Source organism: Somniosus microcephalus, chromosome 4, assembly GCF_052327205.1.
Source record: "Somniosus microcephalus isolate GS21.2 chromosome 4, FLI_Smic_1.0, whole genome shotgun sequence".
Taxonomy (NCBI): Eukaryota; Metazoa; Chordata; class Chondrichthyes; order Squaliformes; family Somniosidae; genus Somniosus; species Somniosus microcephalus.
This window is the reverse complement of record NC_140990.1, coordinates 31,922,953-31,995,041: the sequence shown is the minus strand read 5'-3', so window position 1 is coordinate 31,995,041 and position 72,089 is coordinate 31,922,953. Positions and strand designations below refer to the sequence as shown.

General features: G+C 46.5%; 1 protein-coding gene, 1 long non-coding RNA gene and 3 pseudogenes across 3 annotated transcripts in view; 3 read left to right on the top strand and 2 right to left on the bottom strand.

Moving 5' to 3' along the window:
• The first annotated feature begins 1,349 nt into the window (after positions 1–1,349).
• LOC147118564 (uncharacterized) lies at positions 1,350–2,493 on the top strand (annotated as a pseudogene).
• An 8,535-nt stretch (positions 2,494–11,028) lies between these two features.
• On the top strand, positions 11,029–16,938 carry LOC147118563 (uncharacterized; annotated as a pseudogene). Its single transcript, XR_015077929.1, has 2 exons — positions 11,029–11,411; positions 15,288–16,938. The product of XR_015077929.1 is annotated as an uncharacterized LOC147118563 (transcript).
• Positions 16,939–22,823: 5,885 nt separating this feature from the next.
• Positions 22,824–25,162, bottom strand: LOC147118562 (uncharacterized; annotated as a pseudogene).
• An 18,026-nt stretch (positions 25,163–43,188) lies between these two features.
• LOC147118561 (uncharacterized) lies at positions 43,189–60,349 on the top strand. The gene is made up of 5 exons (XR_015077928.1): positions 43,189–43,350; positions 47,784–48,538; positions 51,750–51,913; positions 56,347–57,101; positions 60,313–60,349. It is a non-coding gene; the product is annotated as an uncharacterized LOC147118561 (long non-coding RNA).
• A 4,111-nt stretch (positions 60,350–64,460) lies between these two features.
• LOC147118558 (uncharacterized) overlaps positions 64,461–72,089 on the bottom strand; it is a 186,792-nt gene continuing 179,163 nt past the window's right edge. Inside the window, 2 exon segments of the mRNA XM_085983936.1 lie at positions 64,461–64,745; positions 64,747–64,878. Coding sequence (XP_085840062.1) covers positions 64,554–64,745; positions 64,747–64,878 — 324 coding nt within the window. The 3' untranslated portion in view covers positions 64,461–64,553.

The window sequence follows — 72,089 nt, the reverse complement described above, 5'->3', positions numbered from 1 at the left end:
GAACTTGCCTATCAGTTTCTGCTCGACGATTTTGCGTTGTCGTGTGTCTCGAAGGCCGCCTTGGAGAATGCTTACCCGAAGATCGGAGGCTGAATGTTCTTGACTGCTGAAGTGTTCCCCGACTGGGAGGGAACACTCCTGCCTGGCGACTGTTGCGCGGTGTCCGTTCATCCGTTGTCGCAGTGTCTGCATGGTCTCACTGATGTACCATGCTCCGGGTACATGGTACATACTCATGTGACTCGGCCAACGTTGTCTACCTCATACGTTGCAGGAAAGAATGCCCCAACCTCGAAACCGAGATGGAGTCCATGTTCTCAGCCTGTGCTCAGGACACAGCAGACCAGCTTCGAGACACCACCAAACAGCCGAGGCAACGGAACTACGCTGCCTACATGCACACCAAAAACAGGAAGCTTGAGAAACTCGGCATCACCAGCAGCAGCAACCAAGCCTCCCCCGGTGCCACGGATGAAAACACAGGGAAGTCCATCATCAACCTGTCTGACCACACCCTTCAACCAGATGAAATTGAAGTTCTCAGCCGAGGGCTCAATTCCTGCCCCACCACCAAAATGGACCCCATCGGTCTCGCGGCAGACACAGAGGAATTCATCAGGAGAATGAGGCTCCAGGAATTCTTCCACAAATGCCAAGATGTCAGCAGCAAACCCAATGAGACAATCAATGATCCTGACCAGCAGACAGAGGGATCCGCAGTGCAGCAACCAAAAAAGAAAGAGTCAAATTGGACCCCTACGGAGGGTCACTGCCCTAAGCTTGACATGTATGCTCAAGCTGTCAGGAGAGGCATCAACGCCAGATTCATCAGCCGCACTCACAAGACAGTCCAGAATATCACCTGAGCACAACGCGATGCCATCCACGCTCTCAAGACCAACCGCAACATCGTCATCAAACCAGCAGACAAAGGAGGAGCCATCGTCATACAGAACAGAATGGACTATTGCAAAGAAGCATACCGACAACTGGACAACCAGGAACACTACAGACAGTTACCCGCAGATCCGACCAAAGAACACACCCGCCAACACAACAGACTGATCAAGACCTTCGATCCAGACCTTCAAAGCATCCTATGCGCTCTCATCCCACCTACTCCCCGCGTGGGAGACTTCTACTGCCTCCCAAAGATAAACAAAGCCAACACACCCGGACGTCCTATCGTATCAGGCAATGGAACCCTGTGTGAGAACCTCTCTGGATACGTCGAGGGCATCCTGAAACCCATCGTACAGGGAACCCCCAGCTTCTGTCGCAACACCACAGACTTCTTACAGAAACTCAGCACCCACGGACCAGTTGAACCAGGAACACTCCTCACCATGATGGATGTCTCGGCACTCGACACCAGTATCCCCCACGATGACAGCATTGCTGCGACAGCCTCAGTACTCAACACCAACAACAGCCAATCTCCAGACGCCATCCTACAACTCATCCGCTTCATCCTTGACCACAATGTCTTCACCTTCGACAACCAGTTCTTTACCCAAACACATGGAACAGCCATGGGGACCAAATTCGCACCCCAATACGGCAACATCTTCATGCACAAGTTCGAGCAAGACTTCTTCACTGCACAGGACCTCCAACCAACGCTATACACCAGATACATCGACGACATTTTCTTCCTATGGACCCACGGCGAAGAATCACTGAAAAGACTACACGATAACATCAACAAGTTCCATCCCACCATCAAACTCACCATGGACTACTCCTCAGAATCGGTTTCATTCTTGGACACACGAATCTCCATCAAAGACGGACACCTCAGCACTTCACTCTACCGCAAGCCAACGGACAACCTCAGGATGCTCCACTTCTCCAGCTTCCACCCTAACCACGTTAAAGAAGCCATCCCCTATGGACAAGCCCTGCGAATACACAGGATCTGCTCAGACGAGGGGGAACACGATAGACACCAACAGACGCTGAAAGACACCCTCGTAAGAACGGGATATGATGCTCGACTCGTCGATCAACAGTTCCGACGGACCACAGCGAAAAATCGCATAGACCTCCTCAGAAGACAAACATGGGACACAACCAACAGAGTACCCTTCGTCGTCCAGTACTTCCCCGGAGCAGAGAAACGACGCCATGTTCTTCGCAGCCTTCAACATGTCATCGATGATGAAGAACACCTCACTAAGGCCATCCCCATGCCTCCACTACTCGCCTTCAAACAGCTGCCTAACCTCAAACAGACCATCGTTCGCAGCAAATTACCCAGCTTTCAGGAGAACAGCAATCACGACACCACAAAACCCTGCCACAGCAACCTCTGCAAGACATGCCAGATCATCAACACAGATACCATCATCACACGTGAGGACACCACCCACCAGGTACCTGGTACATACTCATGTGACTCGGCCAACGTTGTCTACCTCATACGTTGCAGGAAAGGTTGCCCCGGAGCATGGTACATCGGCGAGACCATGCAGACACTGCGACAATGGATGAACGGACACCGCGCAACAATTGCCAGGCAGGAGTGTTCCCTCCCAGTCGGGGAACACTTCAGCAGTCAAGGACATTCAGCCTCCGATCTTCGGGTAAGCATTCTCCAAGGCGGCCTTTGAGACACACGACAACGCAAAATCGTCGAGCAGAAACTGATAGCCAAGTTCCGCACCCATGAGGACGGCCTCAACCGGGATCTTGGGTTCATGTCACGCTACATGTAACCCCACCTGACGTAGGGTCATCCAGACTCGAGTCGTTGTTGGCTTGTTCTCTCCACACAGATGCGGCCGGACCTGCTGTGATTTCCAGCAAAAAAAATGTTTTTTGTCTGTTTTTTTGTTTTTCATACAGACCCCAGCATCTGCAACATTTGACCCCTTGTGACCCCACCTCATTGTTCTTTGATGTAATGTTTTCCTGACTGACCTGTTTGGACACCATTTACACCTTTGATTGCTGTGATTATCTCTCTGCCGAGGTGTGATAAATGGCAGTTAGAAAGATTACCTGTAAACATCTGACATTATTCTCTGACTATATAAGCTGTGTTTTTATGCATCTCTCCACTTCACCTGATGAAGGAGCAGCGCTCCGAAAGCTTGTGATTTCAAATAAAGCTGTTGGACTATAACCTGGTGTTGTGTGATTCCTTACATTAGTTTTTCGAATGGCTGCTTTTGTCCCCCTCAATTGTAGGTGATATTTGTCCCTATTCTCCTATAAACTGAACTGATGTTGTTGCAAACTGGGTTCAATGTAAGACAGTTCAGGGAGTCAGGAGTCATTCACCCCGAGACCTACGCTGGCCGGTAAACCCCACACGGTTCCTCAGTAAGGATTCCTCTGGTTCCTCACCATATATTTGTCAGGATACTGAAACCCAGCTTTCTTACCATCCACTCCTGGAGGCCCAACTCCCTGAGTCTACAACCTTCAGCAGGGTCAGTGCTGGAGTTCCGCAGCGGGAGTGATCCCAGAGTAGCTGTCAGGATCACACCACAATGGATGATCATTCATTTTTAGCTATCCTGGTGTCTTAACGTGCACACATCAATAAAACAGGGAATTCCTGGAAACACGCTGCAGGTCCTTCTTTATCTGGAGATCAAATGTCTGTTGTATAATTGTACCAGCAGTTAACAGGCTCCTGTGAACTCCTCCATCTGCTACTTTAAAGCAGACTTGAACCAACTTACTTTAATCGAATGAATGCCTGCCTTAAAATAGTACTCAGGACTGTCAGACAAACATGTTAAATCTTCATAGGATAATTACCATAGTCGTTTTTAGACTGGAAACGTAAACCTGCTGTGTCACTTTCAGTCAGGAAGAGATCGCAGTTTTACACCAATCTCTGATTTGACAGCACGTTTCCAGCATTCACCGTTGTTCTTCCTGACTCTAAACACAGTTGTAAAGGATCCTTCTGTTCCATGCCTAGGAGCTCTGAACCATGGAAGGGAGCGGCTGGGACACATTTCTTACATGCCTCAAGATTAACCCGCACGGCGACTTTGTTGTTGCTGAAGAGAGACGAGAAAGACCAAAGTGCTGTTTGCCCCTCTCAGTGTGGCCCTGAAGGACTGTGTCCAGGCTGAAGTTCTGTTCCTGCCGTACGATCCTCCCCCAGATTGTCCTTTCTGAGCTCCAGCCAGGTGGTGCTAAACAATCAGGTGGGAAAAACAATAATCTACAACAATGCATTGAAAACAAAGCTCTATCTACCCTATCAACTGCTTTAATCATCTTAAACACCTCAATTAGATCGCCCCTTTTCTTCTATATTCAAGGGAATACAAGCCTAGTCTGTGCAAACTGTCCTCATAACTTTACATCGAGTTACGGACAGTGCAGAAATTCTGAACAGACAGTATTCGTTTCCCTGGAACATTCTTTCCTCTCTTGCCCCTCCTAAGCTATAAAACCCTCGTCCCACACACTCTCTCATCGCCTCATCCTCACTGTTTGAAATCCCCATTTATTGCAGGCTCGGATTTTCCTCCATTTCACTCCTGAAGGTGCTGCCTGATGGTGGGGTTCAGCCCCAGTCACTGTCTGCCCTCCAGTACCTCACCAAGTGGTAATTCTGAGCTGTGAGCCTATACTGAAGGTGCTGTGTGATGGTGGGGTTCAGCCCCAGTCACTGCCTGCCCTCCAGTACCTCACCAATTGGTAATTCTGAGCCGTGAGCCTATACTGAAGGTGCTGTGTGATGGTGGGGTTCGGCCCCAGTCACTGTCTGCCCTCCAGTACCTCACCAAGTGGTAATTCTGAGCTGTGAGCCTATACTGAAGGTGCTGTGTGATGGTGGGGTTCGGCCCCAGTCACTGTCTGCCCTCCAGTACCTCACCAAGTGATAATTCTGAGCTGTGAGCCTATACTGAAGGTGTTGTGTGATGGTGGGGTTCGGCCCCAGTCACTGTCTGCCCTCCAGTACCTCACTGAGTGGTAATTCTGAGTTGTGAGCCTATACTGGAGGTGCTGTGTGATGGTGGGGTTCGACCCCAGTCACTGTCTGCCCTCCAATACCTCACCGAGTGGTAATTCTGAGCTGTGAGCCTATACTGAAGGTGTTGTGTGATGGTGGGGTTCGGCCCCAGTCACTGTCTGCCCTCCAGTTCCTTGCCAATTGGTAATTCTGAGCTTGTGGGTCTATAGAGTGAGCTGACAGCATTTCGACCATAGGGAGCAGCACAGCCACCGTCCCTGGCTGATTCTGTCTGGCAAAGTTGAGGCCAATGGTAGCACAGCAACAACAACTTGCATTTACATAGCGCCTTTAACGTAGTAAAACGTTCCAAGGCACTTCACAAGAGTGGAATCAGTCAAAAATTGACACCGAGCCAGAGAAAGGGACATTAGAACCGATGACGAAAAGCATGGTCAAAGATCTTAGGGCCTCGGCATCTGAAGGAACGGCTGCCAATGGTGGAGCATAGGAAGTGGGGGTTGCACAAGAGGCCAGAGTTGGAGGAGCGCAGGCGTCTCTTGGGTTGTAAGGTTGTAAGATGAGAATTTAGATGGCTGATGCCACCAAAATAGAAAGCAGCCTCCCCCAGTACAGAATGTGGCTCACTACTAACAGGAAGGATGTTACTTTAACTACTGTAGGTGCAGAGAGGTGAGCCATTGTCCTGGTGTCAGGCCATGGCTCAGTTGGTAGCACCCTCGCCTCTGAGTCAGAAGGATTGTGGGTTAAAATCCCACTCCAGCGACTTGAACACAAAACATAGAAACATAGAAAAATAGGAGCAGGAGTGGACCTCGGCCCTTCGAGCCTGCGCCACCATTCAATGCGATCACGGCTGGTCCTCTATCTCAATACCATATTCCCGTTCTCTCCCCATACCCCTTGATGCCTTCTGTGTCTACAGATCTATCTATCTCCTTCTTAAATATATTCAGTGACTGAGCCTGCACCGTCTTCTGTGGTAGAGAATTCCACAGGTTCACCACCCTCTGAGTGAAGAAATGTCTCCTCGCCTCAGTCCTAAATGTCCTACCCAGTATCCTGAGACTGTGCCCCCTCGTTCTAGACTCCCTAGCCAGGAGAAACATCCTCCCTGCATCCAGTCTGTCTAGCTGTTAGAATTTTATGCATTTCAATGAGATCCCCTCTCATTCTTCTAAGCTCTAGTGAATACAGGCCTAGTCGACCCAATCTCTCCTTATACGACAGTCCTGCCATCCCAGGAATCAGTCTGGTGAACCATCGCTGCACTCCCTGTATGGCAAGTATATCCTTTCATAGGTGAAAAGAACAAAACTGCACACAGTACTCCAGGTGTGGTCTCACCAAGGCCGTGTATAACTGTAGTAAGACATCCTTGCTCCTGTACTCAAATCCTCTTGCAATGAAGGCCAACATACCATTTGCCTTCCTAACTGCTTGCTGCACCTGCATGTTTGCAAATCTCGCATGACACTCCAGTGCAGTGCTCTCTCTCTCTCTCAGGCAATCCCTCGGAAGTACTGCACTGTCAGAGATGGCAACATTTAGAGGAGATATTAAACCGAGGTCCCGTCTGCTCATTCGGTGGACATAAAAGATCCCAGGGCACTATTTTGAAGACGAGCAGGGGAATTATCCCCAGTGTCCTGGCCAATATTCAATCAACATCACAGAAACAGATTATCTGGTCATTATCACATTGCTGTTTGTGGGAGCTTGCTGTGTGCAAACTGGCTGCCGCATTTCCTACATTACAACAGTGACTACATTTCAAAAAGTACTTCATAACTGTAAAGCACTTTAGGACATCCGGTGGTTGTGAAAGGCGCTATATAAATGCAAATCTTTCTTTCTCTAAAAATTATGGTGAGGAGATGTCGGTGTTGGACTGGGGTGGACAAATGTAAGAAGTCACACAACACCAGGTTATAGTCCAACAGTTTTATTTGAAATCACAAGCTTTCGGAGCGCTGCTCCTTCATCGGGTGAAGTGGAGAGATGCATAAAGACACAGATTATATAGTCAGAGAATAATGTCAGATGTTTACAGGTAATCTTTCTAACTGCCATTTATCACACCTCGGCAGAGAGATAATCACAGCAATCAAAGGTGTGAATGGTGTCCAAACAGGTCAGTCAGGAAAACATTACATCAAAGAACAATGAGGTGGGGTCACAAGGGGTAAAATGGTGCAGATGCTGGGGTCTGTATGAAAAGCAGAAAACAGACAAAACACATTTTCTTTGCTGGAAATCACAGCAGGTCCGGCCGCATCTGTGTAGAGAGAACAAGCCAATGATGACTCAAGTCTGGATGACCCTACGTCAGGTGGGGTTACATGTAGCGTGACATGAACCCAAGATCCCGGTTGAGGCCATCCTCATGAGTGTGGAACTTGGCTATCAGTTTCTGCTCTACGATTTTGGTCCCCACGGCTGTTCCGTGTGTTTGGGTAAAGAACTGGTTGTCGAAGGTGAAGACATTGTGGTCAAGGATGAAGCAGATGAGTTGTAGGATGGCGTCTGGAGATTGGCTGTTGTTGGTGTTGAATACTGAGGCTGTCGCAGCGATGCCGTCATCGTGGGGGATACTGGTGTAGAGTGCCGAGACGTCCATCGTGGCGAGGAGTGTTCCTGGTTCAACTGGTCCGTGGGTGCTGAGTTTCTGTAAGAAGTCTGTAGTGTCGCGACAGAAGCTGGGGGTTCCCTGTACGATGGGTTTCAGGATGCCCTCGACGTATCCAGAGAGGTTCTCATACAGGGTTCCGTTGCCTGATACGATAGGACGTCTGGGTGTGTTGGCTTTGTGTATCTTTGGGAGGCAGTAGACAAGATCCCGAAAGGACTACAGATCACGAACCCACTCAAGTCGACTTACAACACAGACTACGCTGAGAGACTATGCCGTCATACCTCTCGCACACTCCTCAACCATCTCGTACACCAGCTCTACAGCAGACGCCGTAACCTCAAAACCGAGATAGAGTCCATGTTCTCAGCCTGTGCTCAGGACACAGCAGACCAGCTATGAGACACCGTCAAACAGACAAGGCAACAGAACTACACTGCCTACATGCACACCAAGAACAGGAAGCTTGAGAAACTCGGCATCACCACCAGCACCAAACAAGCCTCCCCCGGTACCATGGTTGAAACCACAGGGAAGTCCATCGTCAACTTGTCCGACCAGACCCTTCAACCAGACAAAATTGAAGTTCTCAGCCGAGGGCTCAATTTCTGCTCCACCACCAAAATGGACCCCATCGGTCTCGCAGCAGACACAGAGGAATTCATCAGGAGAATGAGGCTCCGGGAATTCTTCCACAAATCCCAAGATGTCAGCAGCGAACCCAATGAGACAATCAATGATCTGGAACAGCAGACAGAGGGATCCGGAGTGCAGCAACCGAAGAAGAAAGAGTCAAATTGGACCCCTCCGGAGGGTCACTGCCCTAAGCTTGACATGTATGCTCAAGCTGTCAGGAGATGCATCAATGCCAGATTTATCAGCCGCACTCACAAGACAGTCCAGAATGTCACCCGAGCACAACGCAACTCCATCCATGCTCTCAAGACCAACCGCAACATCGTCATCAAACCAGCAGACAAAGGAGGAGCCATCATCAGACAGAACAGAATGGACTATTGCAAAGAAGCATACCGACAACTGGACAACCAGGAACACTACAGACAGTTACCCGCAGAACCGACCAAAGAACACACCCGCCAACTCAACAGACTGATCAAGACCTTCGATCTAGACCTTCAAAGCATCCTACACGCTCTCATCCCACGTACTCCCTGCGTGGGAGACTTCTACTGCCTCCCAAAGATACACAAAGCCAACACACCCAGATGTCCTATCGTATCAGGCAACGGAACCCTGTGTGAGAACCTCTCTGGATACGTCGAGGGCATCCTGAAACCCATCGTACAGGGAACCCCCAGCTTCTGTCGCGACACCACAGACTTCTTACAGAAACTCAGCACCCACGGACCAGTTGAACCAGGAACACTCCTCGCCATGATGGACGTCTCGGCACTCTACACCATTATCCCCCACGATGACGGCATCGCTGAGACAGCCTCAGTACTCAACACCAACAACAGCCAATCTCCAGACGCCATCCTACAACTCATCCGCTTCATCCTTGACCACAATGTCTTCACCTTCGACAACCAGTTCTTTACCCAAACACACGGAACAGCCATGGGGACCAAATTTGCACCCCAATACACCAACATCTTCATGCACAAGTTCGAGCAAGACTTCTTCGCTGCACAGGACCTCTAACCAACGCTATACACCAGATACATCGACGACATTTTCTTCCTATGGACCCACGGCGAAGAATCACTGAAAAGGCTACACGATAACATCAACAAGTTCCATCCCACCATCAAACTCACCATGGACTACTCCTCAGAATTGGTTTCATTCTTGGACACACGAATCTCCATCAAAGACGGACACCTCAGCACTTTACTCTACCGCAAGCCCACGGACAACCTCAGGATGCTCCACTTCTCCAGCTTCCACCCTAACCACGTTAAAGAAGCCATCCCCTATGGACAAGCCCTGCGAATACACAGGATCTGCTCAGACGAGGAGGAACGCGATGGACACCTACAGACGCTGACAGATGCCCTCATAAGAATGGGATATGAAGCTCGACTCATCGATTGACAGTTCCGATGGGCCACAGCAAAAAATTGCATAGGCCTCCTCAGAAGACAAGCATGGGACACAACCAACAGAGTACCCTTCATCGTCCAGTACTGCCCAGAGTGGAGAAACTATGCCATGTTCTTCGCAGCCTTCAACATGTCATCGATGATGACGAACTCACTAAGGCCATCCCCACGCCTCCACTACTCGCCTTCAAACATCTGCCTAACCTCAAACAGATAATCGTTCGCAGCAAATTACCCAGCTTTCAGGAGAACAGCGACCACGACACCGCACAATCTCTGCAAGACATGCCAGATCATCAACACAGATACCATCATCACACGTGAGGACACCACCCACCAGATACATGGTACATACTCATGTGACTGGGTCAACGATGTCTACCTCATACGTTGCAGGAAAGGATGCCCCGGAGCATGGTACATCGGCGAGACCATGCAGACACAGCGACAACGGATGAATGGACACCGCGCAACAATCGCCAGGCAGGAGTGTTCCCTCCCAGTCGGGGAACACTTCAGCAGCCAAGGACATTCAGCCTCCGATCTTCGGGTAAGCATTCTCCAAGGCGGCCTTCGAGACACACGACAACGCAAAATCATACAGCAGAAACTGATAGCCAAGCTCCACACTCATGAGGACGGCCTCAACTGGGATCTTGGGTTCATGTCACGCTACATGTAACCCCATCTGACGTAGGGTCTTCCAGACTCGAGTCGTCATTGGCTTGTTCTCTCTACACAGATGCGGCTGGACCTGCTGTGATTTCCAGCAAAAAAAATGTTTTTTGTCTGTATTTTGTTTTTCATACAGACCCCAGCATCTGCAACATTTTACCCCTTGTGACCCCACCTCATTGTTCTTTGATGTAATGTTTTCCTGACTGACCTGTTTGGACACCATTCACACCTTTGATTGCTGTGATTATCTCTCTGCCGAGGTGTGATAAATGGCAGTTAGAAAGATTACCTGTAATCATCTGGCATTATTCTCTGACTATATAATCTGTGTGTATAGGCATCTCTCCACTTCACCTGATGAAGGAGCAGCGCTCCGAAAGCTTGTGATTTCAAATAAAACTGTTGGACTATAACCTGGTGTTGTGTGACTTCTTACATCTAAAAATTACAAACAGATGCACAATGAGTGGAAATCAATCTCTGTACTTTTAACTAACAGCGACATGGAGCGAGGGAAATGAATGAGCTTTAAACACCTGGTCCACTTGTCACTGAAGTGTCTGAAACTCAGAACCGGAACTCCAGGGAAACACAATACTGAACATGGCGGATGTTCTTACCCAGAGTGCCCCGCGCGGGTGAATACGGCCTATCTCCATCAGCAGGGGCGCATTGCGCAGGCGCGGGAAGGGCTGTTCCCCGGAGACCGCGTTCCTGCGCGGAGCATGCGCGGTGCGGCTCCAGGACACTGAGCGGGGGCGAGCGCGGCCTCAGCAACACCGAGTGCGCGTCTCAGGCCCCGAATCAGAGCGGCCGGGCCCGGCGGACGTGTGGCCAGGGCCCCGGCACCAGGATACCCAGGGTGCAGCGCCTCCCCCAGACAGGAGAAACCACAACTGGACCGACACAGCAGAGCCGCCAATCCAGAGCCGGCTTGTATCAGGGCGGGCGTTGGATGCGGAAGTCGCTCCCTGGCCACTTGTGCAGGTCTTTTTGTTGCTTCAGTTTGAACTGGAGTGGAGATGGAGGAGAAGCTGCTGGGTTTAACCCCCAGTACTTCTGAGCCCAGGAGGACCCAACAATTTCCAATGTGAGACTGTCAGGGGAGGTGGATTCTGGGGGAGATTAGGTTGTTAAACAGACACTGTCCCTACAATGTGAAAGAGTATTGTTTTAGGAACAAGTATTTCTGTAGAGGCTTTTAATCTATTTTACATATGCAGATCTTTTTATTAATTCTTGAGATGTGGACGTCGCTGGTAAGGCCATCATTTATTACACATCCCGAGTTGCCCGTTGAGAAGGGGGTGGTGAGCCTTCTTCTTGAACCGCTGCAGTCCGTGTGGTGAAGGTCCTCCCACAGTGTTGTTAGGTAAGGAGTTCCTGGATTTTCACCCAGTGATGATGAAGGAACGGCGATATATGTCCAAGTCAGGATGGTGTGTGACTTGGTGGGGAACTTGGAGGTGATGGGGGAGGTGGGACCAGTTCAAACCGGACGGTTTGCACCTGGGCAGGGCTGGAACCGATGTCCTAGGGGGAGTGTTTGCTAGTGCTGTGGGGGAGGGTTTAAACTAAAATGGCAGGGGGTTGGGAACCTGAGCAGGGAGACAGCGGAAAGGGAAACAAGGATAAAAGCAAAAGATAGGAAGGAGAAAAACAAAAGTGGCAGTCAGAGAAATCAAACGTGGCCACAGTAAATAATAATTCTAATAGGTCTAAGAGCGTTAAAAAACAAGCCTGAAGGCTTTGTGTCTTAATGCGAGGAGCATTTGTAATAAGGTGGATGAATTGGCTGCGCAAATAGAGGTAAACAAATATGATTTGGTTGGGATTACTGAAACGTGGCTCAAGGATGGCCAAGACTGGGAACTCAACATTCAGGGGTATTTGATATTCAGGAAAGATAGGCAAAAAGGAAAGGGAGGTGGGGTAGCATTACTGGTTAAAGAAGGGATTAACACAATTGTAATGAAGGATATTAGCTCTGATGATGTGGAATCTGTATGGGTAGAACTGAGAAATACCAAGGGGCAGAAAACGATAGTGGGAGTGGTATATAGACCTCCAAACAGTAAGGCGGAGGTTGGGGATGGCATTAAAAGGGAAATTAAAGAAGCATGCAATAAGGGCACAGTAGTCATCATGGGTGACTTTAATCTACATATAGATTGGGCCAACCAAATTAGTAACAATACTGTGGAGGAGGAATTCCTGGAGTGTTTACGGGATGGTTTCCTGGACCAATATGTCGAGGAACCAACCAGAGATCAGGCCATCTTAGACTAGGTATTATGTAATGAGAAAGGATTAATTAACAATCTTGTTGTACGAGGCCCCTTGGGTCGGAGCGATCATAATATGATCGAATTCTTCATTAAGATGGAGAATGAAGTAGTTGAATCAGAGACTAGGGTCCTCAATTTAAATAAAGGAAACTACGATGGTCCGAGGAGCGAGTTGGGTAGGATTGATTGGGGAATGGCACTCAAAGGGTTGACGGTGGATAGGCAATGGCAAACATTCAAAGACCGAATGGATGAGCTACAGAATTTGTTCATCCCAGTTTGGCATAAACATAAAACAAAAAAGGTGACTCAACCGTGGCTAACAAGGGAAATTAGGGATAGCATAAGATCCAAAGAGAGGACATATAAATTGGCCAGAAAAAGCAATAATCCTGAGGATTGGGAGCAGTTTAGGATTCAACAAAGGAGGACAAAGGGATTAATTAAGAAAGGGAAAATAGAATATGAGAGTAAGCTTGCAGGGAACATAAAAAATGACTGTAAAAGCTTTTATAGATATGTGAAGAGAAAAAGATTGGTGAAGTCAAGCGTAGGTCCCTTACAGTCAGAATCAGGGGAATTTATAATGGAGAACAAAGAAATGGTATACCAACTAAATACATACTTTGGTTCTGTCTTCACAAAGGAGGACACAAATAACCTCCCAGAGATGCCGGGGAACATAGGGTCTGATGAAAGGGTGGAACTGAAAGAAATCAGTATTTGTAGGGAAATGGTGTTCGGAAAATTGATGGGACTGAAGGCCGATAAATCCCCAGGGCCTGATAATCTACATCCCAGGGTACTTAAGAAAGTGGCCCTAGAAATAGTAGATGCATTGCTGATCATCTTTCAGAACTCAATGGACTCTGGAACGGTACTCATGGATTGGAGGGTAGCTAATGTTACCCCACTATTCAAAAAAGGTGGCAGAGAAAAAGTGGGGAATTATAGACCGGTAAGCCTGACATCGGTAGTGGGGAAAATGCTAGAGTCCATTATAAAAGATGTAATAGCAGAGCACTTGGAAAGCAGTGACAGGATCGGACAAAGTCAACATGGATTTACAAAAGGTAAATCATGCTTGACTAATCTGGAATTTTTTGAGGATGTAACTGGTAAAATAGATAAGGGAGAACCAGTGGATGTGGTGTATTTGGACTTTCAGAAGGCTTTCGATAAGGTCCCACATAAGAGATTAGCATGCAAAATTAAGGCACATGGGATTGGGGGCAAGGTATTGACTTGGATAGAGAACTGGTTGGCGGACAGAAAGCAAAGAGTTGGAATAAACGGGTCATTTTCCGAGTGGCAGGCAGTGACTAGTCGGGTACCGCAAGGATCGGTCCTAGGACCCCAGCTGTTCACAATATATATTAATGATCTGGACGAGGGAATTGGATGTAATATCTCCAAATTTGCAGACGACACAAAGCTGGGTGGGAGGGTAAGCTGTGAGGAGGATGTCGTGAAACTCCAGTACGATTTGGACAGGTTGGGTGATTGGGCAGAAACATGACAAATGCACTACAATGTGGATAAATGTGAGGTTATCCACTGTGGTGGCAAAAACAGGAAGGCAGATTATTATTTGAATGGCAATAGATTGGGAGAAGGGGAAGTGCAAAGAGACCTGGGTGTTCTTGTGCACCAGTCGCTGAAGGTAAGCATGCAGGTGCAGCAGGCGGTTAAGAAGGCAAATGGTATGTTGGCCTTTGTAGCAAGAGGGTTCGACTACAGGAACAGGGATGTCTTGCTACAGTTGTACAGGGCCTTGGTGAGACCGCACCTTGAGTATTGTGTGCGGTTTTGGTCACCTTACCTGAGGAAGGACGTTGTTGCCATGGAAGGAGTGCAGTGAAGATTCACCAGGCTGATACCTGGGATGGCAGGAATTACGTATGAGGAGAGATTGTGTCAATTGGGCTTATACTCACTGGAGTTTAGAAGATTGAGAGGGGATCTCATCGAAACCTATAAAATTCAGTCATGCCTGGACAGACTAGATGCAGGAAGGATGTTTTTGATGGCTGGGGAGTCCAGAACCAGGGGTCATAGTCTAAGGATAAGGGTTAAGCCATTTAGGACTGAAATGAGGAGGAATTTCTTCACCCAGAGAGTGGTGAACCTGTGGAATTCTCTGCCACAGAGGGCAGTGTAGGCCAGTTCATTAAATATATTCAAGAAAGAGTTGGATATATTTCTTAAGGCTAAAGGGATCAAGGGATATGGGGAGAAGGCAGGGACAGGGTACTGAATTTGGATGATCAGCCATGATCTCATTGAATGACGGAGCAGGCTCGAGGGGCCGAATGGCCTACTCCTGCTCCTATCTTCTATGTTTCTATGTAGGTCGTGGGTTTGGGAGGTTCTGTCAAAGTTCTTATCCAGTTGCAGATGTATAAAATCCTTCACCTTCACCCCCGCCCACTTCTGTCTCTCCTCCCATAAAGGCCAGAGTCTTGTGTAGGCCCAGACCAGGTGGTGGGTTCCCGTCCCTGAAGGACATTAGTGAACCAGTTTGGTTTTTACAACAATCTGACAGCTTTCAGTCACTTTTTTCTAGTGCAGTTCCCACAAATGACCAGATTCATTAAGGTCAATTTCACAACCTGTCCCTGTTTTTTTCTGGGTTCTCTCTCATGCTCCCTTTTTCTTGTTTGTAATTCATTTTACAGGGTATTAGAAAGGGAGGATTTGAAGACAGGAAGCTCAAACCAAACAGCACAGCAAGATCTGACCGAGTCACTCAATTAACTGGGACTTGAATATCATCCGCCTTTGAACATGGAAGCAAGAAGCAACCTTCACAGCGGGGAGAAACTGTACACGTGTTCTTTATATGGACAAGGCTTCAGCCGACCCTCTGGCCTGTCAAAACACAAGAAAGTTCACACCGGGGAGAGCCCGTTCACCTGCTCTGAGTGTGGGAAGGGATTCACTCAGTCATCCCGCCTACTGATACACCAGCGAGTTCACACCGGGGAGAGGCCGTTCACCTGCTCTGAGTGTGGGAAGGGTTTTACTCAGTCATCCCACCTACTGATACACCAGCAAGTTCACACTGGGAAGAGGCTGTTCACATGCTCTGAGTGTGGAAAGGGATTCACTCAGTCATCCGACCTTGTGAAACACCAGCGAATTCACACTGGGGAGAGGCCATTCACCTGCCCTGTGTGTGGGAAGGGATTCAATCGTTCATCCCACCTGCTGACTCATCAGCGAGTTCACACTGACGAGAGACCTTTTAAATGCCCAGATTGTGGGAAGTGCTTTAAAAGTTCTGGGGGACAGACATGTCATCAACTTGTTCACACTGGGGAGAGACCATTCAGGTGCTCTCACTGTGGGACTGGGTTCAGACGATCATCTGAACTCACTGTCCACCAGTGAATTCACACTGGGGAGAGGCCGTTCACCTGCTCCGTGTGTGGGAAGGGATTCACTCGTTCATCCAACCTGCTGACACACCAGCGCATTCACACTGACGAAAGACCTTTTAAATGCCCGGACTGTGGGAAGTGCTTTAAAAGTTCCGGGGAACTGACATGCCATCAACATGTTCACACTGACGAGAGGCCATTCAGGTGCTCTCACTGTGAGACTGGGTTCAGGCGATCATCTGAACTCACTGTACACCAGCGAGTTCACACTGGGGAGAGGCCGTTCACCTGCTCCGTGTGTGGGAAGGGATTCACTCAATCATCCAACCTGCTGACACACCAGCACATTCACACTGATAAGAGACCTTTTAAATGTTCTTACTGTGAGAAGAGATTAATAAGCAAAAAGGATCTGCTGAGACACCAGCAAGTTCACACTGGGGAGAGGCCGTTCACCTGCTCTGAGTGTGGGAAGGGATTCACTCGGTCATCCGACCTTCTGAAACACCAGCAAGTTCACACCGGGGAGAAACCGTTCACCTGCTCTAAGTGTGGGAAGGGATTCACTCAGTCATCCAACCTGCTGACACACCAGCGAGTTCACACTGGGGAGAGGCCTTTCACCTGCTCTGTCTGTGGGATGGGATTCAGTCAAACATCAAACCTGCTGACACACCAGCGAGTTCACACTGGGGAGAGACCGTTCACCTGCTCTGTCTGTGGGAAGGGATTCACTCGGTCATCCCACCTGCTGAAACACCGGCGAGTTCACATGTGACTGCAGGGGTTGGATTCTGCTGTTATTGCTGCTGTTAATCACATCCATGACTGAACCATGTTCATTCTGACAGTTGGGGTTTGTTTCTGCTGATGTTAATAACCCCTATAACAGGGCTGGAGTTTAATATTGTGGATATATATGCAAATAAATGAGCTTTGTTTTAAACATTGTTGTAGATTTTTGTCTTTCCCACCTGAGTGTTCAACATCACCTGGCTGGAGCTCAGAAAGGACAATCTGGGGGAGGATCATACGGCGGGAACAGAACTTCAGCCTGGACACACTCCTTCAGGGCCACACTGAGAGGGGCAAATGGCACTTTGGTCTTTCTCGTCTCCCTTCACTGACAGCAAAGTCTCCATGTGGGTTAATCTTGAGGCACTCCAGGTCCAGATGATATCCACTCACGGGTGTTTAAAGAGATGGGACGGTGCTCTGTGAGCCCCTTGCTCGTATCATCAACAGCTCCATAGAGTCAGGGATTGTTCCCTGAGATTGGAAGGTAGCTCACATAGTTCCCATTTTCCAAATCGGGGAGAGATCAGAGCCGGGGAGCTACAGGCCCATCAGTGTGACCTCGATTACAGGGAAGATGTTTGAAGGGATCCTGAGAGATGCTGTTTATGATCACCGGGGAAAGGGAAGGGGCTGTTAGAGAGACTCAACGCGGCTTCTGGGAAAAAAGGTCATGACTTACAAAGTAGCTGGAGTTTTGTGAAGAAGTTGCTAGGTTGGTGGATGAGGGGAATCCGGTTGACATTGTCGACCTCGGGTGTCAAACTCATTTTCTATGGTGGGTCTGATCCGATATCCTGGCCCTTGGCGTGGGCCACATTCAGCAAAAGTTATTAAAATAGGAATAAATGAAGATAAACTATATCAGTGATTATTTACAGTTAGATTTTATTTACAACTGCTGCAGCTCCCGATCCCTGGCACCTCTCGGCTTGAACCATTGCATCAACAATTGGAGCAAGTGACTGGACTGAGGCCTGTCCTGGATAAAAACACGAGGACCACTTGTCACCACAGAACCTTGTTACCCAACCACTGACCCTGGAAGTGAATTCCACAGCATCGTCGGTGACATCACAATGACTATCGTTAATGCGGCTGACCTGCATCATCGGTGACATCACAATGACTATTGACAACACGACCGACCTGCATTGCTGGTGACATCACAATGACTATTGACAACATGGATAACCTACATCAGCACTGACATCACAATGACTATTGTTAATGCGACCGACCTGCATCATCGGTGACATCACAATGACTTTTGACACTGAAAAGTTTAGAGTTAGTGGTTAGTGTTAGGACTAGAGGTTAGTGTTAGGATGAGGTTAGTGGTTATCATTATGGGTTAAGATTTGGGGTTAGTGGTTTGGGGTTAGGGATTGACAATGCCAGTGTCACTGGACGCATCCTTTTTCATTTCATTTTTTTTTAACCTCACGCAGACGAGTCACAAAACAGCCTTATGAATTGTTCATTCTTTCTGGCCCGAGCCTGATTTCCTTTCTTCTTTCACATCTCGACATTTCCCACAGAAAAAGACATCAGGGACATTAGACTTTGGGATTTGCAGACAATAACAGGTGGATCCAGGTGTTGCTCTGGTTACATCCAATCATCGGCCTGCCTGAAAAGGGCTTCAGACAATAACCTGTCACCAGGCCCCACCAGTAGCCATCTGAATGCACCATCATATCTTCATCCATTACCCGCCTTTCACCCTCACTAGAGCTGGTTTCACCACCATGACCATTCCCCATACTGAAGCCCTTTGATTCCCATTTGAGAAATGAGAAAGCAATAGAGCAGGATAGAGATGGGGGAAATAATAACCAGAGTGTGACAGGAAGGGACAGAATGTTTAAAAATAAAAGGGCAACAAAAAATGGGGCCAAAACAAGGAGGAATGGTAAAAAGACAAAGTTAAAAGCTCTATATCTGAATGCATGCAGCATTCGTAACAAGATAGATGAGTTAATGGCACAAATAGATACAAATGGGTATGACCTGATTGCCATTACAGAGATGTGGTTGCAAGGTGATCAAGGCTGGGAACTGAATATTCCAGGGTACTTGACAATTCGGAAGCATAGACAGATAAGAAAGGGAGGTGGGGTGGCTTTGTTGCTAAAGGATGGGATCAGTGCAGTGGTGAGAAGTAATACTGGCTCAGAAGATCAAGATGTAGAATCGGTTCGGGTGGAGATAAAAAATAATAAAGGGAAAATGTCTCTGGTGGGCGTAGTCTACAGGCCCTCGAACAGTAGCATTACTATTGGACAAAGTATAAATCAACAAATAATGGAGGCCTGTAAAAAAGGTACGGTAATAATCATGGGTGATTTTAATCTCCATATTGATTGGACAAATCAAATTGGCCATGGTAGCCTTGAGGAGGAGTTCATAGAGTGCATCCGGGATGGTTTCCTAGAACAGTATGTAATGGAACCAACCAGGGAGCAGGCTATCTTGCATCTGGTACTATGTAATGAGACAGAATTAATAAATGATCTCATAGTAAAGGATCCTCTAGGAAAGAGTGATCATAGCATGGTTGAATTTCAAATTCAGTTGGAGGGTGAGAAAGTTGTTTCTCAAACAAGTGTCCTGATCTTAAACAAAGGCAATTACATGAGGGCAGAACTGGCTAAAGTGGACTGGAAAAATAAATTAAAGAGTAAAATAGTTGAAATGCAGTGGTGAACATTTAAGAAGATATTTCATAAGTCTCAACAAAAATATATTCCAGTGAGAAAGATTTTAAGAGAAGGGAGCACCATCCGTGGCTAACTAAGGAAGTGAAGGATGGTATCAAATTGAAAACAGGCATACAATGTTGCCAAGATTAGTGGGAGCCCAGAGGACTGGGAAATTTTTTAAAACCAGCAAAGGATGACTAAAAAAATAATAAAGAGAGAGAAGATGAATTATGAGAGTAAACTGACAAGAAACATTAAAACAGATAGTAAGAGCTTCTACAGGTATATAAAAAGGAAGAGGGTAGCTAAAGTAAATGTTGGTCCCTTAGAGGATGAGACTGGGAATTAATAATGGGGAACAGGGAAATGGCAGAGACTCTGAACAAATATTTTGTATCTGTCTTCACGGTAGAAGACACTAAACATCCCAATAATGGATAATCAAGGGGTCACAGGGAGGGGGAACTAAGGACAATCACTATCACTAAGGAAATAGTACTTGGTAAAATAATGGGACTAAAAGATGACAAGTCCCCTGGACCAGATGGCCTGCATCCCAGAGTCTTAAAAGAAGTGGCTGCAGGGATAGTAGATGCATTGGTTGCAATGTACCAAAATTCCCTGGACTCTGGAGAAATCCCAGAGGATTGGAAAACCGCAAATGTAATACCCCTATTTAAGAAAGGAGGGAGACAGAAAGCAGGAAATTATAGACCAGTTGGCCTAACATCTGTCATTGGGAAAATGCTGGAGTCCTTCATTAAGGAAGCAGTAGCAGGGCATTTGGAAAATCATAATGCAGTCAAGCAGTCAGCGTGGTTTTATGAAAGGGCAATCATGTTTAACAAACTTGCTGGAGTTCTTTGAGGAGGTAACGAGCAGGTTGGACAAAGATGAACCAGTGGATGTGGCGTATTTGGATTTCCAGAAGGCATTTGATAAGGTGCCACATAAAAGGTTACTGCATAAGATAAGAGCTCACAGAATTGGGGGTAATATATTAACATGGATAGAGAATTGGCTAACTAACAGAAAACAGAGAGTCGGGATAAATGGGTCATTTTCCGGTTGGCAAACGGTAACTAGTGGGGTGTCACAGGGATCGGTGCTGGGGCCTCAACTATTTACAATCTACATTAATGACTTGGATGAAGGGACCGAGTGTAATGTAGCCAAGTTGCAGATGATACAAAGATGGGTGGGAAATCAAGTTGTGCAGAGGACTCAAAGAATCTGCAAAGGGATATAGACCGGCTAAGTGAGTGGGCAAACATTTGGCAGATGGAGTATATTGTGGGAAAGTGTGAGGTTATACACATTGGCAGGAAAAATAAAAAAGCAAATTATTATTTAAATGGAGAGAGATTATTTGGATGAGCACTTGAAATGCCATAGCATACAAGGCTACGGACCAAATGCTGGAAAATGGGATTAGGTTAGACAGGGCCTGATGGCCAGCGTGGACGCGATGGGCCGAAGGGCCTCTTTCTGTGCTGTATAACTCTATGACTCTAAAATGCTACAGTACAGAGGGACCTGGGGGTCCTTGTGCATGAAACACAAAAGTTAGCATGCAGATACAGCAAGTAATCAAAATGGCAAATGGAATGTTGGCCTTTATTTTACAGGGGTTGGAGTATAAAAGCAGGTAAATCCTGCTACATCTGTACAGGGTATTGGTGAGACCACACCTCGAACACTGCGTACAGTTTTGGTCTCCTTATTTAAGGAAGGATATACTTGCATTGGAGGCAGTTCAGAGACGATTCACTAGGTTAATTCCTGAGATGAGGGGTTTGACTTATGAGGAAAGGTTGAGCAGGCTGGGCTTATACTCATTGGAATTTAGAAGAATGAGAGGTGATCTTATTGAAACATATAAGATACTGAGGGGGCTCGACAAGGTAGATGCAGAGAGGATGTTTCCCCTCATGGGGAAATCTAGAACTCGGGGGCACAGTTTTAGAATAAAGGGTCACCCTTTTAAAACTGAGATGAGGAGGAATTTCTTCTCTCAGAGGGTCGTAAATCTGTGGAATTCTCTGCCTCAGAGAGCTGTGGAGGCGGAGTCATTATATACATTTAAGGTGGAGATAGACACATTTTTGCAAGGTAAGGGAGTGAAGGGTTATGGGGAGCGGGCAGGGAAGTGACTTTGAGCCCAAGATCAGCCATGATCTTATTGAATGGCGGAGCAGGCTCGAGGGGCCAAGTGGCCTATTCCTGCTCCTATTCCTTATGTTCTTATGTTCTCAGTGTAAGTGGTCCCTGGATTTGGTGTCTCAGTGTAAGTGGTCCCTGGATTTGGTGTCTCAGTGTAAGTGGTCCCTGGATTTGGTGTCTCAGTGTAAGTGGTCCCTGGATTTGGTGTCTCAGTGTAAGTGGTCCCTGGATTTGGTGTCACAGTGTAAGTGGTCCCTGGATTTGTTGTCTCAGTGTAAGTGGTCCCTGGATTTGGTGTCTCAGTGTAAGTGGTCCCTGGATTTGGTGTCACAGTGTAAGTGGTCCCTGGATTTGATGTCTCAGTGTAAGCGGTCCCTGGATTTGGTGTCTCAGTGTAAGTGTTCCCTGGATTTGGTGTCTCAGTGTAAGTGGTCCCTGGATTTGGTGTCTCAGTGTAAGTGGTCCCTGGATTTGGTGTCTCAGTGTAAGTGGTCCCTGGATTTGGTGTCTCAGTGTAAGTGGTCCCTGGATTTGGTGTCTCAGTGTAAGTGGTCCCTGGATTTGGTGTCTCAGTGTAAGTGGTCCCTGGATTTCGCGTCTCAGTGTAAGTGGTCCCTGGATTTGGTGTCACAGTGTAAGTGGTCCCTGGATTTGGTGTCACAGTGTAAGTGGTCCCTGGATTTGGTGTCTCAGTGTAAGTGGTCCCTGGATTTGGTGTCACAGTGTAAGTGGTCCCTGGATTTCGCGTCTCAGTGTAAGTGGTCCCTGGATTTGGTGTCTCAGTGTAAGTGGTCCCTGGATTTGGTGTCTCAGTGTATGTGGTCCCTGGATTTGGTGACACAATGTAAGTGGTCCCTGGATTTAGTCTCAGGGAGGAAGCTTGCTGTCTCCACCTCCCAATCCCAGTCCTTCACTCAGCAGCTTCTGATCTTTTTCTGGGCTCTCTCTTTCCAGCCTTGGACTTTTGCTCCCTTTAACGCAGGGTGAAGCAGGACCTCTCCCCGCCGAGCCCCCTCTGCTGCTCCATTTCCCTGCTGCACCTTTTGTGCTCGGATATTTCCCATTAAAAAGGGTGTTGAGCTGCAGATCAGAGGAGCCGAGGACCCGCTGCAGAGTGAGTGAAGGGGGCTGAAGGACAGGGGCGGGCTGAGCACTCAAACCCCCAAAATGAAGCAGTCGATAACAGGACATCAATTAGTCTCCTCCTATCTTGGAGGAATCAAGGACTCGACACCTTGTGTTTGAAACAAAGCTGATTTATTTTGCATTGACCCAGAATATTAATCTCCAGCCCAGTTATAGGGTTATTAACATCAACAGAAACAAACCCCAACTGTCAGAATGAACATGGTTCAGTCCTGGATGTGATTAACAGCAGCAAGAACAGCAGAATCCAGCCCCTGCAGTCACATGTGAACTCGCTGGTGTGTCAGCAGGTTGGGTGACTGAGTGAATCCCTTCCCACACACGGAGCAGGTGAACTGCCTCTCCCCAGTGTGAACTCGCTGGTGTGTCAGCAGGTTGGATGACTGAGTGAATCCCTTCCCACACACGGAGCAGGTGAACTGCCTCTCCCCAGTGTGAACTTGCTGGTGTCACAGTAGGTGGGATGAATCGGTGAATCTCTTCCCACACACGGAGCAGGTGAACGGCCTCTCCCTGGTATGTATTCGCTGGTGTCTCAGCAGGTGAGATGATGTAGCAAATCCCTTCTGACACACAGAGCAGGTGAACGGTTTCTCTCCAGTGTGAGTGCGGTGATGTTTCAGCAGCTCATTACTTCCTTTAAAGGTATTCTGACAGTCAGAACATTTAAAAGGTCTCTTATCAGAGTGAACACATTGGTGTTCATGGAAGTGGGATGACTGAGCGAATCTCTTCCCACACACAGAGCAGGTGAATGGCCTCTCTGCGGTGTGAACAGGCTGGTGTATCAAAAGGTGGTGAAAACAAGTAAATCCCTTCCCACACACAGAGCAGGTGAACGGCCTCTCACCGGTGTGAACAGGCTGGTGTATCAAAAGGTGGGGTAAACAAGTAAATCCCTTCCCACACACGGAGGAGATGAACTGCCTCTCACTGGTGTGAACTCGCTGGTGTATCAAAAGGTGGGATGAACGAGGGAAACTCTTCCCACACATGGAGCAGGTGAACAGCTTCTCCCCAGTGTGAACTCACTGGTGTGTAAAGAGGTGGGATGACTGAATGAATCCCTTACCATAGACGGAGCAAGTGAACGGCCTCTCCCCAGAGTGAGCTCGCTTGTGTGTCAAAAGGTGGCTTGAACGAGTGAATCCCTTCCCACACATTGAACAGGTGAATGGCCTCTCCCCTGTGTGAACTCACTTGTGTGTCAAAAGCTGGACAGAACGAGTGAATCCTTTTGCAGACACGGAGCAGCAGAACCGACTGTCCCCAGTGTGAATCCCCTCATGTTTTAAAAGGTGGGCTGAACGAGTGAATCCCTTCCCACACTCGGAGCAGTTGAACGGTCTCTCCCTGGTGTGAACCTGCTGGTGTTCAGCGAGTTGCAATGACTGGCTGAACCTCTGCCCACAGTGAAAGCAACTGAATGGACTCTCATGAGTGTGAAGGAGCTGGTGTTCAGCCAGACGGAATGACAGTCGGAACCTCTTCCCACAGTGAGAGCAACAGAACGGTCTCTCGTCAGTGTGAACTCGCTGGTGTTCAATCAGCTCCTCAGAGGTTTTAAAGCTGTTCCCACAGTCAGAGCATTTAAAAGGTCTCTCATCAGCGTGATCAAGTTGGTGTGCAGTGAGGTGGGATGAACAAGTGAATCCCTTCCCACACACGGAGCAGGTGAATGGCCTCTCCCTATTGCGAGCTCGCTGGCATGTCAACATGCTAGACAATTGAGTAAATCCCTTCCAACAGAAGGAGGAGGTGAACAGTCTCTCCCCAGTTTCCAGTTGGGACGGATAATTGAATCCCTTCCCACAGTCCCCACATTTCCATGGTTTCTCCGTGGTGCAGGAGTCCTTGTGTCTCCAGGTTGGACGATCAGTTGAAGCCTCGTCCACACACAGAACACGTGTACGGTTTCTCCCCGCTGTGAATGGTGCGATGTTTTTTCAGGTTGTGTAACTGGTTAAAGCTCTTTCCACAGTCAGTGCACTGGAACACTCTCACTCAGGTGTGTGTGTCTCAGTGCTTTTCCAGTCACACTGATGTTTGAAATCTTTTCCCACAGACAGAACAGACAAACATTTCTCCTTCCACATTCAAAGGCTGATGTTATTACCTGTAAAAGCAGTTTACAAAAGACATCACTGTACGTTCAGGAAAAAAATGCAGAACAGATAATTTTAGTTTCTCTGGAACATTCTTTCCTCTCTTACTACATAGAATTACCCAGATTGTACAGCACAGAAACAGGCCAATCGGCCCAACTGGTCCATACGGTGTTTATGCTCCACACGAGCCTCCTCCCATCTCTCTTCATCTCACCCTATCAGCATCTTCTTCTATTCCTTTCTCCCATGTGTTTATCCAGCTTCCCCTTAAATGTATCTATGCTCTTCACCTCAACTACTCCCTGTGTCAGCAAGTTCCACATTCTCAGCACTCTCTGGGTGAAGGAGTTTAATCTAAATAGGACTTTCCTGGGCAGCCAATCAGCACTGCTGCCTCTTCTGTGCATTTCCTGGTGAGGCTAAACAGTTGATATTTTCTGATCAAAAAGAGCTGAGTTCGGCAGCATTAGTCCTGTTTTGCCTCCTTTGAAGACCAGGTGTACGAGCAGAGTGAGCGCAGCCTTCACAGCAACCACAATAAAATTGTTACAGTTGTGAAGGAACTTTGTGTCAGTGCACTGGACCACAAACAAAGTATGTGTGTCGATTATTGTCTGACTGCATTACTGTGCCGTTTTAAAGGTGCTATATAAAGGTAGGTTGTTGCTGTTGGTCTGAGTTTGCGGTGTGTAAATGCTGCCCTTCTCACAGCCTGTAAAACGAGTTTACAAAAGCCATCACTGTGAGTCCAGGATAGAAATTGACAAGATTCTCTCCTGCTGGTTCCTGGCCAAGGGGGCCGCGCATGCGCCCAGCTGCCCCCTGAGCCTCTCAAGATGGTGGCCGTTACCCCGGGCCTGTCACCGGGAGAATGCCCCACAGCTGCCGCCCCACTCGGGGCAAACGCCCGGCCCGGAGGCTCTTGTTCGGGGGCCTGAGGCCCACCCCAGGTGTTTGTGAAACGGATAATGTTGAGTGTTTTAATAATGGGGCCTGGGGCCGCACTCGGGGTGTGTGCAGCCTGCGTCCCCCCGGGGTTTATTTTAAACATATTTATTTAAATATGGTAGTACTTGTTACAATTCATCAATTACATAATAAATCCATTACATTCATTAGCCACAATTAAACAAAGCCTTAAAAACAGTTTTAGGATTAACAGTATAAATGCAGTGGTAAATTTTACAGATAAACCAACAATATTAACAGTACAGGTACCCATAGTGAAAAACAATTTTATACCAGTCCTATTGGCAATCTAGTGACTCTTCATTTTTGCTTGGTATTACCTGTTGTCCTTTTTTTTAACATTCAAGTACAACAGTATTTATACAACTCATCAGTTACACAGTAAATCCATTACATTCATTGACCACAATAAAAAGGATAAAGCCTCAAAACAGCTTTATGGTCAACAATATATATACAATAAAATACATTTTTACAGGTAAATCAATAATGTTTACAGTACAAACTGCCACTATTTAATAAACCAAGAAAAGAAAGAACCCGTATACGCCAGTCCTACTGGCATCGCTCAATCAGTCATTCATTCCTCCGTTCGTTCGCTCAAGCATAAATTCCATTGTGCATGTCTGCGTGTGTGCGTGTCATTTGTGTACCTGTGTGCATGCGTGCGTTCGTTCATCCGTCCAGACAGGCCTCACGCTCACCCAATAGGGTGCCGGCTTTCATCCTGGGGAGCGAAGGCCCTTCATTCGGTCGAACGTAAGTTCCATTGTGTATGTGTGTGTGCGTGCGTATTATTTGTGTCCGCATGCGTGCGTTCACTTGAGTGTTCGTTCATTCGTTCGCACATTAAGGAAGGCTTTAACATTAAATAACACCACAATATACAAAGTCCCACAACCCTATGAAAGTGGTCCTTGGATTTGGTCTCAAAGTTTAAGTGGTCACTGGATTTGGTGTCACAGACAACAACAACCACTTGCATTTATATAGTGCCTTTAATGTAGTAAAACATCCCAAGTTGCTTCACAGGAATGTTTTCAAACAAAATTTGACAGTGAGTCATATAAGGAGATATTAGGGCAGGTAACCAAAATCTTGGTCAAAGAGGTAGGTTTTAAGGAGCATCTTAGAGGAGGAAAGAGAGGCGGAGAGGTTTAGGGAGGGAATTCCAGAGCTTGACAACATAGGAACAGGAATGGACCATTTAGCCTCTCGAGCCTGCTCCGCCATTCAATGAGGTTATGGCTGATCTGTGACCTAGCTCCATATACCCGCCATTGCCCCATATCCCTTAATACCTTTGGTTAACAAAAATCTATCAATCTCCGATTTAAAATTAACCATTGATCTAGCATCTGCCCCCTAGTCCTAGATTCCCCAGCCAGCAGAAATAGATTCTCTCTATCAGTTCTCCTTAATATCTTGAAAACTTCAATCAAATCACCTCTTAACCTTCTAAATTCCAGGAAATACAACCCTAATTTGTTTAATCTCTCCTTGTAATTGAACCCCTGGAATCCAGGTATCATTCTGGTAAACCTACGCTGCACTCCTCCCAAGGCCAACATATCCTCCCCAAGGTGTGGTGCCCAGAACTGCTCTCAGTACCCCAGGTGTGGTCTAACCAGGGCTTTGTATCGCTGTAGTGTAGCTTCTACCCACTTGTATTCTAGTCCTCGAGATATAAAGGCCAGCATCCCATTAGCCTTTTTGATTATTTCCTGTACCTGTTCATGACATTTTAATGATCTATGTACCTGGATCCCCAAGTCTCTTTGGACCTCCACTGTTTCCAGCTTTTCACCATTTAGAAAGTACTCTGTTTTATCCTTTTTAGGTCCAAAGTGGATGACCTCACATTTGCCTACATTGAAATCCATTTGCCACAGTTTTGCCCATTCACTTAATCTATTAATATCTCTCTAATTTTATGCTTCCAGCTACACTGCCTACAATGCTACCTATCTTTGTGTCATCGGCAACTTGGATATGTGACTTTCTATCCCATCATCTAAGTCATTAATAAATAGGGTGATTAGTTGAGGCCCCAACACAGATCCTTGCTGGACAGCACTAGTCACATCCTGCCAATTAGAGTCCCTGCCCATTATCCCCACTCTCTGTCTCCCGCTACTCAGCCAATTCCATGGGCTTCAACTTTAGCTAACAGACTCTTATAAGGGACTTTATTAAATGCCTTCTGGAAGTCCATATAAATAACATCCATAGACATTCCCCTGTCTACTTCAATCACCTCTTCAAAATATTCAATCAGGTTCAGCAGGCATGACCGACCTTTCACAAATCCATGCTGGCTCTCTCTAATCAACTGAAAATGTTCAAGGTGTTCAGTCACCCTGTCCTTAATTATAGACTCTAGTAATTTCCCCACAACAGATGTTAGGCTAACTGGTCTCTAATTCCCCGGTTTCCCTCACTCACCTTTCTCAAATAGCGGAGTGACATGCACAATTTTGCAATCTGACGAAATGGTTACCTGATCGAGAGAACTTTGGAAGATTATAGTTTGGGCATCTGCAATGTTCTCACCTACTTCCTTTAAAACCTTGGCTTGGAAACCATCTGGTCCTGGGGGTTTGTTACTCTTTAGTGACATTATTTTCTTCATTACTGTTATTTTGGTGAGTCCCCGTCCCTGATTCAATATTAGTTTCCTTGGGATGTCCGGCCTGCTATCCTCTTCCACTCTGTCAATACTGACGCTAAATAATTATTCAACATGTCCGCCATTTCCTTATTATCATTGACAATGTCACCATTATCAGTTTTCAAGGGGCCCACATTGCTCCTGACCACCCTTTTTTTCCTAATATAATTGTAATAAAAATTGTGTTGATTTTGATAATCCTTACAAGTTACTTTTCATACTCCCTTTTTGTAGCTCTTACTGTCTGTTTTGTCACCCTTTGTTGTTCTTTGTATTTCTCCCAATCACCAGGATTTGTGCTATTTATTGTATTTCTGTGTACTTGTTCTTTTAGTTTGATGTTGTCCCTTCTCTCTTTAGTCGTCCATGGCTGGGGTTTTTAGGTAAGTAGAGCTCTTGCCCCTCGGGGGTAGAAGCTGCTTCTGTATCACCGTAAATTATTTTTTGAACATCTCCCACTGATCTTCTGTCGTTTTACCCATTAACAGATTTCCCCAGTTTACTGTGGACAGTCTCTGTCTCATCCTGTTGAAGTTGCCCTGAACTAACACTAGAATCTTAGTAGCTGTTTCACATTTCTCCCTTTCAAACATAACGTAGAACTCGATCATGTTATGATTGCTGTTAGATAAATGTTCACACATAGTGAGGTTGTTCACTAAATCTGGTACATTCCTAAATCTAATATGGCCTGCCCCCTTGTTGGTTCTAGAACATATTGTTGCAGAAAATTATCCTGAACACACGCGAGAAATTCACCCGAGAAGACGACAGAGACCAAAGTGCCGTTTGCCCCTCTCAGTGTGGCCCTGAAGGACTGTGTCCAGGCTGAAGTTCTGTTCCCACCGTACAATCCTCCCCCAGATTGTCCTTTCTGAGCTCCAGCCAGGTGATGCTAAACACTCAGGTGGGAAAGAGAAAAATCTACAACAATGTATTTGAAACAAAGCTGATTTATTTGACATCCATCCAGAATATTAAACTCCAGCCTAGTTATTGGGGTTATTAAGATCAGCAGAAACAAACCCCAACTGTCAGAATGAACATGGTTCAGGCCTGGATGTAGAATTTCAAATTCAGTTTGAGGGTCAGAAACTTTGGTCTGAAACTAGTGTCCTGAACTTAAATAAAGGCAATTACAAGGGTATGAGGGCAGAGTTGGCTAAAGTGCACTGGGAAAATAGATTATAGGGTAATACAGTAGATCAGCAGTGGCAGACATTTAAGGAGATATTTCATAAATCTCAGCAAAAGTATATTCCAGTGAGAAAGAAAGGCTCTACGAGAAGGATGCACCACTAAGGAAGTTAAGGATGGTATCAAATTGAAAGAAAAGGCAGACAATGTTGGGAAGATTAGTGGTGGGCCAGAGGATTGGGACATTTTTACAAACCAGCAAAGGATGACTAAAAAAATTATAAAGAAAGAGAAGATAGAGTATGAGAGTAAAGTAGCAAATAATATAAAAACAGAGAGTAAGAGCTTCTACAGGTATATAAAAAGGAAGAGAGTAGCTAAAGTTAACGTTGGTCCCTTAGAGGATGAGACTGTGGAATTAATAATGGGAAATAGAGAAAAGGCAGAGACTCTAAACAATTATTTTGGATCAGTCTTCACGGTAGAAGAAACTAAAAACATCCCAACAATAATAGATAATCAAGGGGCTATAGGGAGGGAGGAACTTAAAACAATCTCTATCACTAGAGAAAAAGTACAAGGCAAACTAATGGGGCTAAAGGCCAACAAGCCCCCTGGACCTGATGGCCTGCATCCTAGGGTCTTAAAAGAAGTGGCTGCCGAGATAGTGGATGCGTTGGTTGTAGTCTAACAAAATTCCCTAGAATCTGGAGAGATCCCAGTGGATTGGAAACCTGCAAATGTAACGCCACTATTGAAGAAAGGAGGGAGACAGAAAGCAGGAAACTATAGGCCAGTTAGCCTAACATCTGTCATTGGGAAAATGCTGGAGTCCTTCATTAAGGAGGTAATTGCAGGACATTTAGAAAATCATAAGGCAATTAAACAGAGTCAACATGGTTTTATGAAAGGGAAATCGTGTTTGACTAATTTGCTAGGGTTCTTTGAGGATGTAACAAACAGGGTGGATAAAGGGGAATCAGTGGATGTGGTGTATTTGGATTTCCAGAAGGCAATCGATAAGGTGCCACATAAAAGGTTACTGCGCAAGTTAAGAGCGCATGGGGTTGGGGGTAATATATTGGCAGGAATAGGGGATTGGCTAACTAACAGGAAACAGAGAGTCAGGATAAATGGGTCATTTTCCGGTTGGCAATCAGTAACTAGTGGGGTGCCACAGGGATCAGTGCTGGGGCCTCAACTATTTACATTCTATATTACTGACTTGGATGAAGGGACTGAGTGTACTTTAGCCAGATTTGCTGACGAGGCAAAGATAGGTGGGTTAGCAAGTTGTGAGGAGGACACAAGGAGTCTGCAAAGGGGTATAGAGAGGTTAAGTGAGTGGGCAAACATTTGGCAGATGGAGTATAATGTGGAAAAATGTGAGGTTATCCACTTTGGAAGGAAAAATGAAAAAGCAAATTATTATTTAAATGGAGTGAGACTACAAAATGCTGCGGTACAAAGGGATCTGGGGGTCCTCGTACATGACACACAAAAAGTTAGCATGTAGGTACAGCAAGTAATTAGGAAGGCTCATGGAATGTTGGCCTTTATTGCAAGGGGGCTGGAGTATAAATGTAGAGAAGTTTTGATGCAACTTTACAGGGCACTGGTGAGACCGCACATGGAGGCAGTGCAGAGAAGGTTCACTAGGTTGATTCCTGGGATGAAGGGGTTGACATATGATGAAAGGTTGAGCAGGTTGGGCCTATACTCATTGGAGTTTAGCAGAATGAGAGGTGATCTTATTGAAACCTATAAGATTCTGAGGGGGATTGACAGGATGGATGCTGAGAGGATGTTTCCCCTGGTGGGGGAATCTAGAACTAGGGGCATAGTTTCAGAATAAGGGGTCACCCATTTAAGACGGAGATTAGGAGGAATTTCTTCTCTCAGAGGGTAGGGAATCTTTGGAATTCTCTGCCCCAGAGAGCTGTGGAGGTGGAGTCGTTGAATATATTCAAGGCAGAGATTGACAGATAGTTAAACTACAAAGGAATGAAGGGGTGTGGGGAGAGAGCGGGAAAGTGGTGTTGAGGCCTAGAGTGGATCAGCCATGATCTTATTGAATGGCGAAGCAGGCTCGAGGAGCCGATTGGCCCACTCCTGCTCCTGTTTCTTATGTTCTTATATTAACAGCAGCAATAACAGCAGAATCCAACCCCTGTAGTCATATCTGAACTCGCTGGTGTGCCAGCAGGTTGGATGACTGAGTGAATCCCTTCCCACACACGGAGTAGGTGAATGGCTGCTCCCCAGTGTGAACTCGTTGGTGTGTCCGCAGGCTAGATTGCTGAGTGAATCCCTTCCAACACACGGAGCAGATGAACGGCCTCTCCCCAGTGTGAACTCGCTGGTGTGTCCGCAGGTGGCATGACTGAGTGAATCCCTTCCCACACACTGAGCAGGTGAACGGCCTCTCCCCAGTGTGAAGTCGCTGGTGTGTCCGCAGGTGGGATGACTGAGTGAATCCCTTCCCACACACTGAGCAGGTGAATGGCCTCTCCCCAGTGTGAACTCGCTGGTGTGGCAAAAGGTCGGATGACTGAGTGAATCTCTTCCCACACACGGAGCAGGTGAACAGTTTCTCCCCGGTGTGAACTCACTGGTGTGTCAAAAGGTGGGATGAGTGAGTGAATCCCTTCCCACACACAGAGCAGGTGAAGGGCCTCTCCCCGGTGTGAACTCGCTGGTGTGTCAAAAGGTCGGATGACTGAGTGAATCCCTTCCCACACACAGAGCAGGTGAACGGCATCTCCCCAGTGTGAACTCACTGATGTGCCAGCAGGTGTGATGACAGAGTGAATCCCTTCCCACACACGGAGCAGGTGAACAGCCTCTCCCCGGTGTGACTGCGTCGATGAATTTCCAGCTGGGATGGGTAATTGAATCCCATCTCACAGTCCCCACATTTCCAGGGTTTCTCTATGGTGCAGGTGTCCTTGTGTCTCTCCAAGTTGGATGATCGGTTGAAGCCTCGACCACGCACAGAACACGTGTACGGTTTCCCCCGCTGTGAATGGTGTGATGTTTTTTCAGGCTGTGTAACTGGTTGAAGCTCTTTCCACAGTCAGTGCAGTGGAACACTCACTCGGGTCGGAAGCTCCCGTCAATCACCCGGGCAGTGTGAGCTGAGCATGCGCGGACATTGGCAGCAGCCGCTGACACATTGGGTGAGAGAGCTCAGGAAGCAGGTTAATGAACCCCGGGGGGACGCGGGCCGCTCACACCCCGAGTGCAGCCCCAGGCCCCATTATTAAATCACTCAACATTATCCGCCTCACAAACACCTGGGATGGGCCTCAGGCCCCGAACAAGAGCCTCCGGGCTGGGCGTTTGCCCCGAGTGGGGTAGCAGCTGCGGGGCTTTCTCCCGGTGACAGGCCCGGGTTAGCGGCCGCCATCTTGAGAGGCTCAGGGGCAGGAGAGCGCATGCGCGGCCCCCTTGGCCAGGAACCAGGAGGAGAGAATCTTGTCAATTTCTATCCTGGACTCACAGTGATGGCTTTTGTAAACATCTTTTACAAGCTGTGAGAAGGGCAGCATTTACACACTGCAAACTCAAACCAAACATCATATTAAGATATGACAGAGTCACTCCATTCATCAGGAACTGAATATCGTCGGCCTTTCAATGTGGAAGGAGAAATGTTTGTCTGTTCTGTCTGTGGGAAAAGATTTCAAACATCAGTGTGACTGGAAAATCACGGAAACACACACACCCGAGTGAGAGTGTTCCAGTGCACTGACGATGGAAAGAGCTTTAACCAGTTACACAGCCTGAAAAAACATCGCACTGTTCACAGTGGGGAGAAATCGTACATGTGTTCTGTGTGTGGACAAGACTTCAACTGATTGTCCAACCTGGAGAGACACAAGGACCCCCACACCATGGAGAATCCGTGGAAATGTGGGGACTGTGGGAAGGGATTCCATTATCCGTCCCAGCTGGAAACTCATCAACGCACTCACACTTGGGAGAGGCCGTTCACCTGTGTGGGAAGGGATTCACTCGGTCATCCCACCTGCTGACAAACCAGCAACTTCACACCGTGAAGAGGCCATTCACCTGCTCAGTGTGTGTGAAGGGATTTAATCAGTCATCCAAACTGCTGACACACCAGCGAGTTCACACTGGTGAGAGGCTGTTCACCTGCTCCGTGTGTGAGAAGGGATTTAATCATTCATGCAAATTGCTGACATACCAGCGAGTTCACATTTGACTGCAGGGGTAGGATTCTGCTGTTAATCACTTCCAGGACTGAACCATGTTCATTCTGACAGTTGGGATTTTTTCTGCTAATATGAATAACCTCTATAACTGGGCTGGAGTTCAATATTCTGGATATATAGCTGATTGAGTTGTCGGGGCTGCAGTGTTTAATTAAGAACCGCTGTCTGATCTTTCCCCTTAATTTCTGATGAGACTCCCTGAATTATTTTACAATAAAATTATGAATGTTTACTTCAATCCTAAATTGATCTTTGGTACAAAATCTACAATTCAGTGTCTGAAAAGTTCCACTGAATAACATCTCCAATTAGAAAGTGCTGATTAATCCTCACTGACAATTCTTACTGACTTGCACATTACACACAGTGGCACCTCCATTATCCACCAGAAAGAAGGGGAATGGGAATTGGTGGAGAATCAAGAGTCCCCAAATGTTGCCCCTCCTATCTGGTACAGTAATTCCCTTGGCATGGGAATGGAGACGGGATGAGTTAAAGATATTTACTCAGACGGGCGGAAGGTGGGAAGTGGTGTTCCATGGGGATCGGTGCTGGGAGCACTGTTGTTCACCGTTTACATGAATAATTTGGACTTGGGAATCAGAAGTACAATTTCAAAATTTGCTGATGACACTAAATTGGGGGATGTAGTTAATACTGAGGAAGACTGCGATAACATCCTTGTAGAATTATTCAGTTGCGTTCAGTAAATAGCAGCATCTTTTAATTTGCTTTGACAGATCACATCACTATATAGTTACGTGAAAAACAGAAATCATTAAAAGCTCCCAATTTCAGAATTGTCAGATTCAAACTCAACTTCTTCCAAGTACAATCTAACATTTCAAAAATTGTAATGGATGTAGGCAAGATATTTGGACTGTTGTCTAACACAATCCAAACACAGTGGGCAGGTGTAGCTTCACAGCGAATCCTTTCAAGCCTCACTAAAAAGTGGCAGACTGGCAATCCATTGTTCACTAATGGAGTTGTGATCTTTGTAAATTAAGAAAGGAAATGCATGGAAATGTGTCAAAGAGTTGATTAACAGAGTGGGGCATCATCTCCCTTTGATTTCTATTTCTGACACCAGGCAACAGAAAAAGGTCATTACAACACGACATAAACAGACTCTTCAGGTGTGAGACATCAGACTTCAGAACAACACGTCTGCCAGCTCTGGCCACAAAGCTCAGTACAGTCAACCTTTCAGCAGCTGCAGCCCTGATTAAATAACTAGTAGTTTAACATGTCTAGTAGAGCTTTTGTATCAAAATAGAAGAAATGTATTTGTGACACACACAAAATTAATAATTACATCACAATGTGATTGTGAGGATCGATTATCGTCTCTTTAACCCGAGGTGCCCACCGGTCGAGGAAGGTATCAAGTGAACCGGTGGACACCGCCTACTCCCTCTCCAGGGCCACCCGGGCAGGGAGAAGACCACGGGAGAGAGGCAGGCAGCCAGAGTGACTCCCCCACGGGCCCCGCCCATCCTGATTTTTGTTTTGTAGCCATCTTTCCATCCATTCTGCTGCTTAGCCCTTCACTCCACACGGCCTGACCTTGGTCATCTTGTCGATCTTACAAACTGTTATGGATAACAAGCTGGTTACAAAACAGAAAACAGAGAGTAGGGGTTAAGAGTGGCAAAAGATGAGAAGTAGTGTTCCACAGGGATCGGTGCTGGGACCACTGTTGTTCACCATTTACAGAAACGGTTTGGACTCGGGAATCAGAAGTACAATTCCAAAATTTGTCAATGACACCAAATTGGGAGGTAGAGTTAATACTGAGGAAGACTGTGACAACATGCAAGAAGACATTAATAAACTTGCAGAATGGGAGGGTAATTGGCAAATTAATTTTAAGAAAGGTGGTGCATTTTGGTAGGAAGAATAAGGAGGCCACAAACTACTTGGAAAATAAGAATCTAAATGGGGTAGAGGAGCAAAGGGATCTCGGTGTCCAGATACACAAATCACTAAAAGTAGCGACGCAGGTTAATGAGGCCATAACAGGAGCAAACAATGGACTGGGGATCATTTCTAGAGGGATATAATTGAAAAGCAAAAAAGTTATGTTAAACTTGTATAGGACATTGGTTAGGCCACACTTGGTGTACAGTGAGCAGTTCTGGTCACCATATTATAAAAAGGATATAGAGACACTGGAGAGGGTGGAAAAAGGCTTTGCAAGGATGATCCTAGAACTGAGATGGTATATTTATCAGGAAAGGCTGAACAGGCTGGGGCTCTTTTCTCTAGAATAAAGAGAAGGCCGATGGGTGACCTGATCAAGGTCTTTAAGATTATGAAAAGGTTATATCGGGTGGACCTGGAGAAAATGTTTCCACTTGTGGGGAGTCCAAAACTACAGGTCATAAATATAACACAGTCTCTAATAAATCCAATGGGGAATTCAGGAGAAACTTCTTTACCCAAAGAGAGATAAGAATGTGGAACGTGCTACCACAAGGAGTAGTTGAGGCGAATCGCACAGATACATTTATGGGGAAGGTAGATAAGCACATGAGGGAGAAAGGAATAGAAGGATATGCTAATAGGGTTAGATGAAGAGTGGTGGGAGGAGACTCGTGTGGAGCAGAAACACCGGCATTGACCAGTTGGGCCGAATGGCCTGTTCCTGTGCTGTAGACTCTGTAATTCTATGTAACTCTGTGTAACTATGTCTTCTGACTCCTGACATAGCTGGAATAGCTTTTACTATTATTACCACAATTGTACACCATCTTCATTTCCAAAGATCTCTGAACTTCTCTAATGGCTGCTTTTAACTCCCTTAATTGTGGGTGATAGTTGTCTCTATTCTCCTATAAACTGAACTCACCTTGATCTGAACTGGGTTCAATGTAAGACAGTTCGGGGAGTCAGGCATCATTCACCCCTAGACCTACGCTGGCCGGTAAAACCCCAGACGGTTCCTTAGTAAGGATTCCTCTGGTTCCTTGCCATGCATTTGTCAGGATAACGAAGCCCAGCTTTCTTACACTTCACTCCCAGAGGCCCCACTCCCTGAGCCTACAACCTTCAGCAGGGTCACTGGTGGAGTTCCACAGCGGGAGTGATCCCAGAGTAACTATCAGGATCGCTCCCCCGTGGATGTTCCGGGTCGTGTATTTTTAGTTATCCTGGTGTCCAACACACACACATCAATAAAACAGGGAATTCCTGGAAACACGCTGCAGGTCCTTCTTTATCTGGAGATCAAATGTCTGTTGGATAATTGTACCAGCAGTTAACAGGCTCCTGTGAACTCCTCCGTCTGCTATTTTAATGCAGACTTTAACCAATTTATATTTTAACCTACCTTACAATGGTAGACTCAGGACTGTCACACAAACACTTTAAATCTTCATAGAATAATTGCCAGTCATTTTTACACTGGAAACTTAAACCTATTTCACTTTCAGTCAGGAACAGATCGCAGTTTTACACCTCTTAGGCAGTCCCTCGGAACCGAGGATGACTTGCTTCCGCATTAAAAATGAGTTCTCAGGTGACTGATGAGTCCAATGCGGGACCTACAGTCTCTGTCACAGGTGGGGCAGACAGTGGTTGAAGGGGCGGGTGGGTGAGGTGCTTGGGTTGACGTGCACTCCTTGTGCTTGGCTTCCGCTTGCCCCCGGCGAAGAGACTCGAGGTATTTGGCGCCTTCCCGGATGCTTCTCCTCCACTTTGTGCGGTCTTGGGCCAGGGATTCCCAGGTGTTGGTGGGGATGTTGCACTTTTTCAAGGAGGCTTTGAGGGTGTCCTTGAAGCGTTTCCTCTGCCCACCTGGGGCTCTCTTGCCGTGCCGGAGCTCCGAGTAGAGCGCTTGTTTTGGGAGTCTCGTATTGGGCATGCGGACAATGTGACCCATCCATCGGAGCTGATCGACCGTGGTCAAAGCTTCGATGCTGGGGATGTTGGCCTGAGCGAGAATACGGACGTTGGTGCGCCTATCCTGCCAATGGATTTGCAGAATCTTGCAGAGGCAGCGTTGGCGGTACCTCTCCAGTACTTTGAGGTGCCTGCTGTACATGGTCCATGTCTCTGAGGCATACAGCAGGGCGGGTATCACTGCTGCCCTGTTGACCATGAGCTTGGTGCTGGGTTTGAGGTCCTGGTCTTCAAAAACTCTCTTCCTCAGGCGACCGAAGGCTACATTGGCACACTAAAGGCGGTGTTGGACTTCGTCATCAACGTCTGCCCTTGTTGACAGTAGGCTCCCGAGGTATAGAAAGTGGTCCACGTTGTCCAAGGTCTTGTCATGGATTTTGATAATCAGGGGGAAGTACTGTGTGTGGTGGGGGCAGGTTGGTAGAGGACCTTTGTCTTACGGATGTTTAGTGTAAGGCCCATGCTCTCATACGCTTCGGTGAAGGTGTTAACGATGGTTTGGAGTTCAACCTCCGAGTGTGCGCAGACGCAAGTGTTGTCTGCATACAGTAATTTGACGAGAGAGGATGGGACGACCTTGGATCTGGACTGGAGGTGACGGAGGTTGAACAGTTTCCCGTTTGTTTTGTAAATTAGCTCCACTCCAGTGGGGAGCTTACTGAGGGTGAGATGGAGCATTGCCGCAAGGAAGATTGAGAAGAGCGTTGGTGCGATGACACAGCCTTGCTTGACGCCGGTCCGTACATGAATTGGGTTTGTGGCTGAACCAATGGTCAGGATCATGGCTTGCATGTCATCGTGAAGCAGGCGGAGGATGGTGACAAACTTTTGAGGGCAGCCGAATTTGAGGAGGACACTCCATAATCCCTCACGGTTCACAGTGTCAAAGGCCTTTGTGAGGTCAAAGAAGGCCATGTACAGCTGTTGGTGCTGTTCCCTGCATTTCTCTTGTCATTGGCGCGCGGTGTCATTGTGCCCCTTAGTGGGCGGAATCCGCATTGCGACTCTGGGAGGAGCTCTTCAGCCACTGGGAGAAGGCGATTGAGGAGGATTCTTGCGATGACTTTTCCTGTGGCAAACAGCAGAGAAACTCCTCTGTAATTACCGCAATCGGACTTGTCACCTTTCTTGAAGATGCTCACAATTACGGCATCTCTGAGATCCCGTCATGCTCTCCTCCTTCCAGATACGAGAAATGAGTTCATGAATTCGCGCCAGTAGTGCTTCTCCACCATGCTTTAGTGCCTCGGCAGGGATTCCATCTGCTCCTGAGGTCTTGCTGTTCTTCAGTTGTCGGATGGCCTTTTCAACCTCATGCTGGGCTGAGGCTGTGCTGAGATGGTGGCGGGTAGCATGCTGCGGGATGGAGTTGAAGACACTCTCATCGAAGACAGAGTCTCGGTTGAGGAGATCTTCGAAGTGCTCCTTCCAGTGGGCAATTGCTGTGCACCCTGTCCTTGATGAAACCTCTCCGTTCTTGGCCCACAGTGGGGTAGGACCTTGGGTGCTTGAGCTGTAGGCAGTCTTGACTGCGCTAAAGAATCCACATGGTTGTCGGCTAGCTGCTGGATCTCCTGCGCTTTCTCCACCCACCACCTGTTCTTTAGGCCACGAGTTTTTTGTTGGATCTCGGCCTTCAGGCGTCTGTAGAGCTGCTTTCTTACTCTCGAGTTGTGTTGCTGTTTCCAGATCAGGAATGCCTTGCGCTTGCAGATTAGCTCCTGGATCTCCTGGTCATTCTTGTCAAACCAGTCTTGGTGTTTCCTGGTCGAGTGACCGAGCGTCTCTTCACAGGTGCTCATTATGGAGGCCTTGAGTGCAGACCAGGCCTTGTGGACACTCTGTGTTTCTGCATCACTGGGAGTCATCAGGTTGGTTGTGAGGCGCAGGCTGAATAGGGCTTTCTTAGCGGGGTCTTTGAGTGCTCCAGCGTTGATTTTCCTGCGGCATTGTTTCTGTTGCCGCTGCTGTTTTGGGGCTACATTGATGGAAATGACAGAGTGGATTAGGCGGTGGTCTGTCCAGCAGTCGTCAGCTCCTGTCATGGCGCGGGTGATGCGGATGTCCTTGCAGTTCCTCGCTCGGACAATGACGTAGTCCAGCAGATGCCAGTGCTTGGAGCGAGGGTGCTGCCATGAAGCCTTGTACTTGTCTCTCTGCCGGAACAAGGTTTTTTTTATGACAAGGCCATGTTCTAAGCATTTCATCAGGAGGAGGGTACCGTTGGAGTTGTCTTTCCCTACCCCCTCTCTGCCGATCACACCTCCCCAGAGGTCTGTGTCCTTTCTAACTCTGGCAGTAAAGTCACCAAGGAGGATCAGCTTGTCGCCCGTTGGGACTCGGGACAGGGATTGTTCGAGGCTGGAGTAGAATTCCTCTTTGGTCTCGTCTGTGGATTCCAGTGTTGGGGCGTACGCACTGATGACCGTAGCACACTGGTTCCGGGCTAGCGTGTCAGTGTTGGGGTGTACGCACTGATGACCGAAGCACACTGGTTCCGGGCTAGGGTGTCAGTGTTGGGGTGTACGCACTGATGACCGAAGCACACTGGTTCCGGGCTAGGGTGTCAGTGTTGGGGCGTACGCACTGATGACCGAAGCACACTGGTTCCGGGCTAGGGTGTCAGTGTTGGGGCGTACGCACTGATGACCGAAGCACACTGGTTCCGGGCTAGGGTGTCAGTGTTGGGGCGTACGCACTGATGACCGAAGCACACTGGTTCCGGGCTAGGGTGTCAGTATTGGGGCATACGCACTGATGACCGAAGCACACTGGTTCCGGGCTAGGGTGTCAGTGTTGGGGCGTACACACTGATGACCGAAGCACACTGGTTCCGGGCTAGGGTGTCAGTGTTGGGGTGTACGCACTGATGACCGAAGCACACTGGTTCTGGGCTAGGGTGTCAGTATTGGGGCATACGCACTGATGACCGAAGCACACTGGTTCCGGGCTAGGGTGTCAGTGTTGGGGCGTACACACTGATGACCGAAGCACACTGGTTCCGGGCTAGGGTGTCAGTGTTGGGGTGTACGCACTGATGACCGAAGCACACTGGTTCTGGGCTAGGGTGTCAGTGTTGGGGTGTACGCACTGATGACCGAAGCACACTGGTTCTGGGCTAGGGTGTCAGTGTTGGGGCGTACACACTGATGACCGAAGCACACTGGTTCCGGGCTAGGGTGTCAGTGTTGGGGTGTACGCACTGATGACCGAAGCACACTGGTTCCGGGCTAGGGTGTCAGTGTTGGGGTGTACACACTGATGACCGAAGCACACTGGTTCCGGGCTAGGGTGTCAGTGTTGGGGTGTACACACTGATGACCGAAGCACACTGGTTCCGGGCTAGGGTGTCAGTGTTGGGGCGTAGGCACTGATGACCGAAGCACACTGGTTCCGGGCTAGGGTGTCAGCGTTGGGGCGTACGCACTGATGACCGAAGCACACTGGTTCTGGGCTAGGGTGAGCCGAAGAGTCATGAGGCGCTCGTACGTTTCACTTTCAGTCAGAAACTGATCGCACTTTGACCCCAATCTCTGATTTGACAGCACAGTTCCACCATTTGCCGTTCTTCCTGACTCTAAACACAGTTGTAAAGGAGCCTTCTGCTCCATGCCTAGGAGCTCTGAACCACGGAAGAGAGCGGCTGGGACACATTTCTTACACGCCTCAAGATTAACCCTCACGGGGACTTTGCTGTCAGTGAAGAGAGACGAGAAAGACCAAAGTGCCATTTGCCCCTCTCAGTGTGGCCCTGAAGGATTGTGTCCAGGCTGAAGTTCTGTTCCTGCCACACGATCCTCCCCCAGATTGTCCTTTCTGAGCTCCAGCCAGGTGATGCTAAACACTCAGGTGGGAAGACAAAAATCTACAAAAATGCATTGAAAACAAAGCTGATTTATTTGACACATATCCAGAATATTAAACTCCAGCCTAGTTGTAGGGGTCATTAACCTCATCAGAAATAAACCCCAACTGTCAGAATGAACATGGTTCAGTCCTGGATGTGATTAACGGCAACAATAACAGCAGAATCCAACCCCTGCAGTGACTTGTGAACTGGCTGGTGTCTCAGCAGGTGGGATGACTGAGTGAATCCCTTCCCACATACGGAGCAGGTGAACGGCCTCTCCCCAGTGTGAACTGGCTGGTGTCTCAGCAGGGTGGATGACTGAGTGAATCCCTTCCCACATATGGAGCAGATGAACGGCCTCTCGCCAGTGTGAACTGGCTGGTGTCTCAGCAGGGTGGATGACTGAGTGAATCCCTTCCCACACACGGAGCAGGTGAACGGCCAATCCCCAGTGTGAGTGCGTTCATGTTGTATCAGTTTCCTTTTGCTTTTAAAGCACTTCTCACAATCAGAACATTTAAAAGGTCTCTCATCAGTGTGAACAAGTTGATGATCAGTGAGGTGGGATGAGCGAATGAATTCCTTCCCACACACGGAGCAGGTGAACGGTCTCTCCCCGGTGTGACTGCGTCGATGAGTTTCCAGGTGGGATGGGCAACGGAATCCCTTTCCACAGTCCCCACATTTCCACGGTTTCTTTGTGGTGCGGGTGTCCTTGTGTCCCTCCAGGTTGGATGATCGGTTGAAGCCTCATCCACACACAGAACACGTGTACAGTTTCTCCCCGCTGTGAATGGTGTGATGATTTTTCAGGCTGTGTAACTGGTTAAAGTTCTTTCCACATTCAGTGCTCTGGAACACTCTCACTCGGGTGTGTGTGTCTCGGTGCTTTTCCAGTCACACTGATGTTTGAAATCTTTTCCCGCAGACAGAACAGAGTAAAAGGCTGATGATATTCAGGTCCTGATGAATGTGATAAGTTAAATTAATCACATACTGCCGTGCAAATGCCTTGCAAGGCATGATGGACTAGTTGACATGGGTTAAAAGTTTAAATGTTGAAAAAACTGATGCAAGGCTATTGAAATTCAGTAGGAGTAGATAAGAAGGAACAGAAGGAGCAGAATGTTCTACTCCCTAACCACACTCAAGGTGCATCCTTGAACAATGTAGGAGGAATCGAAATAAGCTTGACATAAGATAACTGGTGTAGCAATGTGAAACTCAAGCAAAACTTTGTAAAAAACAAGTGACTCACGGAACGCGTGATCGTCTAGTTTACTGTTTTCCCATGACTTGCAGTGTATGAAAATGTATAAATGTTGTAGCTCCGTGGGTCTCGGGGCTCACTCTTGGGGAGGCATACTTGTGTGCAGACACAAAGGGTTTCTCAGAGTGAGTCCAGGTACCGGATTACCTTAATAAAACTTTACTAATTTTACATTTTCTGACTTTGTGTATTACTGAGAAAGTGATAGACTGACCGGCGTGTTTATTCTCCTAAAGCAGCGAACCTTGATCCCCCACGGGCGGGGTAGATCCTCCTCAATGACTGCGAGGAGTTAACAATTCTGACGACGAGGATGGGATTCCAAAGCACCGCGGTCTAAATCACAGCGGTCTAGGCTGACGAGTCGCTTTCAGACGACTGAGCAACTAAGTGGCCACAGGTAAGATTTTTACCTTTTTGCTCTGTCTGTTACGAAGTGACTTGGCGCATTCGCTTGTGATCCTGACCTCATGCCGATGGAATCCTTTAGGTAGGAATTCGGGAGATAACACTTTCTCAAAGTCAGACTAAAATGTTAGGTTAAAGTCCCTTGGGTTCGAGTCCCATAAATAAAGAAGGTTCGAGTCCTTCGAGGAAAGGGTTAGGCACATTAAACCGGTTCGAGTCCGGAGAATAAATCAAGTACGTACTAAGAGTGGGGAAAATGGGGGCAGGAAATAGTAAATTGACGGAGATCGGGGGTCCGAAAACTCCGTTGGATATAATAATTGAACAAAATAAGAATGAAGGAAAGATGGTGATTAACTATTGTAAGAAATGGGCTAAAGGGAAGACAGGCTGGCCACAAACAGGTACCTTTGGTCCGGAAATAATACACAGACAACAAGTCGAGCTCAGAAGCAAAGCGCCGAAAGTAATCAAAAAGAATGGGACGTATTGGCAAAATGGTCAAAAGAATCCAATGATCGGGTTCAAAAGTCCCAATTTGCCTCACGGCAGAGTAATGCCCAAGCAAAGGGAATATTATTGCAAGATGAGTTTGGTGTGCAAAAATCCCCAGACAGGCTTAAAGCAGAATGTAAAGCCGACAATTTGAAACTGAAACAAGATCGTGAAAAACAAAAATTAGAAACAGGTATAAAAGATCGAAAGGAAGGAATGTACCCGATGGCTGAGAAATTGGCTAAAGACGCGAAGGCAGCTGCGGATAAAGTAGAGCAGGATATGTTAACTATGAAACAAGCTTTTGAACAACTGCCATACGATGAAGCATCAGAGGATGATGAAATTATCACTCAAATGTTGGTAAAATTGGGGGGATTATTGGCTTCAGCTCAGTCTCGGCAACAACAGCAACCCCAACCATCTTCACCATCACAGTCACTGTCGGTGCAGTCGCCTCGGCAACCACTTCCCCCACCATACAGTCACCCTCCACTACCCAACAAATCAAATAATCCATTTCTCGGGTTATCTAATTTACCGACCCCACCACTGTGGTGTAAAACTAATCAGTCACAAGTTTTTACGGAACAAATAAACCCGAGATCACCTTTACATTGTACGCTAGCATATGATAAAACTGGGAAGGATCAGGTTCTGGAAGATTTTTTCAAACCTTTTATTGGGACACAGCATACTCTTGAAGTCTGGGGATACTTTGCGGGAAGGGAGGGAACTGCCGCCTGGGTTCAGCTAGCATCCGGAGATACGAGTCTTCACCAACAAGGTTGTAATAGGGCCCCCCATATCACCCTGCATGTCAACCTAGGTTTTTCGGCCAAAGATCTCGGGCCTATGGTTCAAAGAGTTCTGTCAAAACTACCAATCGATGCTGAACCAGGATTTCACCGACTAGATGAGCACACTTTCGCTTGGTTGTGCGATTGGCCCCTACTCCTTGCATCGATCCTCTCTCATCACCCGGATCGATCCACGGTTCCCGTAAAAATGGAAGAGGGGGTTAATAATAACCTGACAGAGGGAATAGATCCTGCTGTATGGGCAATACATCCTAAACAAGTAGGATTCGCTAAAAACGCTGAATCATACAGATTCAAAACCATTTAAAACCAGGGACTAGATTGCCAGCCATTCCACAATACCCGATGAAACTGCAGGCTAGAGATGGCATTAGACCAATGCTGAAGGATTATTTACAACAAGGAATTTTAGTACCCACCTCCTCGCCGTGCAACACACCCATTTTTCTAGTTCCTAAGCAAAATAATGATTGGAGATTAGTACATGATTTAAGGGCCGTAAATGAGATAGTTGTTACAATGTTTCCATTAGTCCCGGACCCATCCACTATTATGGCTTCTATTCCCCCGAAGGTTGAAAGATATATGGTTATTGATCTAAAAAACTGCTTTTTACACGATTCCAATCCATGTGGATTCACAATACTTGTTCGCCTTCTCTTTTGAGGGCCGACAGTATACTTGGACATGATTACTACAAGGTTTCGTTGATTCTCCGACCGTCTTTTCAAGGGAACTGCACAAATGTTTGGCCCCTTTGCAACTACCGGGAGGTTCAACTCTTGTACAATACGTGGACAACTTGCTTATTGCATCACCCACAGAGACGGATTGTCAAATGGATACAAAATTCATTTTGAACCATTTGTCAAGGGAAGGGTATGTAGTATCAAAAACAAAGATTCAATTTTGCAAGAAGCATGTCACGTATTTAGGGCACATTCTGACACCAGATGAAAAAGTCCTGCTCTCAGAAAGGACCCAAACAATATCCCAATATCCGGAACCTACCACTAAAAGAGGGATACGAGCATTTTTAGGATTAATAAATTTCTGCAGGCAATGGATACCAGAAATCACTAAACATACAAAGCCCCTAACTATACTAACAGGATCACAGGTTAGAGAACCGTTTGTTCTATCAGAAGCACAAAGAAATGCGTTTAATTTTTTAAAACAAGCCTTAAGGGAGGCCCCGCCCTTAGGAAGACCAATGTATGATAGACCATTTAGGTTGTATGTGACTACTACCGATGGATGCTCACATTCAGTCCTAACTCAGGAACATGGAGACAGGCAGAGAACGGTGGCTTACTTCTCCACTAGCCTAGACCCAGTAGAGAGAGCCCTCCCTAGATGTCTACAGGGCATAGCTTCAGCCTACCATGCAGTGACTTCAGCAGAAAATATTACCTTACACTCAAAGGTGGAGATCTATAGCAGTCATGCCTTACAATCATTACTGAACAAATTATCCACACAGCACATGACGTCGGCAAGGATAAGTAGATACGAGATTAAGTTAATACAGAATCCCTTGTTGACCTTCAACTTTGCAAAAAACATAAACCCAGCCGAATTCTTACAACTATCCATAGAACATGTAGGTGAACCAATACATGACTGTGTAACAAAAATTGAGACCCAAACAATAATCAGATCTGATTTAAAGGACGTGCCTTTGAATACCCCAGACCATGAATACTTTGTGGATGGATCGGCCTCTAGATCAAATACAGGTGAAGGACAGATAGGATACGCAATTATAGAATCACCAAATGTGGTAGAATCAGGTAAACTTCCAAATCATTGGTCAGCACAGAAAGCAGAATTACACGCACTAGCAAGAGCATGCGAATTATCAGAAGGGATGAAAGTAAATATTTATACGGACTTGAGATATGCCTTCGGAGTAGCACATGATTTCGGAATAATATGGAAAAGAAGGGGTTTTCTGACCACGTCTGGGACTCCCATATCGAACCAAGTACAGGTAGAAAGATTGACGCAGGCAGTATTACTACCCAGGGAATTAGCCATAGTAAAATGCCAGGCACACACACAGTTACATACACAGGTCGCCGAGGGGAATAGATTGGCAGACAAAGCAGCAAAATATGCCGCTATGTATAAGGACCAAAAGCAAATGCCCCAGTTGGAACAAAAGGAGGGAGGGAAGTATCCTTCTTATGCGCCATCGTTGGAAGATGTACAAAAGCACCAGGAGGACGCTCCTGAAAATGAAAAACAAAAGTGGATAAAAGAAAAGTGTAAAAAGGATCCTTTGACACAACTATATGCAGACCCGAAGGGAAGGATAGTTGCTCCAAATTCTATACTCCCCTGGATAGTGCATACGTGTCACACACTATTCCACGGAGGAAAATACCCTATGGTAAAACAATTGGAAAATTCTTGGTACAACCCAAATTGGGGAAAAGTGGCACAGCGGACAATTGATCACTGTCTGATATGCCAGCAACACAACCCGGGAAAAGCCATACCAACCATAACAGCAACAACTCCTATCCCAGACGGTCCTTTTCAAATATTACAGTTAGATTTTGTACAATTAGAATCAGCTTACGGATATAAATATGTACTAGTTATCATTGATGTATTTAGCAAATGGATAGAAGCCTTCTCAACAAGGAACAATACCGCAAAGACTGTGTGCAAAATAATACTAAAGGATATCGTGCCAAGGTTCGGAGTGCCAATACAATTGAGTTCTGACAACGGACCACACTTTGTTGCAGAAATTAATGCTGAACTTTGCAATGTTCTCAATATTAGACAGCATTTACATTGCCCACTCCATCCACAATTGGCAGGACTGGTGGAAAGGGCTAATGGAGCCCTAAAACTAAAATTGGCCAAACTCTGTGTAGAAACCAAATTAAAATGGCCAGAAGTATTACCAATCGCATTATATGCTATGAGGACCAATCCTGCCCGAAAGACAGGATTATCACCAGCAGAAATTATCTTCGGAAGACCTTTAAGAACCCCGTTCTCGGCTCCCATGCAAGACGACAGGCAAATAGATATTCATGTAATGGACAATCAGATGATGTCTTATTGTATGTCACTAACCTCTGCTTTAAAGTTGTCTCATCAACAGGTAGCAGCCGCAACTAAACCAACACCAGAGGACGCCTGTCATCGACTCAAACCGGGTGATTATGTTTTCGTAAAGAACTTCTACCAGAAAGGATTAGAACCCAGGTGGAAGGGACCCTATCAAGTACTGTTAACCACGCATACCGCAGTGAAGGTCGAAGGGAAGACAAAATGGATTCACACTTCACACTGCAAGTTATCATCACCGCTCTTGTCATAATGGGCATAACCTCAACAGCGACAGAGGGACAATGCATCAATCGCTGTTCCAAACAGCATGGGTGCACTGAATTTTCCTGCGGATGGGAATGTCGTGACAGTTCCAATATTAACCGAGGAAACTGCACGAATGACTCTGCCGACAATGGTGAAATTAAGGCATCAGCAATGTATTGTAAACAAGGACAGACTACATTGTGCACCTGTACTCAGAGACTTCCCACGGGGCGCACATGGTGTACCATAACTGACGAACAGTCAACCATCAGCACAACAGCTAGCCCGATAGATAACACTCAGAAAAGGGGATACAACCAAGCAAAGTATGAGTGCAGAGAAGGGTATAGAGCTAACGTACCAGGAATGGCATTAGATTATGTTTTACATGCTCAAGGAGGAGCATGTGCAGTTATTGGAGCAGAATGTTGTACGGACATCAGTGATTTCTCAAAGCAAATCCAAAACGAAATTGATGAAATTGACAGAAAGGGAAAGGAGGCCGAAGACATTGACCACACAACGGTAAATTGTGGATGGGGGCCGTTGTGTCTGCTAGATGGACTACTTGGAGGACTGTTTAGAACAATATTGGAATGGGTCATTTGTCTGGTTGTCTCATACGTACTAGTCTCGGTGAAAATTAACAGACTGATTAAGTGTGGATAAGGAGGTGAAAAGCAGATGGTTATATGAATTAGAGGAAGGTGATAGCATTTGCGAAGATTCGGTGTAGTACTAGGAAGAAATGAGTCAAGAATGATGCATGCGTTTGGGCAAAGGAGGGCAAAAAACAGAAACTACAAGGGAGGACCCAACCCCTGGACATTGATATCGGGCTACCTTTGCCTGATTGTATGCTCATATTGTATATTGCGTTTAACTCCCAATTGAAATATGGCAACTGACTCGAACAACCATATATATGCTGTATATGTTTGGAGGAAACTATAAATGATGTAAAATGTAATCATTGGATATGTAATGTATGTATGAAACAATTGACACCCAAGCCATGGTGGCGCAGGTTTGCAGATGGCCTGGCGGATAAATTGGAACATGGAGGAAAATTACCCTGTCCAGTATGTAGAGAACAAAGTTCAACAGAAGAACATAAGAAATAGGAGCAGGAGTAGGCCAATCGGCCCCTCGAGCCTGCTCCGCCATTCAATAAGATCATGGCTGATCTGATCCTAACCGCCAATCCACTATCACAGAACCATCTCCTGAATCTAACAGAATTAGACACACGAATTAGGAGCAGGATCAGGCTACACGGCCCCTGGGCCCGCTCCGCTACCCACAGGGCCATGACCGATCCGAACCTAGACTCATGTCCAAATTCCTGCCCGCTCCCCGTAACCCTTAATTCCCTTTACTTCTAGGAAACTGTCTATTTCTGTTTTAAATTTATGTAATGATGTAGCTTCTACAGCTTTTTGGGGCAGCATATTCCATGGACCTACCACCCTCTGAGTGAAGTAGTTCCTCCTCATCTCAGTTTTGAAAGAGCAGCCCCTTATTCTAAGACTATGCCCCCTAGTTCTAGTTTCACCCATCATCGGGAACATCTTCCCTGCATCCACCCGATCCAACCCCTTCACAATCTTATATGTTTCAATAAGATCGCCTCTCATTCTTCTGAACTCCAATGAGTAGAGTCCCAATCTACTCAACCTCTCCTCATATGTCCATCCCCTCATCCCCGGGATTAACTGAGTGAACCTTCTTTGTACTGACTCGAGAGCAAGTATGTCCTTTCTTAAGTATGGACACCAAAACTGTACGCAGTATTCCAGGTGCGGTCTCACCAGTACCTTGTACAACTGAAGCAATACCTCCCTATTTTTATATTCTATCCCCCTAGCAATGAAAGCCAACATTCCATTGGCCGCCTTAATCACTTGCTGCACCTGCATACTAACCTTTTGAGTTTCGTGCACCAGGACCCCCAGATCCCTTTGTACTTCAGTACTTTCCAGTTTCTTGCCATTAAGATAATAACTTGCTCTACGATTTTTCCTGCCAAAGTGCATAACCTCACACTTTCCAGTATTGTATTCCATCTGCCAAATCTCTGCCCACTTACTTAGCCTGTCGATGTCCCCTTGCAGGTTTTTTATGTCCTCCTCACTCACTACTTTCCCTCCCATCTTAGTATCATCTGCAAACTTTGATATGTTACACTCGGTCCCCTCCTCCAAATCGTTAATATAGATTGTAAAGAGTTGGGGACCCAGCACTGACCCCTGCGGAACACCACTAGATACTGATTGCCAGTCTGAGAATGAACCATTTATCCCAACTCTCTGCCTTCTGTTAGATAGCCAATCCTCTATCCATGCCAGAATATTAACCCCAATCCCGTGATTTTTTATCTTAAGCAATAATCTTTTGTGTGGCACCTTGTCAAATGCCTTTTGGAAGTCTAAATACACTACGTCCACTGGTTCCCCTTTATCCACCCTATATGTTACTTCCTCAAAGAACTCCAGCAAATTTGTCAAACATGACTTCCCCTTCATAAAACCATGCTGACTTTGTCCTATTAAATTATGATTATCCAAATGTCCTGTTACTGTCTCCTTAATAATGGACTCCAAAATTTTACCTACCACAGATGTTAGGCTAACCGGTCTATAGTTTCCAGCCTTCTGTCGACTGCCCTTTTTAAATAAGAGTGTTACATTAGCAGTTTTCCAGTCTGCCGGGACCTTTGCCGAGTCCAGGGAGTTTTGGAAAATTATTACCAATGCATCCACAATCCCTACCGCCACTTCCCTCAAGACCCTAGGATGTAAGCCATCAGGTCCAGGTGATTTATCCGCCTTGAGTCCCATTATTTTACCGAGTACCACTTCCTTAGTGATTTTGATCGTGTTTAGCTCCTCCCCCCCTTTAGCCCCCTGTTTGTCCAGTGTTGGGATATTCTTAGTGTCTTCTACTGTAAAGACTGATGTAAAATATTCATTCAGTGTTTTTGCCATCTCCATATTTCCCACCATTAATTTCCCGGTCTCATCCTCTAAGGGACCAACATTTACTTTAGCCACCCTTTTTCTTTTTATATAACTATAAAAACTCTTACTATCTGTTTTTATATTTTTTGCTAATTTACTTTCATAATCTATCTTCCCATTCTTAATCAATCTTTTTGTTATTTTTTGCTGTCTTTTAAAGTTTTGAATGATAAAAGGAGGGAATGATAAGTTAAATTAATCACATACTGCCGTGCAAATGCCTTGCAAGGCATGATGGACTAGTTGACATGGGTTAAAAGTTTAAATGTTGAAAAAACTGATGCAAGGCTATTGAAATTCAGTAGGAGTAGATAAGAAGGAACAGAAGGAGCAGAATGTTCTACTCCCTAACCACACTCAAGGTGCATCCTTGAACAATGTAGGAGGAATCGAAATAAGCTTGACATAAGATAACTGGTGTAGCAATGTGAAACTCAAGCAAAACTTTGTAAAAAACAAGTGACTCACGGAACGCGTGATCGTCTAGTTTACTGTTTTCCCATGACTTGCAGTGTATGAAAATGTATAAATGTTGTAGCTCCGTGGGTCTCGGGGCTCACTCTTGGGGAGGCATACTTGTGTGCAGACACAAAGGGTTTCTCAGAGTGAGTCCAGGTACCGGATTACCTTAATAAAACTTTACTAATTTTACATTTTCTGACTTTGTGTATTACTGAGAAAGTGATAGACTGACCGGCGTGTTTATTCTCCTAAAGCAGCGAACCTTGATCCCCCACGGGCGGGGTAGATCCTCCTCAATGACTGCGAGGAGTTAACAATTCTGACGACGAGGATGGGATTCCAAAGCACCGCGGTCTAAATCACAGCGGTCTAGGCTGACGAGTCGCTTTCAGACGACTGAGCAACTAAGTGGCCACAGGTAAGATTTTTACCTTTTTGCTCTGTCTGTTACGAAGTGACTTGGCGCATTCGCTTGTGATCCTGACCTCATGCCGATGGAATCCTTTAGGTAGGAATTCGGGAGATAACACTTTCTCAAAGTCAGACTAAAATGTTAGGTTAAAGTCCCTTGGGTTCGAGTCCCATAAATAAAGAAGGTTCGAGTCCTTCGAGGAAAGGGTTAGGCACATTAAACCGGTTCGAGTCCGGAGAATAAATCAAGTACGTACTAAGAGTGGGGAAAATGGGGGCAGGAAATAGTAAATTGACGGAGATCGGGGGTCCGAAAACTCCGTTGGATATAATAATTGAACAAAATAAGAATGAAGGAAAGATGGTGATTAACTATTGTAAGAAATGGGCTAAAGGGAAGACAGGCTGGCCACAAACAGGTACCTTTGGTCCGGAAATAATACACAGACAACAAGTCGAGCTCAGAAGCAAAGCGCCGAAAGTAATCAAAAAGAATGGGACGTATTGGCAAAATGGTCAAAAGAATCCAATGATCGGGTTCAAAAGTCCCAATTTGCCTCACGGCAGAGTAATGCCCAAGCAAAGGGAATATTATTGCAAGATGAGTTTGGTGTGCAAAAATCCCCAGACAGGCTTAAAGCAGAATGTAAAGCCGACAATTTGAAACTGAAACAAGATCGTGAAAAACAAAAATTAGAAACAGGTATAAAAGATCGAAAGGAAGGAATGTACCCGATGGCTGAGAAATCGGCTAAAGACGCGAAGGCAGCTGCGGATAAAGTAGAGCAGGATATGTTAACTATGAAACAAGCTTTTGAACAACTGCCATACGATGAAGCATCAGAGGATGATGAAATTATCACTCAAATGTTGGTAAAATTGGGGGGATTATTGGCTTCAGCTCAGTCTCGGCAACAACAGCAACCCCAACCATCTTCACCATCACAGTCACTGTCGGTGCAGTCGCCTCGGCAACCACTTCCCCCACCATACAGTCACCCTCCACTACCCAACAAATCAAATAATCCATTTCTCGGGTTATCTAATTTACCGACCCCACCACTGTGGTGTAAAACTAATCAGTCACAAGTTTTTACGGAACAAATAAACCCGAGATCACCTTTACATTGTACGCTAGCATATGATAAAACTGGGAAGGATCAGGTTCTGGAAGATTTTTTCAAACCTTTTATTGGGACACAGCATACTCTTGAAGTCTGGGGATACTTTGCGGGAAGGGAGGGAACTGCCGCCTGGGTTCAGCTAGCATCCGGAGATACGAGTCTTCACCAACAAGGTTGTAATAGGGCCCCCCATATCACCCTGCATGTCAACCTAGGTTTTTCGGCCAAAGATCTCGGGCCTATGGTTCAAAGAGTTCTGTCAAAACTACCAATCGATGCTGAACCAGGATTTCACCGACTAGATGAGCACACTTTCGCTTGGTTGTGCGATTGGCCCCTACTCCTTGCATCGATCCTCTCTCATCACCCGGATCGATCCACGGTTCCCGTAAAAATGGAAGAGGGGGTTAATAATAACCTGACAGAGGGAATAGATCCTGCTGTATGGGCAATACATCCTAAACAAGTAGGATTCGCTAAAAACGCTGAATCATACAGATTCAAAACCATTTAAAACCAGGGACTAGATTGCCAGCCATTCCACAATACCCGATGAAACTGCAGGCTAGAGATGGCATTAGACCAATGCTGAAGGATTATTTACAACAAGGAATTTTAGTACCCACCTCCTCGCCGTGCAACACACCCATTTTTCTAGTTCCTAAGCAAAATAATGATTGGAGATTAGTACATGATTTAAGGGCCGTAAATGAGATAGTTGTTACAATGTTTCCATTAGTCCCGGACCCATCCACTATTATGGCTTCTATTCCCCCGAAGGTTGAAAGATATATGGTTATTGATCTAAAAAACTGCTTTTTACACGATTCCAATCCATGTGGATTCACAATACTTGTTCGCCTTCTCTTTTGAGGGCCGACAGTATACTTGGACATGATTACTACAAGGTTTCGTTGATTCTCCGACCGTCTTTTCAAGGGAACTGCACAAATGTTTGGCCCCTTTGCAACTACCGGGAGGTTCAACTCTTGTACAATACGTGGACAACTTGCTTATTGCATCACCCACAGAGACGGATTGTCAAATGGATACAAAATTCATTTTGAACCATTTGTCAAGGGAAGGGTATGTAGTATCAAAAACAAAGATTCAATTTTGCAAGAAGCATGTCACGTATTTAGGGCACATTCTGACACCAGATGAAAAAGTCCTGCTCTCAGAAAGGACCCAAACAATATCCCAATATCCGGAACCTACCACTAAAAGAGGGATACGAGCATTTTTAGGATTAATAAATTTCTGCAGGCAATGGATACCAGAAATCACTAAACATACAAAGCCCCTAACTATACTAACAGGATCACAGGTTAGAGAACCGTTTGTTCTATCAGAAGCACAAAGAAATGCGTTTAATTTTTTAAAACAAGCCTTAAGGGAGGCCCCGCCCTTAGGAAGACCAATGTATGATAGACCATTTAGGTTGTATGTGACTACTACCGATGGATGCTCACATTCAGTCCTAACTCAGGAACATGGAGACAGGCAGAGAACGGTGGCTTACTTCTCCACTAGCCTAGACCCAGTAGAGAGAGCCCTCCCTAGATGTCTACAGGGCATAGCTTCAGCCTACCATGCAGTGACTTCAGCAGAAAATATTACCTTACACTCAAAGGTGGAGATCTATAGCAGTCATGCCTTACAATCATTACTGAACAAATTATCCACACAGCACATGACGTCGGCAAGGATAAGTAGATACGAGATTAAGTTAATACAGAATCCCTTGTTGACCTTCAACTTTGCAAAAAACATAAACCCAGCCGAATTCTTACAACTATCCATAGAACATGTAGGTGAACCAATACATGACTGTGTAACAAAAATTGAGACCCAAACAATAATCAGATCTGATTTAAAGGACGTGCCTTTGAATACCCCAGACCATGAATACTTTGTGGATGGATCGGCCTCTAGATCAAATACAGGTGAAGGACAGATAGGATACGCAATTATAGAATCACCAAATGTGGTAGAATCAGGTAAACTTCCAAATCATTGGTCAGCACAGAAAGCAGAATTACACGCACTAGCAAGAGCATGCGAATTATCAGAAGGGATGAAAGTAAATATTTATACGGACTTGAGATATGCCTTCGGAGTAGCACATGATTTTGGAATAATATGGAAAAGAAGGGGTTTTCTGACCACGTCTGGGACTCCCATATCGAACCAAGTACAGGTAGAAAGATTGACGCAGGCAGTATTACTACCCAGGGAATTAGCCATAGTAAAATGCCAGGCACACACACAGTTACATACACAGGTCGCCGAGGGGAATAGATTGGCAGACAAAGCAGCAAAATATGCCGCTATGTATAAGGACCAAAAGCAAATGCCCCAGTTGGAACAAAAGGAGGGAGGGAAGTATCCTTCTTATGCGCCATCGTTGGAAGATGTACAAAAGCACCAGGAGGACGCTCCTGAAAATGAAAAACAAAAGTGGATAAAAGAAAAGTGTAAAAAGGATCCTTTGACACAACTATATGCAGACCCGAAGGGAAGGATAGTTGCTCCAAATTCTATACTCCCCTGGATAGTGCATACGTGTCACACACTATTCCACGGAGGAAAATACCCTATGGTAAAACAATTGGAAAATTCTTGGTACAACCCAAATTGGGGAAAAGTGGCACAGCGGACAATTGATCACTGTCTGATATGCCAGCAACACAACCCGGGAAAAGCCATACCAACCATAACAGCAACAACTCCTATCCCAGACGGTCCTTTTCAAATATTACAGTTAGATTTTGTACAATTAGAATCAGCTTACGGATATAAATATGTACTAGTTATCATTGATGTATTTAGCAAATGGATAGAAGCCTTCTCAACAAGGAACAATACCGCAAAGACTGTGTGCAAAATAATACTAAAGGATATCGTGCCAAGGTTCGGAGTGCCAATACAATTGAGTTCTGACAACGGACCACACTTTGTTGCAGAAATTAATGCTGAACTTTGCAATGTTCTCAATATTAGACAGCATTTACATTGCCCACTCCATCCACAATTGGCAGGACTGGTGGAAAGGGCTAATGGAGCCCTAAAACTAAAATTGGCCAAACTCTGTGTAGAAACCAAATTAAAATGGCCAGAAGTATTACCAATCGCATTATATGCTATGAGGACCAATCCTGCCCGAAAGACAGGATTATCACCAGCAGAAATTATCTTCGGAAGACCTTTAAGAACCCCGTTCTCGGCTCCCATGCAAGACGACAGGCAAATAGATATTCATGTAATGGACAATCAGATGATGTCTTATTGTATGTCACTAACCTCTGCTTTAAAGTTGTCTCATCAACAGGTAGCAGCCGCAACTAAACCAACACCAGAGGACGCCTGTCATCGACTCAAACCGGGTGATTATGTTTTCGTAAAGAACTTCTACCAGAAAGGATTAGAACCCAGGTGGAAGGGACCCTATCAAGTACTGTTAACCACGCATACCGCAGTGAAGGTCGAAGGGAAGACAAAATGGATTCACACTTCACACTGCAAGTTATCATCACCGCTCTTGTCATAATGGGCATAACCTCAACAGCGACAGAGGGACAATGCATCAATCGCTGTTCCAAACAGCATGGGTGCACTGAATTTTCCTGCGGATGGGAATGTCGTGACAGTTCCAATATTAACCGAGGAAACTGCACGAATGACTCTGCCGACAATGGTGAAATTAAGGCATCAGCAATGTATTGTAAACAAGGACAGACTACATTGTGCACCTGTACTCAGAGACTTCCCACGGGGCGCACATGGTGTACCATAACTGACGAACAGTCAACCATCAGCACAACAGCTAGCCCGATAGATAACACTCAGAAAAGGGGATACAACCAAGCAAAGTATGAGTGCAGAGAAGGGTATAGAGCTAACGTACCAGGAATGGCATTAGATTATGTTTTACATGCTCAAGGAGGAGCATGTGCAGTTATTGGAGCAGAATGTTGTACGGACATCAGTGATTTCTCAAAGCAAATCCAAAACGAAATTGATGAAATTGACAGAAAGGGAAAGGAGGCCGAAGACATTGACCACACAACGGTAAATTGTGGATGGGGGCCGTTGTGTCTGCTAGATGGACTACTTGGAGGACTGTTTAGAACAATATTGGAATGGGTCATTTGTCTGGTTGTCTCATACGTACTAGTCTCGGTGAAAATTAACAGACTGATTAAGTGTGGATAAGGAGGTGAAAAGCAGATGGTTATATGAATTAGAGGAAGGTGATAGCATTTGCGAAGATTCGGTGTAGTACTAGGAAGAAATGAGTCAAGAATGATGCATGCGTTTGGGCAAAGGAGGGCAAAAAACAGAAACTACAAGGGAGGACCCAACCCCTGGACATTGATATCGGGCTACCTTTGCCTGATTGTATGCTCATATTGTATATTGCGTTTAACTCCCAATTGAAATATGGCAACTGACTCGAACAACCATATATATGCTGTATATGTTTGGAGGAAACTATAAATGATGTAAAATGTAATCATTGGATATGTAATGTATGTATGAAACAATTGACACCCAAGCCATGGTGGCGCAGGTTTGCAGATGGCCTGGCGGATAAATTGGAACATGGAGGAAAATTACCCTGTCCAGTATGTAGAGAACAAAGTTCAACAGAAGAACATAAGAAATAGGAGCAGGAGTAGGCCAATCGGCCCCTCGAGCCTGCTCCGCCATTCAATAAGATCATGGCTGATCTGATCCTAACCGCCAATCCACTATCACAGAACCATCTCCTGAATCTAACAGAATTAGACACACGAATTAGGAGCAGGATCAGGCTACACGGCCCCTGGGCCCGCTCCGCTACCCACAGGGCCATGACCGATCCGAACCTAGACTCATGTCCAAATTCCTGCCCGCTCCCCGTAACCCTTAATTCCCTTTACTTCTAGGAAACTGTCTATTTCTGTTTTAAATTTATGTAATGATGTAGCTTCTACAGCTTTTTGGGGCAGCATATTCCATGGACCTACCACCCTCTGAGTGAAGTAGTTCCTCCTCATCTCAGTTTTGAAAGAGCAGCCCCTTATTCTAAGACTATGCCCCCTAGTTCTAGTTTCACCCATCATCGGGAACATCTTCCCTGCATCCACCCGATCCAACCCCTTCACAATCTTATATGTTTCAATAAGATCGCCTCTCATTCTTCTGAACTCCAATGAGTAGAGTCCCAATCTACTCAACCGCTCCTCATATGTCCATCCCCTCATCCCCGGGATTAACTGAGTGAACCTTCTTTGTACTGACTCGAGAGCAAGTATGTCCTTTCTTAAGTATGGACACCAAAACTGTACGCAGTATTCCAGGTGCGGTCTCACCAGTACCTTGTACAACTGAAGCAATACCTCCCTATTTTTATATTCTATCCCCCTAGCAATGAAAGCCAACATTCCATTGGCCGCCTTAATCACTTGCTGCACCTGCATACTAACCTTTTGAGTTTCGTGCACCAGGACCCCCAGATCCCTTTGTACTTCAGTACTTTCCAGTTTCTTGCCATTAAGATAATAACTTGCTCTACGATTTTTCCTGCCAAAGTGCATAACCTCACACTTTCCAGTATTGTATTCCATCTGCCAAATCTCTGCCCACTTACTTAGCCTGTCGATGTCCCCTTGCAGGTTTTTTATGTCCTCCTCACTCACTACTTTCCCTCCCATCTTAGTATCATCTGCAAACTTTGATATGTTACACTCGGTCCCCTCCTCCAAATCGTTAATATAGATTGTAAAGAGTTGGGGACCCAGCACTGACCCCTGCGGAACACCACTAGATACTGATTGCCAGTCTGAGAATGAACCATTTATCCCAACTCTCTGCCTTCTGTTAGATAGCCAATCCTCTATCCATGCCAGAATATTAACCCCAATCCCGTGATTTTTTATCTTAAGCAATAATCTTTTGTGTGGCACCTTGTCAAATGCCTTTTGGAAGTCTAAATACACTACGTCCACTGGTTCCCCTTTATCCACCCTATATGTTACTTCCTCAAAGAACTCCAGCAAATTTGTCAAACATGACTTCCCCTTCATAAAACCATGCTGACTTTGTCCTATTAAATTATGATTATCCAAATGTCCTGTTACTGTCTCCTTAATAATGGACTCCAAAATTTTACCTACCACAGATGTTAGGCTAACCGGTCTATAGTTTCCAGCCTTCTGTCGACTGCCCTTTTTAAATAAGAGTGTTACATTAGCAGTTTTCCAGTCTGCCGGGACCTTTGCCGAGTCCAGGGAGTTTTGGAAAATTATTACCAATGCATCCACAATCCCTACCGCCACTTCCCTCAAGACCCTAGGATGTAAGCCATCAGGTCCAGGTGATTTATCCGCCTTGAGTCCCATTATTTTACCGAGTACCACTTCCTTAGTGATTTTGATCGTGTTTAGCTCCTCCCCCCCTTTAGCCCCCTGTTTGTCCAGTGTTGGGATATTCTTAGTGTCTTCTACTGTAAAGACTGATGTAAAATATTCATTCAGTGTTTTTGCCATCTCCATATTTCCCACCATTAATTTCCCGGTCTCATCCTCTAAGGGACCAACATTTACTTTAGCCACCCTTTTTCTTTTTATATAGCTATAAAAACTCTTACTATCTGTTTTTATATTTTTTGCTAATTTACTTTCATAATCTATCTTCCCATTCTTAATCAATCTTTTTGTTATTTTTTGCTGTCTTTTAAAGTTTTGAATGATAAAAGGAGGGAATGATAAGTTAAATTAATCACATACTGCCGTGCAAATGCCTTGCAAGGCATGATGGACTAGTTGACATGGGTTAAAAGTTTAAATGTTGAAAAAACTGATGCAAGGCTATTGAAATTCAGTAGGAGTAGATAAGAAGGAACAGAAGGAGCAGAATGTTCTACTCCCTAACCACACTCAAGGTGCATCCTTGAACAATGTAGGAGGAATCGAAATAAGCTTGACATAAGATAACTGGTGTAGCAATGTGAAACTCAAGCAAAACTTTGTAAAAAACAAGTGACTCACGGAACGCGTGATCGTCTAGTTTACTGTTTTCCCATGACTTGCAGTGTATGAAAATGCATAAATGTTGTAGCTCCGTGGGTCTCGGGGCTCACTCTTGGGGAGGCATACTTGTGTGCAGACACAAAGGGTTTCTCAGAGTGAGTCCAGGTACTGGATTACCTTAATAAAACTTTACTTATTTTACATTTTCTGACTTTGTGTATTACTGAGAAAGTGATAGACTGACCGGCGTGTTTATTCTCCTAAAGCAGCGAACCTTGATCCCCCACGGGCGGGGTAGATCCTCCTCATTGACTGCGAGGAGTTAACAAATGGAGTGACCCTGTCAGATCTTCACATGATGTTTGGTTTGAGTTTCCCGTTTGTAAATCCTCCCCTTCTAATATCCTGTAAAAGGAGTTTACAAAAGTCATCACTGGAAGTACAGGATAGAAATTCAAAACAGACAATTCTAGTTTCTATGGAACATTATTTCCTCTCTTGTTCCCCCAAAGCTGTAAATCCCTGTCCCACACACTCTCCCTCCTCCCTGTGCTGAAATCCAAACCCATCGCACCATCTCCAACATTTCTTTCCTCCACTCCCAGTTTTCTCCCTCCCTCTGCTCTGGTTGGGTTCAGTTCTACACCCGCTGTGAAAAGAGTGAGAATAAAATCAATGAGTCAATGATTGTCTCTCCTGGTCACTGGGACCCTGAAGCCCCGCCCACTCCGTGTTCCTGTACCAAGATGGCCACGCATGCGCCGTGCTGCAGATGGAACCGGTCTGTCTTTCCTCCACCAAGATGGCGCCTCGTAACCCTAGCCTGTCACCGAGAAAAAGCCTCACCGCTCAGTCCGGTGGAACACATTCAGCCGCGGGATCTCATTCGGGCCTGAGGCCATTCTCCAACTTTATAAACCCTGCGGCGCAGCCTACCCGCAGTTTATTAATCTCCCGACCCCGCTCCCGCCGAACTACAGCTCCGCCCGGTGACCGCGCGAGGCTTTCTTTATAAAGTCAGTGAGGGACACGTGACCCGGGCTCACGGCCTGATTGACGGGAGCTTCCGACCAATAGGGAGTGAGCGGGGCGGGGCTGGAGGAGCGAGTCGGTGGCAGGTCCTCCAACCAATCGGGGAGCCCGAGGGGCAGGACTAGCGCCGGCTGATTGTCTGATCCGCAGGGCAGCGAGTTTCTCCAGTCCCTTGTTCAGGGCCCGGGGCCAGGGGAGGCTGTGGGCCTTTATTCCCCTTATTGGACACAAGGCTCTTTGTCTCACAACACACTGGCTCAGGTTTTAATACAGACTTTTTAAATTCATGAATAAAAGCAGATAAACCCCGTGCTTCTGTAGAACAAACTTTTTAATATTTGGGAGTAAAAGTACAAGTTTTTTTCCCTCTGGGGAATTTATTAGTTTCAGGAAACAACAACAACCACTTGTATTTATAAAGCGCCTTTAATGTAGTAAAACGTCCCAAGGCTCTTCACAGGATCGTTATAAAACAAAATTTGACACCGAGCCACATAAGGAGATATTCGGGCAGATGACCAAAAGCTTGGTCAAAGAGGTAGGTTTTAAGGAGCATCTTAAAGAAGGAGAGAGAGGTAGAGAGATGGAGAGGTTTAGGGAAGGAATTCCAGAGCTTAGGGCCCAGGCAGCTGAAGGCACGGCCGCCAATGGTGGAGCGATTAAAATCGGGGATGCTCAAGAGGCCGGAATTAGAGGAGCGCAGATATCTCGGAAGGTTGTGGGGCTGGAAGAGATTACAGAGACAGGGAGTGGCGGGGCCATGGAGGGATTTGAAAACAAGAATGAGAATTTTAAGGATGAGACACTTGAGGAAAAGCAGGGAGTGGGGGAGGGCCAAGCCCTTATGGGACAGGGTCGCTAATTCTGTTCTGCGACAGTTACTGCGACAGACTGTATCTCCCCCTCTCCTCCACACAGGGATTTGTGGTAGTTAAAGGGACAGCGATTCTCCTTGTTCTGCGAGATTGTAATTAAAGGGACACTACTCTGAGATGGCTGCGAACATTTAGTGCTGGCAGCCTTTCTAAAACGTCTTCCTTTTTTTGAGGATTTGTGTGAACTCGCTGGTGACTCAGCAGGTTGGATGACCTCTGAAACCTCTTTACACAGTCAGAACATTTAAAGGGTCTCTCATTGGTTCTGGGGCAGGAGGGATCTGGTTAACAGTGATCACAATATCATTAGGTTTAAAGTAGTTATGGAAAGGGACAAAGAAAAATCAACAGTGAAAATACCCAGCTGGAAGAGAGCCAATTTCAGTGATTTGAGAAGGGATCGAGTACAGGTGAACTGGAAACAAAGATTGTCCAGGAAAACAGTGAATGACCAATGGCAGGCCTTCAAGGCTGAGATAGTTCGGGTACAAACCAAGCATATTCCCATAAGGAGGAAAGATGGGCCATCCAAAGCTAGAGCTCCCGATGACAAAGGATATCGAGGATAGAATAAAACAGAGAAAGGAGGTTTACAACAAATGTCAGGTACAGAATACAGTCAAAAACCAGGCAGAATACAGAGAGTGCGGGGGGAAATTGAAACAGGATATAAGAAGGGCAAAGAGACAATATGAGAAAAGATTAGGGGGTAACATAAAAGAAAACCCAAAAATCTTCTATAAACATATGAAAAGTAAAAGGGTAGTTAAAGGAATGGTGGGGCCGATTAGGGACCAAATAGGAGCTCATCATACGGAGGCAGAGGGCGTGGCAGAGGTACTGAATGAGTACTTAGCATCTGTCTTCACAAAAGAAGAGGATGAAGTTAATGTCGCAGTAGAGGAGGGGGGAGTAGAGAAATTGGATAAAAATAGATAGAAAGGAGGTGCTCAATAGGTTGTCATCACTCAAAGTTGACAAGTCACCCGGTCCAGATGTGATGCATCCTAGATTGCTGAGGGAAGCTAGGGTGGAGATAGCAGAAGCTCTGACCACAATCTTTCAATCTCCCTCAGATATATGGGAGGGGTGCCAGAGGACTGGAGGATTGCAAATGTTACACCCTGTTTAAAAAGGGGGAGAGGGATAAACCTGGTAACTACAGGCCAATCAGTCTAATGTCAGTGTGGTTGAACGACTAGAGACCATTGTCAAGGACAAAATTAATACTCACTTGGAGAAGCATGGGTTAATAAGGGGCAGCCAGTATGGATTTGTTAAAGGTAAATCCTGTCTGACTAACCTGATTGAGTTCTTTGATGAAGTAACAGAGGGTTGATGAAGGTAGTGCAGCAGATGTTGTATATATGGACTTTGAAAAGGCATTTGATAAAGTACCACATAAGAGACTTACTCGGAAAATAGAAGCACAGGGAATTAAAGGGCTGATAGTAATTTGGGTATATAATTGGCTAAGGGAGAGGAGACAGTGAGCAATGCTGAGGGATGTTTTTCTGACTGGAGGGAACTATGCAGTGGGTTCCCCCAGGGGTCAGTATTAGGACCATTGCTTTTCTCTGTTATATATAAATGACCTGGACTTGGGTATAGGTGTACAATTTTGAAGTTTATGGACGATACAAAACTTGGCAACGTAGTAAATAGTGAGCATAGTAGTCGCAGACTTGAGAAGGACAGAGAGAGACTGTGAAATGAGCAGACACAAGGCAGATGAAATTAAATGAGGATAAGTGTGAAGTGATGCACTTTGGGAGAAACAACAGGGAGGGGCCGTATAATCTAAATGGGACTATTTTGAGGGGGTGCAAGAGCAGAGGGACCTGGGGGTCCATATTCACAAATCTTTGAAAGTGCCACGGCAAGTTGGTGAGGCGGTTCAGAAAGCGTATGGGATATTTGGCTTTGTAAACAGGGCCATTGAATACAAAAACAAGGAAGTTACACTAAACCTTTACAAATCACTAGTTAGGCCTTGGCTGGAGTATTGTGTACAGTTCTGGGCACCACACTTTAGGAAGGATGTCAAGGCCTTGGAGAGGGTGCAGAGGAGGTTGACCAGGATGGTACCAGGGATGAGGGACTTCAGTTATGTGGAGAGATTGGAGAAGCTGGGATTGTTCCCCTTAGAGCAGAGAAGGTTAAGAGGAGACCTAATAGAGGTGTTCAAAATGATGAGGGGTTTTGACCGAGCAAGTGAGATAAATTGTTCACTCTGGCAAGTGGGTCAGTAACCAAAGGTCTCAGATTTAAAATAGTTGCTAAAAGAACTAGCGGGGAATGAGGAGAATTGTTTTCACACAGAGGGTTGTTAAGGTCTGGAACGCACCATCTGAAAGGATGCTGGAATCAGGTTCCACAGGAACTTTCAAATGGTAATTGGACATGTACTTGAAGAGGACTAGTTTGCAGAGTTCTGGGGATAAAGCTGGGGTTTGGGACTAAATTGGACAGCTCTTTCAAAGAGCTGGCACAGACACGATGGGCTGAATCACCTCTTTCTGTGGTGTTAGATTATATGATCAGTGTGAACACGCTGGTGTCTCTTAAGTTTCTTAGAGCTTTTAAAGCTCTTCCTACAGTCAGAACATTTCACGGATTCTCGTCAGTGTGAACAAGCTGGTGTGACCGTAGGGTGGATGACTAAGTGTATCCCTTCCCATACACGGACCTGGTGAACGTCCACTCTCCAGTGTGATCTCGCTGGTGTCCCTTCCGCTCCCGGGAGCTTTTAAAACTCTTCCCACAGTCAGAACATTTAAAGGGTTTCTCTCCAGTGTGAACTCGCTGATGTGTCAGCAGGTTGGACGAATGAGTGAATCCCTTCTCACACATGGAGCAGGTAAATGGCCTCTCCCCAGTGTGAACTCGCTCGTGTGCCAACAGATTGCAGGACCGAGCGAATCGCTTCCCGCACACGGAGCAGGTGAACGGCCTCTCCCCAGTGTGTAGGTGTCGGTGTCGCTTCAGCTCCCGGGTGCGTTTAAAGCTCTTCCCACAGTCAGAACATTTAAAGGGTCTTCCGTCAGTGTGAACAAGCTGGTGTGACAGGAGGGTGGATGACTCAGTGAATCCCTTCCCACATTCGGTGCAGGTGAACGGCATCTCCCCAGTGTGGAGGTGCTGGTGTCTCAGCAGGTTGGTTGACCGAGCAAATCCTTTTCCACACACGGAGCAGGTGAACGGCCTCTCCCCAGTGTGAGCTCGCTGGTGTCCCTTCAGCTCCCCAGAGCTTTTAAAGCTCTTCCCACATTGAGAACATTTAAATGGTCTCTCATCAGTGTGAGCAAGCTGGTGTCTCAGCAGGTTGGATGAATCAGTGAATCCCTTCCCACACACAGAGCAGGTGAACGGCCTCTCCCCAGTGTGAGCACGCTGGTGTATTGTCAGAATCCCGGAGCTTTTAAAGCTCTTCCCACAATCAGAACATATAAACGGTCTCTCATCAGTGTGAACAAGCTGGTGTGCCTTCAGCTGCCCGGGGCTTTTAAAACTCTTACTACAGTCAGAGCATGTAAACGGTCTCTCCCCAGTGTGAGTTCGCTGGTGTTGCTTCAGAGCCCCGGAGCTTTTAAAGCTCTTCCCGCACTCAGAGCAGTTAAATTGCCTCTCCCCAGTGTGAACAAGGTGGTGTCTCAGCAGGTGGGATGGATAAACAAATCCCTTCCCACACACGGAGCAGGTGAACGGACTGTCCCCGGTGTGACTGCGCCAATGAACTTCCGACGCAGACGGGGAACTGAATCCATTCCCGGCGTCCCCAACTTGACCCAGTGTCGCCAGGTCAGGCGATCGGCTGAATCTGCGTCCACACACGGAACTCGTGCGCGGTTTGTCATCGCTGCGATCGCTGCTTTCTCCTTCCATGTGCAAAGGCCGATGATATTCAGGTCCTAATGAATCGAGCGACTTTGTCTGATCTTGACGTGATGTTTGGTCTGAGCCTCCTGTCTGTAAATGTTCCACTTCTAAAACCCTGTAAAACGAGTTGAGAAAGGGGTAAGAGGGAGAATGTTGCCTCCTGTTCCCCTTTCCCAGCCCAAGGGCAGTGAAGCTGAGTTTCAGGCTCCAGCTGCTGCACAGGTTGAAAGGATGCAATACCCACAAGCCCCCGCGCTCCGGCCGCCGCAGAGTTGTGGCTGACATCGCGCATGCGCCACATGGCCCCGCCCCCTCCTGCTCCACAGGCGCCGGCCCGCACTGCGCATGCTCAGGACACCACCCCTCCCCCCAGCCATCTATCTCTGTACGGCGCCTGCGCGCTGGCGGCCTGTGCCGGGCTCCGCGGCGGGCGCTGATTCTCGGCCGAGGCCCTGGGCGGCGGCCTGCGCATGCTCGGCAAGACACGCTCCGGACATGAGCCGCTACCGCGCCTGCGCGGGGGCCCCACCTGGGGCATTCTGGGGAAGGTCCGGGTCACCGTCCGAGAGCCCGGATGGCCGGCGGATTGTGAGCTTTATGAGGTTTTTTAAAATATATATATATCGTGAAGAGAAGTGCGGGCAGGGAGATAAAAATAAAGAAAATACAAACCGGAGCGCCCTCCCGGCACCGAGCGGGGCGGATTGAGCAGCCGCAGCCCGGCTTCTGCTGCAGGGAGTGGGACTGGGCACGTCATCAACTCCAGGGCGAGGACTGACGTGAGCTCCGACCAATAGGGAGAGTGGGCGGAGCTTGGAGGACTGAGGTGGCGGCGGGTTCCTCCAACCAATCGGGGTGGCTGAGGGGCGGGACCTCCGCCGCCTGGTTCTCCCGCTGCTGATACAAGTGTCAGGCAGCAGAGGGCGCTCGACTGGGTTTAGGGCTCAGGCACGTTGGTGGAGCAGAGCAGAGCAGAGGGAACTTTACTCTGCGCTGGGCTTCAGCCCCTCAGCACTGCACTGGACTGTTTGATGGGACAGTGCAGAGGGAGCTTTACTCTGTATATAACCCGTGCTGTACCTGCCCTCGAAGTGTTTGATGTGACAGTGTAGAGGGAGCTTTACTCTGTATCTAACCCGTGCTGCACCTGCCCTGGGAGTGTTTGATGGGACAGTGTAGAGGGAGCTTTACTCTGTATCTAACCCGTACTGTACCTGGCCTGGGAGTGTTTGATGGGACAGTGTAGAAGGAGCTTTACTCTGTATCTAACCCATGCTGCACCTGCCCTGGGAGTGTTTGATGGGACAGTGTAGAGGGAGCTTTACTCTGTATCTAACCCGTGCTGCACCTGCCCTGGGAGTGTTTGATGGGACAGTGTAGAAGGAGCTTTACTCTGTATCTAACCCATGCTGCACCTGCCCTGGGAGTGTTTGATGGGACAGTGTAGAGGGGGCTTTACTCTGTATCTAACCCGTGCTGTACATGTCCTGGGAGTGTTTGATGGGACAGTGTAGAAGGAGCTTTACTCTGTATCTAACCCGTGCTGTACCTGCCCTGGGAGTGTTTGATGGATCAGTGTAGAGGGAGCTTTACTCTGTATCTAACCCATGCTGTACCTGTCCTGGGAGTGTGTGATGGGACAGTGTAGAGGGAGCTTTACTCTGTATCTAACCCATGCTGTACCTGCCCTGGGAGTGTTTGAAGCTGCTGGGTTTAACCCCCAGTACTTCTGAGCGCAGGAGGACCCAACAATTTCCAATGTGAGACTGTCAGGGGAGGTGGATTCTGGGAGAGATTAGGTTGTTAAACAGACACTGTCCCTACAATGTAAAATAATATTGTTTTAGCAACAAGTATTTCTGTAGAGGCTTTTAATCCATTTTGCAGATAAAGATTTATTTTAATTCATTTTTGGGATGTGGGCGTCACTAGCAAGGCCAACATATATTACATACATACGTAGGATATACGGCACAGAAACAGGCCATTCGGCCCAACCAGTCCATGCCGGTGTTTATGCTTCACTTGAGCCTCGTACCATCTTTCCTCATCGAAATCGATCAGCATAACCCTCTATTCCCTTCTCCCTCATATGCTTGTCCAGCCTCCCCTTAAATGCATCGATACTATTCACTTCAACCACTCCCTGTGGCAGCGAGTTCCACATTCTCACCACTCTCTGGGTAAAGAAGTTTCTTCTGAATTCCCTGTTGGATTTCTTGGTGACTATCTTATATTGATGGCCTCTGGTTATGCTCTTCCCCACAAGTGGAAACTTTCTCTCTGTATCCACTCTATCAAAACTTTTCATAATTTTAAAGACCTCTATTCGGTCACCCCTCAGCCTTTTTACAAGAGAAGAGACCCAGCCTGTTCATCCTTTCCTGATCTGTATACCCTCGCATTTCTGGTATCATCCTTGTAAATCTTCTCTGCACCCTCTCCAGTGCCTCTATATCCTTTTTATAATATGGTGACCAGAACTGTACGCAGTACTCCAAGTGTGGCCTGGCCAAGGTTCGATACAGGTTTAGCATAACTTCCCTACTTTTCAATTCTATACCTCTAGAAATAAACACTAGTGCTTGGTTTGCTTTTTTTATGGCCTTGCTAACCTGTGTCGCAACGTTTAGTGATTTGTGTATTTGTACTCCGAGATCCCTTTGTTCCTCTACCCCACCTAGACTCACACCCTCCAAGTGATAACTGACCTCCCCATTCTTCCTACCAAAATGTAATACCTCACATTTATCTGTGTTGAACTTCATTTGCCAATTATATGCTCATTCTGCAAGTTCATTAATGTCCTCCTGTAATTTGTTGCAGGCCTCCTCAGTATTGACTAGCCCCCCCCCCCCAATTTGGTGTCATGTGCAAATTTAGAAATTGAGTTTTTGATTCCAAAGTCTAAATCGTTAATGTAAATTGTGAACAGCAGTGGTCTCAGCACTGATCCTTGTGGAATGCCACTACCCATCATACATTGCCAATCCTCAGGTTCCCGTTGAGAAGCTGATGATGGGCCGCCTTCTTCAACCGCTGCAGTCCGTGTGGTGAAAGTACTCCCACAATGCTGTCAGGTAAGGAGTTACATGATTCCCAACCAGGATTGGTGAAGGAACGGTGATATATGTCCAAGTCAGGATGGTGTGTGGCTTGCTGGTAAACTTGGAGGTGATGGTGCTCCCATGCACCGATTTCCCTTGTCCTTCTAGGTGGTGGAAGTCATGGGCTTGGGAGGTTCTGTCAAAGTTGCAGATGTATAAAGCCCCTCTCCTTCTCCCCCAGCTCTCTCTCTCTCCTCCCATAGAGGCCAGAGTCTTGTGTAGGCAGGTTCCCTTCCCTGAAGGACATTTGGATTTCCAGAAGGCATTCGATAAGGTGCCACATAAAAGGTTACTGCACAAGAGCTCACGTGATTGGGGGTAATATATTAGCATGGATAGAGGATTGGCTAACTAACAGAAAAGAGAGAGTCGGGATAAATGGGTCATTTTCCGGTTGGCAAACGGTAACTAGTGGGGCACCACAGGGATCAGTGCCGGGGCCTCAACTATTTACAATCTATATTAATGACTTGGATGAAGGGACCGAGTGTAATGTAGCCAAATTTGCTGATGATACAAAGATAGGTGGGAAAGCAAGTTGTGAAGAGGGCACAAAGAATCCACAAAGGGATAGAGACAGGCTAAGTGAGTGGGCAAACATTTGGCAGATGGAGTATAATGTGGGAGAGTGTGAGGTTATCCACTTTGGTAGGAAAAATAAAAAAGCAAATTATTATTTAAATGGAGAGAGACTACAAAATGCTGCAGTACAGAGGGACCTGGGATCCTTGTGCATGAAACACAAAAAGTTAGCATGTAGGTACAGCAAGTAATCAGGAAGGCAAATGGAATGTTGGCCTTTATTTTAAGGGGTTGGAGTATAAAAGCAGGGAAGTCCTGCTACAACTGTACAAGGTATTGGTGAGACCACACCTGGAGTACTGCGTACAGTTTTGGTCTCCGTATTTAAGGAAGGATATACTTGCATTGGAGGCAGTTCAGAGAAGGTTCACGAGGTTGATTCCTGAGATGAGGGTGTTGTCTTATGAAGAAAGGTTGAGCAGGCTGGGCCTGTACTCATTGGAGTTTAGAAGAATGAGAGGAGATCTTATTGAAACATATAAGATACTGAGGGGCTCAACAAGGTAGATGCAGAGAGGATGTTTCCCCTCGTGGGGAAATCTAGAACTAGGGGGCATAGTTTCAGAATAAGGGGTCGCCCATTTAAAACTGAGATGAGGAGGAATTTTTTCTCTCAGAGGGTCGTAAATCTGTGGAGTTCTCTGCCCCAGAGAGCTATGGAGGCTGGGTCATTGAATATATTTAAGGTGGAGATAGACAGATTTTTGAACAATAAGGGAGTGAAGGGTTATGGGGAGCGGGCAGGGAAATGGAGCTGAGACCAAGATCAGATCAGCCATGATCTCATTAAATGGCGGAGCAGGCTCGAGGGGCCAAGTGGCCGACTCCTGCTCCTATTTCTTATGTTCTTATTAGTGAACCAGTTGAGTTTTTATGACAATCTGGCAGCTTTCATGGTCACTTGTTTCTGGTGCTGGCCCCACAAATGACCAGATTCATTGAGCACAATTTCACTAACTGCCTTTCCTTTTTTGTGGGTTCTCTCTCACGCTTCCTTTTTCCTATTTTGAATTCATTTTACAGGGTATTAGAAGGGGAGGATTGGCAAACAGGAAGCTCAAACTAAACATCACGTCAAGAGTAACTTGCTTCATCAGGACTTGAATATCATCGGCCTTTGAACATGGAAGCAAAAAGCACCATTCACAGCGGGGAGAAACCGTACACGTTTTCTGTGTGTGGACGAGGCTTCAGCCAATCCTCCAGCCTATTGAGACACAAGCGCATTCACACCGGGGAGAGGCTGTTCACCTGCTCTGAGTGTGGGAAGGGCTTCACTAATTCATCTCACCTACTGATACACCAGCAAGTTCACACTGGGGAGAGGCCGTTCACCTGCCCTGTGTGTGAGAAGAGGTTCACTCGTTCATCCCACCTGCAGACACACCAGCTTGTTCACACTGATAAGAGACCCTTTAAATGTTCTGACTGTGAGAAGAGCTTTAAAAGCAAAAAGGATTTGCTGAGACACCAGCGAGTTCACACTGGGGAGAGGACGTTCACCTGCTCCATGTGTGGGCAGCGATTCACTCAGTCATGCACTCTGCTGACACACCAACACTGGGGAGATTCCGTTCACCTGCTCTGTGTGTGGGAAGGGATTCGCTTGTTCATCGTACTTGCTGAGACACCAGGGAGTTCACACTGGGGAGAGATCGTTCACCTGCTTATTGTGTGGGAAGGGATTCATTCAGTCATCCACCCTGGTGACACACCAGCAAGTTCACACTGCGGAGAGGCCATTCACCTGCTCCGTGTGTGGGAAGGGATTCACTCAGTCATCCAACCTCCTGACACACCAGCGAGTTCACACTGGGGAGAGACCGTTCACCTGCCTGTTTGGGAAGGGATTCACTCAGTCATCCGACCTCCTGACACACCACCGTGTTCACACTGGGGAGAGGCCGTTCACCTGCTCTGACTGTGGGAAGGGATTCAGTCATTCATCCAACCTGCTGACACACCAGCGAGTTCACACCGGGGAAAGGCCGTTCCCCTGCTCCGTGTGTGGGAAGGGATTCATTCGTTCATCCCACCTGCTGAGACACCAGCGAGTTCACATGTGCCTGCAGGGGTTGAATTCTGCTGTTATTGCTGCTGTTAATCACATCCAGGACTGAACCATGTTCATTCTGACAGTTTGACTTTGTTTCTGCTGATGTTAATAACTCCTATAACTGGGCTGGAGTTTAATTTTCTGTTTAGATGTCGGGTAAATCAGCTTTGTTTTAAACACATTGTTGTAGATTTTTTCTTGCCCAGCTGAGTGTTTAGCATCACCTGGCTGGAGCTCAGAAAGGACAATCTGGGGGGAGGATCGTACGGCGGGAACAGAACTTCAGCCTGGACACAGTCCTTCAGGGCCACACTGAGAGGGGCAAACGGCACTTTGGTCTTTCTCGTCTCTCTTCACTGACAGCAAAGTCCATGCGTGGGTTAATCTTGAGGCGTGTGTGAAACTTGTCCCAGCCGCTCTCTTCCATGGTTCAGAGCTCCTAGGCAGGGAACAGAAGACTCCTTTACAACTGTGTTTAGAGTCGGGAAGAACAACGGTGAATGCTGGGAACG